General features: G+C 44.3%; 2 protein-coding genes across 3 annotated transcripts in view; both read left to right on the top strand.

Annotated features, from left to right (window-relative positions):
- The first annotated feature begins 322 nt into the window (after positions 1–322).
- On the top strand, positions 323–28813 carry PCF11 (PCF11 cleavage and polyadenylation factor subunit). 2 transcript variants are annotated; one of them, XM_034759068.1, is made up of 16 exons: positions 323–796; positions 5536–5661; positions 8157–8345; positions 8825–9019; positions 10007–11112; positions 11395–11584; positions 15615–16254; positions 16333–17918; positions 20068–20173; positions 21185–21307; positions 21960–22071; positions 22907–23090; positions 23641–23796; positions 24705–24797; positions 26736–26771; positions 27696–28813. In XM_034759068.1, exons 1-16 carry the CDS (start codon positions 608–610, stop codon positions 27909–27911), a joined length of 5247 nt encoding a protein of 1748 aa, XP_034614959.1. In that variant the 5' UTR covers positions 323–607; the 3' UTR covers positions 27912–28813. The 2 variants fall into 2 exon arrangements, with proteins under 2 accessions (XP_034614959.1, XP_034614958.1); XM_034759067.1 differs by having other exon boundaries at positions 21957–22071.
- Positions 28814–52792: 23979 nt separating this feature from the next.
- ANKRD42 (ankyrin repeat domain 42) overlaps positions 52793–60948 on the top strand; it is a 39929-nt gene continuing 31773 nt past the window's right edge. Inside the window, exons 1-2 of the mRNA XM_034759672.1 lie at positions 52793–52829; positions 60380–60543. Coding sequence (XP_034615563.1) covers positions 52793–52829; positions 60380–60543 — 201 coding nt within the window. The remainder of the gene's footprint in view (positions 52830–60379; positions 60544–60948) is intronic.

The following is a 60948-nucleotide window of genomic DNA, read 5'->3' as shown; positions in this document are numbered from 1 at the left end:
CAATCATAATTTAGAACTTCGGTGAAAGGCGGGTTTACAAAGGAGAACCAATCAAAATGAAAACCAGTAAAGAGAGGCGGGATTAAAAACCACAACGAATCAGGAGAGAGCGAAGAAAGAAACCAACCAATTATAACTCAGAGCGCCGGACCCTGGTTTTAGTGCGAGGACCAATCAGGAGAAGAAGCAACCAATCACAAGTAGTTACGGCGATAGGCAGCCAATCAGAAAAAGCGAGGACTAAGAGTGAGCCAACCAGAACACAGTAAGGGAACAAAAGGGGCTTCCCAAGCGCCCGCCCCCCCTCCCCTTAGAACAATTTCACATGACGCAACGGTTGGAGGAAGAAGAAGTTCGCGAGTCGCAGCCGCCGCCATTTTGTGTGTGCGAGACTGAGACGGCGGCGGCTGGGGAGGCGGCAGTAGTACCAGCGGCGGCGGCACCATCAGCAGCGGGAGCCACGGCCCGGAGGATGCGGTAGAAGATCTCGAAGGCATCGGCGAGGGGCGGCATCGCTCGGCGGCGGCGGCGGCAGCGGCGGGGGATCGCGGGGAGGGGGCTCTCGGTCGGTGGGTCGGGTCCTGGCGCGGGCCCCGGTCCGAGGAGGATGTCGGGCCCGGAGAGCAGCGCTGCCGGCGCCGAGGCCCGCGAGGACGCGTGCCGCGATTACCAGTCGTCGCTGGAGGACCTGACGTTCAACAGCAAGCCGCACATCAACATGCTGACCATCCTGGCCGAGGAGAACGTGCCCTTCGCCAAGGACATCGTCTCCCTGATCGAGGCGCAAATCGCCAAGGTTTTTATATTCCACCGACTACTACTCCTACCTATACTGCTGGGGGGACAGGCCGGGCAGGGGCGAGGCAGGCAGGCTGCGGGCGGGGGGGTAGCGTGTGTGTGTGGAGGGGAGACAGGCAAACCCGGGGCGGGGGCTGGGTGGTGGGGGAGGGGGACTAGGCGAAGGCAGGAGGCGGGGATAGCAGGAATGGAGATGGGGGGGGCGCTGGAGACAGGTGACCGCCCATGGGGGTCGGGGAGCAGGACGGGGGGTTTGAGAAAGGGACGGATCGGAGGAGACAGGACTCGAGGAGGGGCGGGGGACGGGCGGCTTCGGGGAGTCTGGGGCGGGGGTCCGGGGCCAGCATCAGGGGACGAAGGGCCCGGAGGAGGCAGGCGGGGAGCCCCCATGCCAGACGCTGACAGGGAGCAAGATCCCCGGGGGGCTCATTCTCTCCACACGAAGTCTAGGCCCCTTCCAGGCCGCGGAGGAGCAGCCCCACGACACTAGCGTGCGGCCGAGCCGAGCCGGGGGGTAATCGTGACAGGGAACCTGACGTCCGGGGAGGGGTCGGGAGTCGCCCCCCGCAGCCGCCCCGAGCGGAGTATGGAGAATGGGAATGAAGGCCCGTGTAAATCCGAGGCACAACATGGCGGCCTGGCAGTGACTGGGCGGTAGGACCACCTCGCCCTGCAGCCGGGGTCCCCTGGCCGTGGGGATGATACTCTGTGTCTCTGTTTTGACGCTTAAACCCATCAGTTCAGTCATTTGTAGTGTAATTAGAACGACGTTCTGGGGCGGGGGGCAATAAAATGTAGCTTTTTTTCTGGGTAGTTTAAATAAAAATAGACCGGAATTTTGAAAAAAACAAAGATTTCCTGTTTCTTGGATGCTAAATGCAGCTCCCTCATAGTTTGAAACCCAGGGCGATTCCCCCTTTTTCTTTTTAAGACATCGGGGGAGGGGGAGGAGGGAATCTGCCCTGATAAAGAAAAGTTTATTTAAGCAGGGACACATCTGTTCTGGTTAGAGAAGTTTGTGTGGCGGTAATGGGGTTGTTTCCTTAGAGAAGTTTATTTTGGTGTGGGGAGTCTGTTCAGGCTATAGACTATCTGCTCTGACTAGAAGCTTAGTGTGGTGGGTGGGTGTAATCTAACTTGGTTAGAGAAGCTTATTGGTCAGGGCAGAGGAGAAGAAATGCAGCTTGTAGGATCCTAACATGGCGCCTGAGAGCACATGATACAAAGGGGAAAAAGGATGCTCCCTCAAAGCCCAACCCAGGCAGTTGCTGACATCAGTCAGCCATGGGCACATGAAGTTTTTACATTTTTTTTAGCAGAGGATTTTAACTAGCCCCGAATTTAATTCCAGTAAAATAGCTCCTTTTCATCCCCACCCCATCAACACAACACCCTCTTTCTCCCCTGTTCCTTCCACTATTAGGTGGTCTAGGGCTTTTGTATTGTGGCTTTAAATTGAGATTTATCATAGGGAAAATTGTAAAATTTAGATGGGGAGGGAAAGGCCTCTAAAGTTATTTATATTTAATCTGTCTTTCAGTCAGAGCAGGATGGCTTCCTTCAGTGGGTTCTCCAGCCCCTTGTCCAGACTAGTTCTAAATGTCTTCAGGGGCTGGGCTTTGCCTTTTCTTTGGGGAGGTGATTTCACAATCTAATAGATTTCATCATTATATCTAATACGGGGGCAATGGATGTGCATATTAAATGATTTGTCATAAATACCAATGCTGTGAATTTTTTCATTTTTGGGTGGTTTTAGAGCCTCCCTGTTTTTTTAAACATGTTTTAAATCCTGTATCTTTGGTTAGTTTTGCCTAGTTACTGTTAGTGACTGGTTATATAAGGCAAGTTTTTAGTTCTTCCTGGGAAATTGACCTCCTTTACTAAGCCACTTTAAAAAAAAAAAAAAGTGTTGCCTGGAGACAGTTTCTGTTCAGTGTAAAACTGAGTGGTTTGCTTTACATTTTAATAAATGGTTTTGAACTGTGTGACTGGTATTATAAAATTTGTAAATAAAAGTATAAAATATGTATTTGTCTTTTTATTTACCATTGTTTAGTGCAGAATCTGTTTCCAAAATCATTATTATTTACATGGTTATTTGTTAAGTGTTCAAAAGTGACATGACTGGGGGTTCAGATATCAAAATGAGTTTAAGGTTCATATCCTTCAGAAAACTAATTAAAAAAAAAAAAAAAACCCCACAGAGACGGACATCTTCAGCAACAAATTTCATACATTTAATTGAAAGAGAACAGCAAGCATTCTCTGATGAAGGCCAAACCCCCCTATGCAAACAAGTTTATAGTTAGTATCCTTCAATGTTCTGGTTATTATGCTGAGCTCCCTGGGCTTTTGGGTAGTGTCTTGTGGTATCTTTCAGCTAGTAGAAAGAGTTCTGTGCTGTATTCTAACTGTATTGGCATCTGAAAACCAAAGTTCATGCCAAACTAGGATTCACTTTTGTGATTAATGGAGTACTTGATAACTATATTGACCTAATAAACACTTCCGGAAATGAAGACTTAAAAATTCCAGCCTTATCTAAGCCCTGGTTCTTAAAATGTAATACCTGAATGACTGAAGTATTCAGCGTTGGGTTTGCTATATAACTCTTCTAAATTACGAGTCAATGGTAAAACAGGCTGACTTCCTTACCAGATTGAAGTACTTCCACCTGCGATTACTTCACACCTGGTGTGTAATGCAAGTGACCGTTAAAACACTTTTTAAAATGACTTTGCTACTAGTTTAAATGGATCCAGAAGATCTCGAACTTTAAGCGTAGCTGAGTATATTGAGACTGTGTGCAAACACACTCAGTGATGAAATGGAAAAATGTATAGCTCCTACTGTATAAGTAGCTCTTGGGAATAAGGGCTGGTCAGACAGCTGTGTGTGTTTCACTGAAATCTGACTTTGATTATAATCTTCCTGTTTTCTTTTTAAACAATTAAAAAAGGTTTTTTAACAAGCCACCTTAAGAAGAAACCATCCCAGCCATTTTAATATCAAGCAGCATTGGACACATAGTCTTTGGCTTACTAAGGCCAGAGGTGTATCTGTTTCACACAATATTGTATTAGCTCATATGTAAAGTTCAGATAGTGTTAAAATATGCACATTTTCAATACCCAGATTAGGGAGTGTACTGATGATGTAAGCCATATTGTGCATTTACCACAGTTAGTTTTTATGTTTTAACTGCACCTTCCTAATACATATTAAGAAATGCCATCTACTAATTTAATTTTCCACTATGTATACAAATTAGCATAGGCTGCTACCACATTGAATATTTACCTAGGTTTAATAAGAAATTACCCCCTATTTGCCTCTTTGAGCAAGCTTCAGGTCATGGTAGTGGAATGGTTTGAAAATGTAAATAAAAATACATTTAAGAGTGAAAACACAACATAGTTTGGCTCTGATTTACCCATATACAAGACTTGTAGACCTATATTAATTTTGTCTGCAGTTTTCTTAAGCCACTCTAACGGGAAAGGTACTAAATATAAAACTGTAAAGCAAGAGCACTTCCACACGCTTGTCTGGACAATGGGTTTTGTGAAGTGAGGTGTCATTAATGATTTATGGACCCATTGGACAACTCAGTCTAAACTTAGCTATGAGTAAATATATACTGACTTTTATACCTGGACTTGTGGGATGGCAGATGGGAAAAGTTTTGTCAATGGAAGTTCCTGTGGAAGAGGAGCACAGTTAACACAACATGTGTCTTTTATGTTGTCCTTTCAACAAGTCTGTGTACCTGCTGATGCTTTCTGGAAGTTTGCTGTGCCTTCTGCTTGTGAAAGCCAATGGTAGACATTAAAATTAATTTTGGGGGGTTAGGCCAACAAGGCTTCATTTGCTTTGGAAGTTGCTGTACCAGTCTCAACACCACCACACTAGTCCTACTGCACAAAGTCGGTACCAATCTTGTGTATGAACTTAAAAATAAAATTCCTGCTCCTTTGACAATGGAGAGTCCAGAGTTTGAAGACTACCTTCAGTGAAAATCTTGGTTTCCAGACAAGCTCATCCGTACTCCCATGACCAGCCTCATAGCTGAATTTTGTTTGGGTTTAGAACTTCTTGTTTTAGCTGCGTGTTTTGCATACAGCTCGAAAAGCCGACTGAATAACTACAACTGCTATAGAAGGCTGAGACTCCTCATGTTCGTTTGGATTGCAGTGAAGTAACTTTAGTCTATTCCAAATGTAGGTTACAAAAAGACTGTCGTATTCAACATATAATCTACATCTACAGAGTTAAATTTTTGGGGCCTTTCTGCTAGAAGTTTGAATTCCGTTAACATGAAATCTAGATAAACAGCGTTAAGTTGATACAAGTCATAATTATTAGAAGTTCCAGCACTAGCTAATAGTGGTTTCATGTTAATTTAAAATCTATCAAATGTACCTGAAACAGTTACATTCAAAACACTTAATAGCACTGTCTGGTGTGCTAATTTTTTTTTTTTTTTTCCCAAGTCATTTCATACACAAACTTAAAACAAATAACTAAACTGTTTGGGTTTTTGTTTGGTAGACACACAGCCTGGTACTTGTTGATAATAAACTTTACAAGTTCAGTGTGTACAAAATAATCCTTTTATTTGTAGTGTCAGCCAGAAATAGAGACCTATATTTTTGGGATTGGTTATCCTTTAATCTTAAAAACGTCAAATGTGTTTGTTATACTAAACTTCTCAGTTTCTTCTTATTACTTCAGGCTCCTTCTACAGAGAAGCTTCCTGTTATGTACCTTATGGATTCCATTGTCAAGAACGTTGGAAGAGAGTATCTTACTGCATTTACTAAAAACCTAGTTGCAACATTTATTTGTGTATTTGAAAAGGTACATATGCTTTCAGAAAAGTTCTGTAGTCTAATCAAAGTTGTCTCCTGTATAAATAAATATTTGCCTTTCAGTGTTGGGTTTTCTTGCATGGTGAAGTATAACAATGAATGTTTTTAAATTTGTCTTTTACTATACTGTTATGTATCATAAAAGAAAAGCTGTTAGAAGTACTTAAGATAGAGGTTATCAGCTCATGGTGATTATCAAGTGAAGTTTTGCTAAATGAACATACTTCTGTGGTATATCTCACTAGAGAAGTTCATATTAGCATTTTTTCTGTCATGTAATATAACATCTGGTAAGATCTATTGCTGTGGTACAAGTTGATTTTTTTTGTTTTGTTTTTTTAAAGATAGTGAATGCCCTTTATGCAAAGAAAGTACTTGGACAACATTATTCTCACTTTTTTTTTCTTTTTAAAGAGGGCGATTATTTTTGCCTTTTGTAGCTGAAGTTGACTTTATTGTTCATTTTAATTTTTTTGCACCTGGAGTGGCAAAAATGAGTGCTTAACTATAAAGAATGCAAGTCAGTGACACATTGACATTTTTTAGTGGCCTATGGTGAAAGGCTTTCTAAGAAAGTAAAACTACTGTTACAAATGAGTGTTTTGTTTCAGTCAATGTTGTGACCAAGTTATGGGTCCAATGCTGCAAACTCTTTATTCATGTTTGTCATCCTTAATCACGAGAAATAATTGGGACTATTCTCCCAAGGAAGAAAGGCAAACCTGAGTAAAGTTTTTGAAGAACTGGGTCTTAATGGATTTAAACTGAACTGGAAATTAGGTGGTTACCTTATGTAATTTTTGGCATATCAAGATAAAATAGCATCCCATAAATTTAGCAGATAAAATTAAACAAACATTTTGGTGGATATTTAGCATTTTCTGTTCAGGTTTTACATCACATTGAGGATCTCAATGTTTCTTTTAAGTGTTAATTTTTACTTTGTGTGTGAATAGTTGAATAGATTGCACTGATGAATGTAGACTATTTAAAGGAACATTTCCAAGTTCTGTAAAGTCTTGTGTGTTAAACCATGATGATAGGTCACCAGTAAAAGCGCTGTCTATGCTTTTCCAGTGCAACAGAATCTAGAACTGTGGATTATAATTGACATTTCTGAGCTTCATAGGTTTACCATCCTTTACTTTGAACCACTCCCAACTATATTCTGTTTTAATGGTTATTTAATACCTAAATACTAAATGGATATCACGTTTAATAGTTAAATTTGCATTAAAATGGATAGAAGCCAGTTGATACTGTCTTGGATTCCAGTGTTGACATTGTTATAAACCTTGCTTATTAGTAAGATGGTCACTAGCAAGAGAAGTCAGATTTTCGGTTCAGTCCTTGCAGCTATTTTTGCTGTGAATTTCAAACTACTGTTTTGAAGAAAAAAATAGGTAGATCTTTCCTTTAAGGATTACAGAGTACACTATTGATGGGAATTCTTTGGAATGCTTCAATTTAGTTTGAAACTTAAAACAACCTTCCAGATTATGTCTTGTATCAATTTTTCTTGAAAAATTTAGCACCGCAGTAAAAATTGTCTAAAAAGCAAAAATGTATTGGCTTAAATAACATATGGACTATGGGACAGCTGTTGTGGTACATTGAGTTAAGGGTCTTCATATTATAAACATTTATTAATTAAACAAATAACTTACCAGTTGAATATTTTTAATACAAATTTCTAATTCAGCTCATGGTAGGATATTTGAAACTATTGAAAGAGCTTATAAAAAGATAGATACACTAGAGATTTAGCACTCTATAGTTTATGGATCCATGTCCTTATACAATTAAACAAAAACTTTAATTGACTTCTAGGTAATTTTATTTTTGTTACATTTATTCAAATAGTTTTCCAATGATCTGTTATTGAGCAAAAACAGTGTCAAAACATTGTAATGTAGAAGCCCAATGTCTAAATGACTTGAAAGCTCAGTAAATCAGAATATTTATAAGGCTGTTCTCTGATTTGCTAAAAGTTTCCACTTTGTAAATATCTTTAGATTTATATATTGTATAGTTTTTTTTGTCTGTCAGTATTTAATTTTTTTTTACACAAATTGGGCAAAATTAAGAAATTTGAACATTTTGATATACAAAATGAAAAACCTGTTAAGGAGGATGGTAATATGCTATGAAACCCTCAAATGTCTTTCAAGCAGCAAATAAATCCACATACACATTTGTGCTATTTTAAGGTTTTCATAGAATAACTGACATATGCTCTTCAGTTAAAACCTACATTGGACAGGTGCTGTACTTGGTCCTGTTGGTATATCTGTATGTTTCTTAGAACAATTTGCCTCGTTCTAAATATTCAGCTGTGTTCATTAAAGATTTAACGAAAGTATAAAGTTTCCAAGTTAGTGCAGGTATAGAATAAAATATCTGAAATTATAAATTTTTTTATACATGTGCTAAAGTTGTTTTATATTAACTTAACAAGCCATAGAATTGTTCTGTTGTTTTTAGGTGGATGAAAATACTAGGAAAAGTTTATTTAAATTACGCTCCACATGGGATGAAATTTTCCCTTTGAAGAAACTGTATGCCCTTGATGTCAGAGTCAACTCATTAGATCCTGCTTGGCCAATTAAACCTCTACCCCCAAATGTGAATACTTCTAGCATCCATGTGAATCCTAAGTTTTTAAATAAATCGGTAAGTTTTAATATGATTTCTGCATGAGCAGATGGTGATGCAGTTTTTATTGTTTACGTGTCCCATTTTGCTGACACTTTAAGCCATTATTAAAGAATTTTGAAGAAGTAGATGATCTGTATAGGCAGACAGGTAAGACAAAGTTCTCAATTATTTAAAGATTAATTGGGTTTATCTTTCACATGTCAAAATTGGAGTTTAACTAAAATGCTGAATATTCATTGCCTATTTATAAATTGTATTAAATGATATTTTTTAAGCAATCACTGTTTGAAAATTTGAATTGTGCAACATTTTTAAATGTTCTAATGAATTTTTTCATGAAACTTAAAAACTAATTTATAGTCGGTAAATTGTAATACAGATGAAATAAAGTATCCATTCAGCAGTTAAATGAGATTCAATTACAATTTTGAACCTCTTCCACTTGTTTCTCCCGCCAAGAGTTGTAATGTCCTTAAAATTATTTTTCTTCGTAGCCTGAGGAATCTCCTGCACCTGCTTCTACAGTCAGTTCATCTGGTACCTCAACTCCTCCAGTTGTTCCTGAAATACAAAAGAATTTGACCCAAGAGCAACTAATAAGACAACAACTGCTGGCAAAGCAAAAACAGTTGTTAGAACTTCAACAGAAAAAATTAGAGCTGGAGCTAGAACAGACTAAAGCACAGTTGGTGAGTAGGGAGTTATAGAGTTTTGTCATACATGGAGGATTTTATTTTGAACAAGACAAATGGAAATTTTTTTTTTTTTTTAATTATTTTTAAAACAGTATCTTGGCTCCACTGTTCGCTATATATGTAGTGGAATATGGCAGTTTTCTCCCTTTTGGGAAATCCAAGTTGTCTTAGAATAAGGCCCTGCTCCTGCAGTGGTATTTTCCAACGTGGAGCTAATTGTAAAATTAGGGGCTTTAGGATTAAATATGTATTACTTCAAAATATCTTAGTGTTTTTTTTTTTTATTCAAAACTGGAGTGATGGAAGACTTTTTATTGCAACTTTACTTTTTATTACAATTTACAGCTTTTGTTGTTTTGCTTTCCCAAAGTGATGTATGTCTAGCAACACAGCGCTAACCCTCCCATCTTTTGTAGTAGTCACTATACTGTATACATGTTAAAAGCACATAAATCATGCATTTTCAGCCGTCTTTATTCCAGTCATTCTTTGAAAACAAAACATTTGTTTCTAACATAGACAGACTGGAGCAGGAAGCCTATATAAATATTTTCAAGTCATGTCAGGTTTGTTTCCCAAAACCCAAATGTGTCAGTATCACCATGCCTATCATGTGTTCATATCCTGAATTTCTACTTTTTCGTGATTTCTTGGGATCATATGGAAAAACCCTGAAATACAATCATGAGAATCTTCATGTTTTGAAAGATTATATATATATTTTAAGTAGTCTTTTATGTAGCATTGATATTGCATTGTTTTTCCACTTGATCTTCATTTCTGTTTTCTGTAATGCTACTGCATTTCAGAACAAGTGCTTAGAGGACTGGTCCTAGGCTTGATTATTTTGAATTAAACTAGTTTAATCATTAACTTTCAAAGCTTTTTCTTCTGTAGTTGATTTTCAAGATTCAGTGCAGCTGAGTAACACTGATGTAGAGCTTATATTTTACATGCTAACTCTTTTCCCTCCCATTTTAGGCAGTTTCTCTTAGTGTTCAACAAGGGGCAACCACCATGGGTTCAGTTCAAGCACCTTCCAAACAACATGTTTCACAGACTCCTCATATGACAGTCAAAGCTCCTCACCAGGCTTCTGTGCAATCTGAAAAAAACAGACCATCTCCATCTTCTCAGTTTCATGATGTCAAAGTAGTAAACAGAGATCCTCGTCTTAATAGGATGGCTCAACATTCTTCTCATGCTAAAGATCAAAGTCATAGGAAAGAATTTCTATCTTCCACAAGTCAATCTGATATCAAGGCAAACAAAACAGTGCAGGCTGAAAAACAAAATTTGTCAAAGCAAGAAAAGTTAAAATCAAGTGAGAAAACACAGAAGAAAGAACTTGATCAGTTAGATGCAAAATCTAAATCACCGTCCCCTTTGAAAAGCAAGTTATCCCATACTAAAGATGCTAAAAGCCAAGAATGTGAGAGTATGAAAGTATCTGAAATTAGTAAAAGAGATCCAAGATTAAAAAAGCATCTTCAGGAGAAGCCAGATGGTAAAGATGATGACACAAAAGAAAAGAGAAAAAGTATGGAGAGAAAAGAAAAAGAGGAACATAAGACATCTGAACACAGACCTGTTGGCAGCAGAAATAAAGTAATTAATGGCATTGTTCAAAAACAGGACTCTATTACAGAAGAGTCAGAAAAACAGAGTGGAAAACTTGGGAGGTCAAGTAATAGAAAAAGGTCCCGATCACGCTCTCCTAAGTCTCGATCACCATCTACCCACTCACCAAAGAGAAGAGAGAGGAGATCACCCAAAAGAAGACTGAGGAGTTTGTCTCCTACTTCCTCGACTCCTAAAATTGGAAAGCTCCGCCAGTCAGGGCCTAAGCAATCTCATGTTGAAGAATTTACACTAACTACAAGGGAAGAAAGAAATTCTAATAAGAGGAACCTTAAACAGGATGCACGAGATCCAAGGAGACTGAAAAAAACTCAGGAAGACAGACCACAGGAAACCGCAAATCAGCATTCTACAAAGTCCACTCCAGAACCAAAGGAGAATGTGGAAAATTGGCAAGGTTCCAAGTCAAGCAAAAGATGGAAATCTGGTTGGGAGGAAAGTAAAAAGTAAGTTACTGATTTTGAGCTTGATCCTGCTGATGAAATCAGTGGGAGTTTTGCTATTGACTCTAGTAGGAGCAGGATTGGTGTGCAGTATTCAGCTATCAAAGGATATGTCCTTTAAACATTTTGACTGGCAAACTAGTGTAATCATTGATGCTCAGTTTCCATTGTTGCAGCAGCACATCAGATCTAGATGGAATCAATTCTAATGTGAATGTAGTAAATAATGTTTCTTGTATAAAGAAACAATGTATATTTTAACTAACCTGATTTTATTATTTTCAGTTCACAACAGAATGACGAACATCAAGGACCTAGTAAATCTCCTCATCAGAGGCACAGGGAGATCTGGGCGGCCAGTAAAGGAATTTTGTCACCTCGAGCCCCAAAGCAACAGCATCGATTAAGTGTGGATGCCAATTTGCAGATTCCCAAAGAACTGACTTCTGCAAGCAAGCGAGAGCTACTTAAAAAGGTAATGTTATAATTAGTATCATATGTAGGGCTGGAAGGACCGTAACAGATTAAGTCCAGCCCTCCATACTGAGCCAGGACCAAGTAAACTCATTTGTCCAATCAATTCTTGAAAATCTCCAATGATGGGGATTCCACAACCTCCCCTGGAGGCCTATTCTAGAGCTTAACTAACCTTAGTTAGAATTTTTTTCTAATACACCTCTACCCCAATATAATGCTGTCCTTGGGAGCCAAAAAATCTGCTTTGATCCGCCGGAGCGCGCAGCCCCCCCCCCCCCCCCCCCCCCCCAGCGCTGCTTTACCGCATTATATCCAAATTCGTGTTCTATCGGGTCGTGTTATATTGGGGTAGAGGTGTTTCTAATTTTCATTGCCACAGATTAAGTTTATTACTTCTTGTCCTACCTTCATGAACATGGAGAACAATTGATCCTTGTACTCTTTGTAACAGTTATTTGAAGACTGTTTTCGGGTTCCTCCTTGGTCATCTTTTCTCAGGACTAAATTTTCTCTGTTTTTTAACATTTTCCTAATAGGTCAGGTTTTCTAAACCTTTTATAATTTTTGTTACTCTCCTCTGGACTCTCTCCAGTTTGTTCATATCTTTCTTAAAATGCAGTGCCCAAAACTGGATTTGGTAATCCAGCTGAGGCCTCGCCAGTGCCAAATAAAGGTGGAACAGTTACTTCCCTTGTCTTTCATATAACACTATTAATACGTTCCAGATACTAGCCTTTTTTTGGAACTGCATCACATTGTTACTCCTTTTCAATTAGTGATCCAATATAATCCCCAAATCCTTTCCTGCAATACTATAAGCTACTCAATTATTCCCCCTTTTGTAGTTTTGCATTTGATTTTTTCCTTGCTAAGTGTTGTACTTTGCATTTGTCTTTATTGAATTTCATCTTGTTGATTTCAGACCAATTCTCCAATTTGTCAAGGTTGTTTTGAATTCTAATTCTGTCCTACAAAGTGCTTTCAGCCCCCTCCCAGTTTATCATCTGCATGTTTTAGAAGTATCCTCTCCACTCCGTAATCCAAGTTATTAATGAAAATATTAAATAGTACCGGATCCAGGACTTATCCCTGTGCAACCCCACTTGATATACCCTCCGAGGTTGCCAGCGAGCCATTGATAACTACTCTTGGGAGTATTGTCATTCAAGTAGTTGTACACCCACTTAAATGAAATTACTATAAAGTCACGTGTCCCTAGTTGGTTTATGAGACTGTCATGTGGGACTGTTAAAAAAAGCCTTACTAAAATCAAGATATAGCACATCTGCTGCTTCCCCCTCCCTCCCCCCCATCCACTAGCTAGGCCATTAGACCTGTTAGAGAAGGAAATTAGGCTGGTTTGGAATGATTTATTCTTGACAAAGCAATGCTGGCTTTTCTTTATAACCCTATTATCCTCTAGGTGCTTACAAATTGATTGTTTAATACTTTGTTCCAGTATTTTTCTAGGTATCTAAGTTAGGCTGACTTGTCTATAATTCCCAGGATCCTGTCTGTTCCCCTTTTTAAAGATGGATGCTAAGTTTGCCTTTCTCTGGTGATTTGGGACCTCAGTCATCTTCCATGAATTCTTGAAGATAATAGCTAACATTTCTGAGATTGTTTCAGCTAGTTCCTTAAGTACCCCATGATGAATTCCATCAGGCTGTGCTGACTTGAATACATCTAACTTCTCTAAAATTCTTGAACTCATTCGTTCCCTATTTTGGCTTGTGTTCCTTCTCTCTTGTTAATATTAATTGTGTTGAGTATCTGGTCACCATTAACCTTTTCAGTGAACACTGAAGCAAAATAGGCATTAAACATCTCAGCCTTCTTGATGTCACCAGTTATTAGCTTTCCTTCCCCGCTAAGTAGAGGACCTGCACTTTCCTTCATCTTTCTCTTTCTTCTAATATATTTTAGGAACCTCTTAAAAATGGCCATACTGGGTCAGACCAAAGCTCCATCTAGCCCAGACAAAGGCTCGGGACACCATCCCTGCCCATCCGGGTTAATAGCCATTGCTGGACCTATTCTCCAGGAACTTATCTAGTTTTTTTTTTTTTTAACCCTGTTATAGTCTTGGCCTTCACAACATCCCCTGGCAAGGAGTTCCATGGGTTGACTGTGTGTTGTGTGAAGAAATACTTCCTTTGGTTTGTTTTAAACCTGCTGCTTATTAATTTCATTGGGTAACCCCTGGTTCTTGTATTATGAACAGGAGTAAATAACACTTTCTTATTTACTTTCTCCACACCAGTCATGATTTTATATAGACCTCTGTCATATCCCTCCTTAGTCATTATCTTTTCCAAACTGAAAACTCCCAGTCTTACTTATCTCTCCTCATATGGAAGCTGTTCCATACCCCAATAATTTTTGTAGCCCTTTTCTGTACCTTTTCAATTCCAGTATATCTTTTTTGAGATGGGGCAACCACATCTGCGTGCAGTATTCAAGATGTAGGCGTACCATGAATGTATATAGAAGCAATATGATATTTTCTGTCTTATTATCTAATCATTCCCAACTTCCGTAATGATTCCCAACTTTCTATTAGCTTTTTTGACTGCTGCTGCGCATTGAGTGGATGTTTTCAGAGAACTATCCATAATGACTCCAAGATCTTTCTTGAGTGATAACAGCTAATTTAGACCCCATAATTTTTATATGTATATTTGGGATTATGTTTTCCACTGTGTATTACTTTGTATTTATCAAAATTGAATTTCATCTGCCCTTTTGTTGCAGTCACCCAGTTTTGGAGGTCCCTTTGTAACTCTTCACAGTCTGCTTTGGACTTAACTATATTGAGTACTTTTGTATCATCTGCAAATTTTGCCACCTCCCTGTTAATCCCTTTTTCCAGATCATTTATGAATATGTTGATTAGTACTGGTTCCAATACAGACCTCTGGGGGACACCAATATTTACGTCTGTCCATTCTGAAAACACCATTTATTCCTATCATTTGTTTCCTATCTTTTAACTAGTTACTGATCCATGAGGGACCTTCCCTCTTATCCCAGGACTGCTTACTTTGCTTTAGAGCCTTTGGTGAGAGAGCTTGTCAGAGGTCCTCTTCTTATTATTTTTTATGTCCCTTGCTAGATGTGACTCATTTTGTGACTTAGGACTGGTCTACACTACCGTGGTAAATTGATCTAAGTTACGCTATTTCAGTTACGTGAATAACATAACTGAAGTCGACGTAGCTAGAGCCACTTACCGTGGTGTCTACACTGTGCTGTGTTGATGGGAGACGATCTCCTGCCGACTTCTCTTATGCTTCTCAGGGAGGTGAAGTGCACAAATTGATAGGAGAGCACTCTCCCACTGATTGAGCATGTCTTCATCATACCCGCTAAATTGACACCCTTGCATTGATTGAAGCAGTGCTGATTTTAGCCAGTAGTGTATACATGGCCTTAGCCTTTTTGTTTTTGTCCTTACATGCCTGTTCTATTCTTTTGTGTTCCTCCGTAGCAATTTGTCTGTGTGTCCACATTTTGTAGGATTCCTTTTGATTTTTAGATAATTAAAGAGCTCCAGATGGAGTCTTATTGACTCCTTAATATTCTTCCTATCTTTTCTTCTCATTGGGATAGTTTGCTGTTGCACCTGTATTGTTTCTAAGAAACTGCCAGCTCTCCTGAACAACTTTTCCCCTTAGATTTTCTTCCCTTGGGACCTTATCTACCAGTTCTCTGAGTTTGTTAAAGCTTAATTTTTTTTTTTTAAGTCCATTGTCCTTTTTCTGCTGCTCTCATGCCTTCTTTTCTCTGGATCTGTTATTTTATGATCACCTTTCACACGCATTGCCTACCACCTTCATATTCATATTCTGTTGGTCAGTATTAAGTCTAAAATGGCTGTCCCCTTGGTTACTTGCCTTACTTTCTGAAATTAATTCCAAGAACTTATTGGAAATTTTGTGTTTGTCATATTTCTTTTCCCGCAGATGTCTGGGTATTACCAGGTGTTGAGTATCAATCTAAAATTTGTTTACATTTTTTGTACATAGGCAAATGAACGTCTGACATCTGGGGAAATAACACAAGATGAGTTTCTTGTTGTGGCTCATCAGATTCGTCAGCTGTTCCAATATCAGGAAGGAAAGCACAGATGCAATGTGTGGGATAGTCCTACAGAAGAAAAATGTGGTATGAAGAAAAAACCCCTTCTGTCTGATGCTGAATTAACGTATTATGAACATAAAGCTAAACTGAAAAGAACACAAGTTCAGCATTCATTTCCAAGACTTGATCTGTTAGATCCTGATGATATTTTAGGGTATGATTTGACTGATGCATTGCTTTCTGGAATAGAATGTGAGCAAACAAAAGGTAAACGTGGAGGACAATTTGACAGAAAAGAGCAATTTGGAGAAAGGTCAAGACGGCATTCTCCTGTAAGTGGCAGTAGACCTTATGCTGATGATCTTTCACCACTCGAGAGCCGGCGAAGACATGATGAGCAAAATTCTTCCAAAGGAACAAGAAGTTCTAAAAACTTCGATCCTTATGATAGCTGGGGAGAATCAGATGAATTTAGAGATGCACTCAGGCAACAAGGGAAAAGTGCACCAGAGTTTCAAAAAATTGATGGAGATGGATTCTGCAAATTTGATAATCGTGAAGACAGACAGATGGTTGGACAGAGTGGTACATATTTTATTTTTATATTCTTGAGATTAGGTATCTTGCAGAATTTCAGTAAGTAACTATTTTTTTAAATTTTAGGTGTTCGAGAGGAACCGAGATCCCCATTCAGTGAACGTTTCAAGAGACCTAGATATGAAGATCCAGAGAAAACAACATTTATAGAGAGTCCAGGATCAAGATTTGGGGGCATTGACGTAAAGCAGAGATTAAGTGCACTCATGGAAGACAGACCGCTATTTGATGGCTCACCTAGACAGCCTGCTGCAAGGGGAGGGGGAGATGGACAAGCTGGTCATTTTGTTGATGGGCCTTCTAATAATTCAAGCCCTAGAATTGAAGGGCCATCTGTACAAGCTTCTATGAGGTTTGAGGGGCCACTAGGTCAGGTGGGAGGAGGAGCTACCTCTCAGTTTGATGGGCCACTAGGACAGGCAGGGGGAGGGGGTGCCCTGAGGTTTGATGGGCCACCAGGGCAGATAGGCACCCTCAGGTTTGAGGGGCCCCTTGGGCAAGTAGGTGCAGGGGGTGCACTAAGGTTTGAAAGCCCGCTGGGGCAAGTAGGGGGTGCTTTAAGGTTTGAGGGGCCTGTGGGTGGTCGCAGGTTAGAAGGGCCTGCAGGCCAGACTATGGGCGGTCTCAGATTTGAGGGGCCTCATGGTCAGCCATCGGGTGGTCTCAGGTTTGAGGGACCCCATGGTCAACCTATGGGGCCTCATGGCCAACCAGGGGGTGGACTCAGATTTGAGGGACCCCATGGTCAGCCTATGGGACCTCGTGGTCAACCAGGGAGTGGTCTCAGGTTTGAGGGGCCACATATCCAGCCAATGGGGCCCCATGGTCAACCAGGGAGTGGTCTCCGTTTTGAGGGGCCACATGGTCAGCCTGTGGGGCCACATGGTCAACCGGGAGGAGGTCTGCGTTTTGAGGGGCCCCATGGTCAGTCTGTAGGGCCACACGTCCAGGGAGGGGGTGGTCTTAGGTTTGAAGGTCCACATGTCCAGCCAGGGCTTGGTCCTAGGTTTGAGGGTCCATCGGTCCAGACGGGGGGTGGACTTAGATTTGAAGGGCCTTTGGGTCAGACTGGTCCAAGATTCGATGGCTGTCATTCGTCCAGATTTGATAGTCAACCTGGTCAGCTATCCCTTTTGCAAAGATTTGATGGATTACATGGACAACCTGGCCCAAGATTTGAAAGGGCACCTGGTCAACAGACTCCTCCTCGGTTTGATGGACCACCTGGTCAGCAGCCACGATTTGATACACCAGTACCTCAAAGGTTTGATGGTCCTCAACACCAGCCAGGTTCAAGGTTTGCAATGCCCCTTGGTCTTCAAGGTCCAAGGTTTGAAAATGTAGCTAACCCTCCTGCCTCAAGGCTGGAAACAGTATCTTACGGGCAAACTGGTCCATACAGTGAACATCCCAATCAGACTTACAATGGACCATCCCATGGTATGCAGTTCCAGAGACCTGAAATGTTTGATGCCTCTCAAGGACCAAATTTTAATGGGCCACCTGGCCCTGGAGCACAGAACTTTCCCAATCCACTTAACAGAGCATCTGGACATTATTTTGATGACAAGAATCTTCAGGGTCCTCAATATGGAAATTTCAATACCATGCCTAATTCTATGTCAGTAGGAAATACTCAGCAATCACAGCAGGTAAGATTGTTTAGTATTAAACTTGACTACATCTGTATAGCAAAATTTTATGACTTTATGAGGGCTTAGGACACAGCACCCCTACAGATGGTTTCAAATTTAAAAAGTCTTAATTTGAATATATCAGTAATTGTCTACAATCGTAATTTTAAAGGGACATAGTCTGAGAATTTTGGTTCCAAATTGAAGTTTTTTTAGAGAAACATCCTAATCTATTAAGAAAAATTAAGTTTTTTTTTTTTTTTTTAATAGGTTCAGGTATTTCCAAGCATGTTTTAAAAGTTCCCCTGCAGTGTGTACACCTGAAAGTGTAACCTGATCAAAACAATAATGAAACTCGTCTATTTCCACTACCCACTTGAATGCAAAAATAGCTGTGATTGGAGTTATAAATCATATGCAGTATTTTAACTACCCTTTGCACAAAATGAATTCCATGGAAAACGTTAAACTTAGGTACATATAAACACTCCTGATCTTTCTGCAAGGGAAGTAAAGGCCAAATGCTACCTAACAAGTAGGACAAAGCTGGTGTGGATATGTGTAGGGCATGTAGTGCACACAGGGTTATTTCAGCTAGTCCTGTTAGAGCTGTAAAATTTAGTGCCCTCATGAGGGAGGAAGGTTGTTAGAAAATGGGGGATTTTAGCACACTCAAACTATTTGTTGGACAAAAAGTGCCCGTTTAGCAGACATCTTTCATCCATGGGTGAGGTCAGTTGGCTTCAGTATTGATGATTGTCTTGCAAAAATTCTTTTCAGTAGGTGGAGTTGGTGTCAAACTTCTATAACAAAGCCAGTTGATTAAAAAATTTGAATTCTACAAGCATTCTTCATTCTCTGGGTATAAGTTGAATGTGACATGAAGAATTACTAATTAAATGAATACAAGTAGTTAGGTGTCCTCTTACCACTTACAGTGGTAAAATTTTAAAGAAGAACATCAAAGCCAACAGGCATAAATCCAGAAATATATGCTGAAAGAACTTACTAATCAGTTCGCAGAAAGCAGTTATAGCAGAAGTAATTATAAAAATTACTTTCCCCTCTGAAATTCACTAGCATTTATTGCTTTTTTTGGAGACCTCCTGGATTCCATTATTTTTTGGTATAACTGGTACAGTTTACATTTTCAGCTAAAAATCTGAGTATATTTACTTCATATTGAAGTTTACTTGAAAATGAGATGGGTAGGCAAACACCTGTATTTTAAAGTCCAATTTGGGTGAAAAGGAACAATTTAAAAGAAGCAATGGTGTGTCAGTATTGGAAAATGAATTTAAAATGTGCAGGCCTGATGGCTAAAAGAAACAAATATCCCTTATTAAATAAGTAAGCATGGAAGGACTTGTGCATTTCATTAGGAGGTCCTCCCCCACCCCCACCTCCAATGCTTGGCAATAAAAATATAGTTTGAAATACTGTGCTGTCAATTTATAAGGAGCCTTCAAAAATGTTCGCGACATTCCCCCTTCATGGATATAAATAGGTAAATGCAGAGGATCCCAAACTGTGGAGCAGAATGTTCGGGGGGACGCAGCTGGGGTCTGGGCCAGCCCCTATGGGGTGCGGGGAGGGAGTGCCACTGAACTCCGCTCCTGGCCCCGGCTACCAGCCCCACGCCCTGGCTGCCAGCCCTGGCCCCGCCCCCAGCTGTGGCCCCAACCTCAGTCCCCTTACTCCTGTCCGTGTCCCCCCCTCCTGGAGCCATGGTCTCGCTCCTGCCCCCGGCTCGGGGGGAGGAGGGACGCAAACGGGTAAGAGTGGGGCGTGAGGTAGAAAGTTTGGGGACCACTGGCATAATGGGCTTAAATTGCAGCAAAGGAGATTTAAGTTGAAACATTATGAAAAACTTCCAAATTATCTGGGTCGTTGAACACTGGAACAAGTTATGTGGGGAGGTTGTGGAATCTCTGTCATTGGATGTTTTTAAGAACAGGTTAGACAAACACCTGTCAGGGATGGTCTAGATAATACTTAGTCCTTCCTCAGGGCAGGGAACTGGACTAGATGACCTCTCGAGGTCCTTTCCAGTCCTACATTTCTAAGGCTCTATACTGGGGACACTTTAGGAGTTAAGAGTAAAATGTAAGAAGATTTTGTAATTCAAATAGCTATGAGATAAGTACATAACTTTTTACTTTTACAGGTTCCTGGTCTATCTGTATCTTCTCAACCTGGACCTTACAATCAAGGACAAACGTATTTACCAGTACTTGCACAAAATCCTGGAAGCTTTGTTCAGAATCCAGCAGGTATATACACAGAGTTTGTGCTGGCTATTTTAAACTAGTGTTCAAACTTTGTTAATCAGAAACCACAGAATGTAGCTACTCAGGTAATCCACAGTACTTTCAACAGCATGTTGCCACTTAGCACTATTCTGTGGCCCTGATTCAGTACTAACTCAAGAAAGATTGCCATTTAATTGTTAATAAATACAATTTCTTTAATACTTGAATTTCTTTTGGAGGTCTCCCATTCAAGTATCAATCAGGCCTGGTCCTGATTAGTTTATGTAACCACATGTTTTTTGGTATGCTATGATGCTGAAAATGGTCTGCTTTTGTGTGGGTATGAGAAGACAAATGGAGACACAGTAGGGCTGATTTGCATATGCCAAGTTATGCAATTCATCCCTGCACATCCGAGCCCAAAATTAAAGGTTTCCAGAATGTAATAAGTGAACAAAGTCAAATAATTAAGCGTAAATATTTACTAGAGTCAGACTAAGAAAACAACACATTCCAAAAACCTGTAGAGCAAGTATGGCTGGTTGTACCTTGGGTGGCAGACAGATCAGCATTTTGAAATCTTAATACTATGAGGGGAGGGAGGGGACTGCAAAGGGAAGCTGACTAACAAAAAAGACCAAGAAGGCACAAAACAAAAGGAGAAGAGACAGGGAAACAATTCTGTAAATGAAAAGCTGAAAAATGGGGGGAGCAGTGAGGGGAGGGAAAAAGATGAGATAAATAGAATGGCAAAATAGAGGTGCTTCTGTCTGAGGGCTACTCTTTTCTCCCAGCATGTGGCGTGGGTGATAAATATTCTTGGTGGTGATGTATAGAATGGAATATAGTTGAGTAAGAAATGAACAACCGAGAACTGTATTTAGCAACTTCTATTTTCTTTAAAGCATTGACTTCTTTCAAAAAAATTATTTTAAAGGAGTATCATTAAAATAAACAGGATGACGTATATTAAGGCTTGATTTTCTTGAATGCATCAGAAATATTGGATCGTTGCTGTTTTTCTTCCCTCAGGGTCCCTTCCACTTTCATATCCTGATAATCACCTTGGCCAGCTTGATGTAAATGAGTTGTTCTCTAAACTGCTTTCAACAGGAATCCTCAAAGTGTCAAAAACTACTGATTCCACTTCAGCACGTATGTACAGCATTTATGCTCTTACTGTCCATTTTAACACAAGAGTGCAGTGAAAAACTCCCAGTAAAAATCTTGCTATACAAGTACTCTAATTTTCTATGTAATATGTGTTTTAATGATTTTCTTATGGCATATAAAACCAAGAACTTGCTTTTGTTTTTATGATGTCCCATAAGTTGGGAGTGACCATCTTGGTGCACATGATGAAGTGAGTTATGTTTGGTAACTTCCTTTTAAAACTTCCACTATTGAATAGTTTAGTTTGTAGATTTTAGCTGACTAATATAGTCAGACTTGCAAATAAATCAGTCAGTCTATCTTTGGTGCCATCCCCAAGTTGTTTGTTTTAATCAAAACAATTTTTTAAAAATGTGTCAGTGTTTGAAATTGCTTTAGCTTGTGTCTTTCATAGATTACTTTCCAAACCAAGGGTTTGGATGAGTTAGAGAAGTCAGTTAAAAACCACTTGCCCAAATTCAAATTGTTGACCTAGTTATTAAAATGTGTACCTTTGTTTTAAGCTGTTAAAGCACCAAATTGAATTGGTTAATGCTGTATTTGGCGTTATGTTCATTTTATTGTTTGAATAAGTGGAACTGTTTCAGAATGCATCTTGGGAAACTGACAGTTTTCCATTTATGCTTCCTAGAAGTGAATGAAACTTCTACCCAGCCAGCTCCTGAAGAGGAGGAGGATGACCAAGAGCAGAGTGAGGATCAAGATATCCCAGACCTCACTAACTTTACAGTTGAAGAACTAAAACAGTACGTGTACTAATGTGGGCTCAGTGTGCACTATGGGTAATCAAGACACTAATATATTGGTAGTTTAATTGTTTTTGTTTCAAGACAACTTGAGAACTTAATTGTAGAAGATTGTGAGACACCACGATAGAGCAAGGGTCGGCAACTTTTCAGAAGTGGTGTATCGAACCTTCATTTATTCACTCTAATTTAAGGTTTCCCATGCCAGTAATACATTTTAATGTTTTTAGAAGGTCTCTTTCTATAAATCTATAATATATAACTAAACTATTATTGAAGGTGAAGTAAATCAGGCTTTTAAAATGTTTAAGAAGCTTCATTTAAAATTAAATTGAAATGGAGAGCCCCTGGACTGGTGGCCAGGATCCAGGCAGTGTGAGTGCCACTGAAAATCAGCTCGCGTGCTGCTTTTGGCACGCGTGCCCTAGGTTGCCGACCCCTGCAATAGAGTAAGGAGGGAGAAGGGATACAACTGTCAGTTTCATCGTTGTATTCATTAATGTCATATCATTTGCATAAAAACCTTTCCGTGTGAAATACATTTATAAACATTTAATTCTTAGACAAGATGCATATTTTTTTAATTGCACATCGAAGTCAATGGAACTGTAAGTGTGCACAAAGGTTTGCAGATTTGGGCCCAATATGTTTAGCATTCACATCAATTTGCTTTAGCTCACTGGAGTCAGTAGATCTAAAACGGCTAACATTATGTGCTAGTATGCTTTTCATGTATTGTTATCTAGAGATCATTGTTTTGCAATTTGAATTCATTTTAGGTCTGTCACAAACTTTCTGGTAAATGTTAAGACTTTACAATTTTTTTCTCTTGTAGGCGTTATGATAGTGTTATAAATCGACTGTACACTGGTATTCAGTGTTACTCCTGTGGAATGAGGTTTACAACTTCACAGACTGATGTATATGCAGATCATTTGGACTGGCATTACCGACAAAATCGCACTGAAAAGGACATTAGCAGAAAAGTTACTCACAGAAGGTGGTACTACAGTTTAACAGTAAGTAATGCAATACCATCTTTCTCTGTATGTGCCTGAATGAATAGAAGGCAAAATTATTCCCTGTGCAATTGCACTGAATTCAGTTCTGTTGCATGGAATGTAAATCAGCACAGAATTCGGCCTTTGGTAATTAATCCTCTCAGATTTCTCCCTCTTTTTTTCTGACAGTGGCTATAAAAACATAAAAGAAAGGTATAGGGGGAACTAATATAGTCTAAGACCGTTGACACCTTTTTTGATAGTCTCAGTAAAGAGCAATGATTAAAATGGGGATGGATGTTACACTACATTGTCGCTCCGAAGAGTGGTCCCTTTAGAACAGGCTTGAAGCACAATGGAGCAGTGTTGGGAAACTTGCATTGCTACTTGTCATGCTGTATCTGTAATGAGAGAGCTTCAGTTTTCAGTCCAGTCAAACTGACATCTTTTATTAAAAATGCTCTCACACCTTCTCAAATATCAAATTTGGGGAACTGTATTTTTAAATGCATAAAAGTTATGATTAATGAAAAGATGGTTTGAATGTTATTTTTGTTAACTTCCTTAGGACTGGATAGAATTTGAAGAAATAGCTGATCTAGAGGAACGTGCAAAGAGCCAGTTCTTTGAAAAAGTACATGAAGAAGTTGTATTGAAGACACAAGAAGCTGCTAAAGAAAAAGAGTTTCAAAGTGTTCCTGCTGGACCAGCTGGAGTGGATGAGGTAAATTTACGCATTTAATTAGTTTACGTAGGGGGCATGGTTTAATTTCTGAGCAATCTTACAGTTTTTTTTAATCCCTAAGTATTTTATGTCAACTGTAAAGTTTCATCCTTGTATCTAACAAATACAGGTTAGAAATGTACCTGTGTGGAAGTTGAAGCTTGTATTTAGCAGACTTGCTGTAGGAAAGATGATAGAGGCAAACAAACTGAAAAAATTCTCAGTCGGCCAAATCACAAGCTCTCTAACTTGTGTTTTCGTTAAGGCCTTACTCAGAGAAATTCCCATTGAAGCCAATAGAAATAGGCTTTATTAAGGGCTGAGTAAGAATCAAGTACCTAAGTGGTTAACCGAATAGCAACAAAATCATGACAGACCTCTCTGAATTCTGTTTAGGGAGGGAAGTTATGTAATCAAATATGAGCTGTTTTTATTGGCAAAATAGCAAGATGGACAATAGTTTACCTGGATTAGCTAATACTTTTGAATTTCATAACAGTTGGCTACCGGCTACATACAGGATTTAGAGAAAACTGTTGTGATGGCTATCCCTTCCCTGAATGAAAGCCTCTCTAAACTTGGAGATTTTGTTTTTTAATTTAGAAAACATAGTAACTTCATGCGATGCTAACAGTTAATCGAGAATGTGGAATCTAGTTGTCCGTTACAATTAGTCCATAGTTCGCAAATTGCAATTAAATAAGTAATTAGTGTCCATTTATGTTACCCTTTTAACTCTACAGTGCATACATAGGAATGCAGGGTATTCCAATATATTTACCTTGATTGTCAAAAAGTCCCCCTTTCTTAGTAAACTGTAGTTAGCTGCTTCTCTAGAAACTGGTAAGCACAAAAGTGTTATATAAATGTTTGTAAATTTACATAGCTGTGTCTTTTCCATCTTTCAGAGCTGTGAAATTTGCCAAGAGCAATTTGAACAATACTGGGACGAGGAAGAGGAAGAGTGGCATCTAAAGAATGCTATTAGAGTAGAGGAAAAGGTATGCGGAGCATATTACTTCTGTATGTGTGACATTTGGGGTTACTAAATGCCAGGGTAGATGAGGAAATAGCATGACTGTGCAAAGGGGCATGTGGTGGAGGGCAGCCAGTCTGTCTTCACTCTTGAAGAGTTTACTCTGCTGCTTTTTAGGTTCCATGGTGCACCAAAACGTCAGCACTATAGGGGGTACCCTTAAAGAGCTGAAATGTTAGCACAGATATACTTGACTTCAGCACACCATGCAGCAGCACCATAAATAAAATACATGTAGATATAAGTTCAGTAACTTATACATACAATTATTTAACCAGTTTACAGTAACCACTAACATAGTTCAGCTCTTTATATAATTTTTCCTTAATGTTATGAAAAAAATCCATAGTCAACATTTATATTTTGACACTATACCTCACTTACACCAGGATATAAATCCATGTCCAGAACTGTTCAGCGTATTCATAAATGATCTGGAAAAAAGGGGGTAAACAGTGAGGTGGCAAAATTTTCAGATGATACAAAACTATTCAAGATAGTTAAGTCCAAAGCAGACTGCGAAGAGATACAAGGGATCTCACAAAACTGGGTGACTGGGCAACAAAATGGCAGATGAAATCCAATGTTGATAAATACAAAGTAATGCACATTGGAAAACATAATCCCAACTATACATATAAAATGATAGCACTCAAGAAAGAGATCTTGGGGTCATTGTGGATAGTTCTCTGAAAACATCCACTCAGTGTGGAGCGGCAGTCAAAAAAGCTAACAAAATGTTGAGAATCATTAGGAAAGAGAGAGATAATAAGACAGAAAATCATATTGCCTCTATATAAATCCAATGTATGCTCACATCTTTAATACAAGGTGCAGATCTGCTCGCCCCATCTCAAAAAAGATATATTAGAATTGGAAAAGGAACAGAAAAGGGCAATAAAAATGATTGGGGGTATGGAACAGCTTCCATATGAGGAGAGATTATTAAGACTGGGAGTTTTCAGCTTGGAATAGAGACGACTAAGAGAGTATAAAATCCTGACTGGTGTGGAGAAAGTAAATAATGAAGTGTTATTTACTCATAACACAAGAAATATAGGGGTCTCCAAATGAAATTAATAGGCAGCAGGTTTAAAACAAACAAAAGGATGTATTTCTTCACACATTGCACAGTCAGCCTGTGGAACTCTTTGTCAAAGGATGTTGTGAAGGCCAAGACTATAACGGATCAAAAAAGAACTAGATAAGTTCCTAGAGGATAGGTCCATCAATGGCTATTAGCCCAGATGGGCAGGGATGGTGTCCTGAGCCTGTTTGCCAGAGGCTGGGAATGGATGACAGGGAATCACTTGATGATTACCTGTTCGGTTCATTTCCTCTGAAGCACCTGTCATTGGCCACTGTTGGAAGACAGGATTCTGGGCTAGATGGACCTTTAGCGTGACCCAGTATGGCCGTTCTTAAGTTATATTTATATGTAGTTAGAACCTATGAAAGTCACACCAACCCTATATTAATCATTATAACTATCTGAGTCTCCGGATAGGGGAAGGGAGATAATTGAGGTGGAGAAGGGGTGCTAATAAATGAAGTTGGGGTCTTGAGAATTAACTGCTTAAACTGCATTCCTTGCCCTTTATACCTTACGTTGGTGGAACATGCAGTCTAATAACTTTACCATTAAGTTTTGGTTGAAAAATTAGATTTATGGTCAGCATTAAGGACAAAATATATTTTGCTCAGATTACCTTTGGGCATTAGAAGCTAAGCATGGAAGACTTTAGTTCAGAAGTGAATGTTTAGGGAAGCGAGGGGATGAGACAATGAAGTGCATAATCAAAACTGTTCTGCAAACCTAATTTCATAACCTGTGCAACCGCTATAAAATATGCATTTGTGTATTCAAATATGTAGAGAAGTCACATGGTTTTTCTTTTTTTAGATTTACCATCCATCATGTTATGAAGATTACCAAAAGGCAAGTGCATCTCTATTTTTATTTCTGCTCAAATATTTTATTGTGAGGTTGATTTTTGTGTTGAGAGATTTATAGTTTTGTACTAGAGAATGTATTCAGAGCATGCTACCCATTTCTGTCACATGTGACTAGACAAGGAATGGCAAGAATTATGGTAATAGCAAATTTATAATTCGGAACTAACCGGGAAGCTTATTGCTTATCTCTGATGTTGTGACATAACATATCATCTTACATGTCAAACAGCAGTAAATAGAAGCCATAAGTAGAATATATAGGTCAAGTATATGGGGTTAAAGCTTTTAAATCTGAAGAATTTGCTGGAGTAAATTAATACTGATGTGTTTTTAGTTTCTAACTTCCATTAGCTGTTTACTGTGAATATAGGAAATCAAATTGTTGTGTTGGGGTTAGTGAGTAGTATACTGTGCTTTATGGCAATATACTACATCAGTGGCTTTCAACCTTTTCTCGTTTGGAGTCCTGAAAAAAATTTCAAATGAATGTGCGAACCCCTTTGGAAATCTTAGACATAGTCTATGAACCCCAGAGGTCTGCTTATTACAGGTTGAAAACCACTGTTATATGGTAATGACAATCTTTTTTAGACCCCTTAGACATAGTCTGCGGATCCCTGGCTGAAAACCATACTACATATTTGTCCCGTATTTGTTTGACGTAATAATTTTAATTTAGGAAGCATTAGGTTTGTTTTTAAACTATATTTGCTAAGGTAAGAATGTTACAGAACAAACCAGCTCTCTAAGAATCTTGGTGAGGGGGGAAACTTGCATTTTCAATACCCAAATTAACACATCCTGTGAAGCAACATTTATAACTTCTCCCTCCCCTTTAGTCACAAAGGAAATAACTGTCTTAGTGATATGTAAAACTGTATATTTATTGTTAATTTTCATTTGGCAGACATCATCATTTGATTGTACACCATCTCCCAGCAAGACCCCTGTGGAAAACCCACTAAATATTATGTTGAACATTGTCAAACAAGAAATACAGGAGCCCTGTAACAGTCCTAAAGTCAAAGAAGAACCTGTCGACACCCCTGCTACTTGTATGGAAGAGAGCACACCTGCGTCTACAGATATTAAAACAGAAACTGATAAGGGTGAACCAGTTTAACTAAACTGAGAGGTATGATTTTTTTACAGAACAGAAGAGCTGCTGTGTTGACTCTAGAAGGCAAATACTTTTTATATAAATAAAATGTTCTCATGGGGCAGGGCCCCAGCTATTATTTGGTTAATAAATACATTTTTGTATTTGAATTTCTTATTGCCTGCACAGTTTCAGGTGTCGATTGTGTGAAAGTTCTGTAGATGCGTGCAAATTTAACGGAATGGAATTGTATATGTAAAAAAAATGTACAATTTTCACTTGTGGAAATGTAAATTATAAATAAAAGATATTTTTGCTATATATGGAGTGTAATGTTTATGCACACCATCGAATGAAGAGTTTCTGTACCTTTTTCAGCTTAAGTGGACTTAAACAGAGACCTCAATTTAGACCTCTAGCTACGTAGGATTCTGAATTATAACTGAAGGAAGTTATTTGGATTCATAGGAGGGTTATAAGGAAAACAATGCAGGAACTTTCTCAAACAGCAAACCCTAAATTTCTTTTCTTATTAAACTTAGATGAACAAACTTGCATACATATCCAGATATAAAAATAAAAGTAACCAAAAAGACAGTTTTGGATAGAAGGGAAAATTAGTAAAACAACCTGTGGGCTTGATCGTGGTTACAACTGCCAACATACATTTGATTAACAAACCAGTATATAATTGCTTGTTAAAGCAGATTTTTAATGCCTTTTTTCAAATAGTCAAACGTAAGAATTTAGTACAGCTGAACAATTTTTTCTTTAAGTTACAGGGGAGAAAATGAATGTAAGAGTGCTCATTTTGAAACATGGTTAACATTTTTCTTTTGTTGGTTATGACTGGATTTAGATGATAAACCGGATACCTTGAGATGTTAATATTTCTAACATGTAATAAATAGAAAGAATGAAGCATATTTGAGTTTGAATCTCTTTATTTCATGAGGGGCTTTGGGGTAATCATAGAATCATAGGACTGGAAGGGACCTTGAGAGGTCATCTAGTCCAGTCCCCTGCACTTGTGGCAGGACTTAAATATTATCTAGACCATCCCTGACTGTGTTTGTCTAACCTGCTCTTAAAAATCTCCAATGACGAAGATTCCACAACCAACGTGGGCAATTTATTCCAGTGCTTAACCACCCCGACCGGAAGTTTTTCCTAATGCCCAACCTTGCTGCAATTTAAGCCCATTGCTTCTTGTCCTATCCTCAGAGGTTAAGAGAATTTTTTTTCTTCATCTTCCTTGTAACAACCTTTCACATATTTGAGAACTGTTATCATGTCCCCTCTGTCTTCTCTTTTCCAGACTAAATAAATCCAATTTCTTCTTTGAGTGCTTGCTCATGTCCATTCAACTTGCTCATCACATGCACCAGTGCTGGAAGTTTTTCCCACAGCAGTATTCATAGGGGACCGGCTCCAGCGCCCCCTGGAGTGGTGCACACATGCCACGGTATATAGGGCGCCGCCAGCTCCCCCCACCTTCAGTTTCTTCTTGCGGCCAGTGACAGTGAAATCCTTGCTGATCTTAAATGCAAAAAAGAGGCTTATAAGAAGTGGAAGATTGGACAAATGACCAGGGAGGAGTATAAAAATATTGCTCAGGCGTGCAGGAGTGAAATCAGGAAGGCCAAATCACACTTGGAGTTGCAGTTAGCAAGAGATGTTAAGAGTAACAAGAAGGGTTTCTTCAGGTATGTTAGCAACAAGAAGAAAATCAAGGAAAGTGTGGGCCCCTTACTGAATGAGGGAGGCAACCTAGTGACAGAGGATGTGGAAAAAGCTAATGTACTCAATGATTTTTTTGCCTCTGTCTTCACGCACAAGGTCAGCTCCCAGATTGCTGCACTGGGCAGTACAGCATGGGGAGAAGGTGATCAACCCTCTGTGGAGAAAGAAGTGGTTCAGGACTATTTAGAAAAACTGGACGTGCACAAGTCCATGGGGCCGGATGCGCTGCATCCGAGGGTGCTAAAAGAGTTGGCGGGTGAGATTGCAGAGCCATTAGCCATTATTTTTGAAAACTCATGGCGATCGGGGGAGGTCCCAGATGACTGGAAAAAGGCTAATGTAGTGCCCATCTTTAAAAAAGGGAAGAAGAAGGATCCGGGGAACTACAGGCCAGTCAGCCTCACCTCAGTCCCTGGAAAAATCATGGAGCAGGTCCTCAAGGAATCAATTATGAAACATTTAGAGGAGAGGAAAGTGATCAGGAACAGTCAGCATGGATTCACGAAGGGGAAGTCGTGCCTGACTAACCTAATTGCCTTCTATGATGAGATAACTGGCTCTGTGGATGAGGGGAAAGCAGTGGATGTGTTATTTCTTGACTTTAGCAAAGCTTTTGATACGGTCTCCCACAGTATTCTTGCCACCAAGTTAAAGAAGTATGGGCTGGATGAATGGACTGTAAGGTGGATAGAAAGCTGGCTAGATCGTCGGGCTCAACGGGTAGTGATCAATGGCTCCATGTCTAGTTGGCAGCCGGTTTCAAGTGGAGTGCCCCAAGGGTCGGTCCTGGGGCCGGTTTTGTTTAATATCTTTATTAATGATCTGGAGGATGGTGTGGACTGCACTCTCAGCAAGTTTGCAGATGACACTAAACTAGGAGGCGTGGTAGATACACTAGAGGGTAGGGATCGGATACAGAGGGACCTAGACAAATTAGAGGGTTGGGCAGAAAAAAACCTGATGAGGTTCAACAAGGACAAGTGCAGAGTCCTGCACTTAGGACGGAAGAATCCCATGCACTGCTACAGACTAGGGACCGAATGGCTAGGTAGCAGTTCTGCTGAAAAGGACCTAGGGGTCACAGTGGACGATAAGCTGGATATGAGTCAACAGTGTGCTCTTGTTGCCAAGAAGGCTAACGGCATTTTGGGCTGTATAAGTAGGGGCATTGCCAGCAGATCGAGGAACGTGATCGTTCCCCTTTATTCGACATTGGTGAGGCCTCATCTGGAATACTGTGTCCAGTTTTGGGCCCCACACTACAAGAAGGATGTGGAAAAATTGGAAAGAGTCCAGCGGAGGGCAACAAAAATGATTAGGGGGCTGGAGCACATGACTTATGAGGAGAGGCTGAGAGAACTGGGATTGTTTAGTCTCCAGAAGAGAAGAATGAGGGGGGATTTGATAGCAGCCTTCAACTACCTGAAGGGGGGTTCTAAAGAGGATGGAGCTCGGCTGTTCTCAGTGGTGGCAGATGACAGAACAAGGAGCAATGGTCTCAAGTTGCAGTGGGGGAGGTCCAGGTTGGATATCAGGAAAAACTATTTCACTAGGAGGGTGGTGAAACACTGGAATGCGTTACCTAGGGAGGTGGTGGAGTCTCCTTCCTTGGAGGTTTTTAAGGCCCGGCTTGACAAAGCCCTGGCTGGGATGATATAGCTGGGAATTGGTCCTGCTTTGAGCAGGGGGTTGGACTAGATGACCTCTTGAGGTCCCTTCCAACTCTGATATTCTATGATTCTATGATTCTAGTGCTGGAACCATTGCTGCTTCAGCTAGTGCTGCTGTTGCTCGTTCGTACGAACTAGTTAATTCTTGTATTATAGTGTATATAGTTTTCTGTTAGTATTTGTAAATCCCTTAGCTATAGTTAGAGGCTTTATAGGTCCCGAACGGGACATGCCCCTATCCTCAGGCTTTAAGCCCTGTGATTGCTGCAAGAGGCCCATGCCCATTAGTGATCCACACAGCAGTTGTCTGTGTTGCTTGGGCGAAGGGCACATTAGTGAAAAGTGCAAAATTTGCAAATCCTTCAAACCAAGGACTAAGGAGCGCGATACTCGTTGGAGCGCTACTTACGGAGTCAGCTCTCACCCTGGCACTGGAGCAGTGCTCCAACTTGGTGCCAAGCACTGTGACCTCGGTACGCAGTACCCCACCAGGACCATCCACTGGCCGGCACCGGTCCCCATCTGTGACTCTGACCAAGAAGCCCCAAAAGATGGTGCTAGGTCGGTCTCCAACCTCCCACAAAGGAAAGGACAGGACTGGGCGCGAGGGAGGTCTGGGCAACTCTTCACCCCCGTCGGGATTGTGGAAGTAGAGCAAGGCCTGACAGGGATTGAAAGGAGATTTCAGTGCAAACAGTCTCTTCTGTTAGCAAGAGTCAGGCTAACTTTAACCCTAATAACGTGAGATTTGTAGAAGCGAGGATTGTGTGAGAGGAATGGGAAAGAACTGTGTGAGAAGTTGTTGCAACCTTGTGTAGATAATATGGAATGTAGACTAGTCTAAATAAGTGAGGAAAAATAAGATATCAGGATGACCTATGTATAAACAAAATGCAGCTGTTGCTCATTATTGTCTGTAACAAAGGTATAAATGCATGCTGTAATTGTTTACCTGTTGAGAGACCTGTTCAGCTCTCTCCTGCCACGCAATAGCTAGAGATAATAAAGTATCTGATTTGCTGCACCCAACCAAAAGAGTGAGAACTCTGTTTTTCTCCGACAGGATCTTGCACCCATCTTATAGTAACCCCATCTGGGTTGCATTTCCCTAGTTTGTTTATGAAAAAGTCACACAAGACCGTATCAAAAGCTTTACTAAAGTCAAGATATACCACGTCTACCTAATTTGACTGTGAGTGGAAATTGAAATATTTTACATCTTAAGGAATTATTTATTAAGGAACTTATACTGCATGCTTTTAAAACTGTTAAGCTAGGCTTAAACACTAATGGCCAAATTCAGGTTCACTTTGCAAAATCCTAGTGAATTTGCCTTGCAAAAAGGATATTTCTGAGACTTGGGGGAGTACTAGTGCATTCCACTGTGGAGAAATGAAGCTTCTACTGTTCCAGAACCCAGTGTTGAAGCTGTTAGTCACAATTTCAGCTTCATTTGAAACATTTTTTTCGGGGGGAGAGGGGAATGTTTTGTTTTTAAGAGGGGGTAACCTCTTTCACAACTTGAGGTCATGATCCTAGCCACAGTTGATTGGCACCACTTCCCCCTTAATCCCTTTGAGTTTGAGGAGATGTTTTTCATTATTTAAAGGAACCCTGGACATGGGGCTTTCTTAGCTACATAAAGATGTAAGTGACATCAAAATTGTAGAAGTCCTTGGAATTTTTAAGTCTACAAATCCCTGTTTGACTTGTGAACATTTAAAACATTCCCATGGTGACCAGTCTATTCATGGTCACTTGTATTAATCACTAGGGACAAAAGACACTACCAGCACATTACTATATCATAATATGAATTGATACAATTTCCCAAGGAAGTTGCAAATTACTAATGAAAGGAATCAATTCCAGATCTAGACAACCTTTCTGGACAAAAAACCTCTCTCAAAAACCTCTTGAACATCTGACACGCCTCTATTACATAGTGGGTAATTGACCATGAATGTATTTAGGGTGCTTGGGTAATTTGTTTTTGGGTAATTGTCCACCCAAATTCCAACCCAAAATCCACACAATTGGATTATTTTGGCCAGAAGTGCCAGTTGGGGCCGTGCCCTTGCCCATCCCAACACCCCACCTGAAGGTATAAATGGAATGGGCCCCACCATTGCTCAGTTCTTTTACCAATGCAAAATCCAGGTATTACAAGATTGCAGGAGCGGGGAAGGAGGTTGGATTGTGAAATACACGTGGCCAACACGTCTCGAAGAATGTTGGGTAACTAACTAGTTCCTGTCCACATATATTCCACTTCTGGTGACTAGCAAACAGTGACCTCATAATCAGGAGGTTGGGCCTGTTCAGTGATTGCTCTGCCAAGGCAGCTGTTAGATATGGAGGCTTTGTAAAGGGAATAGTGTTGGGTGAAAGTGTGGACTGATCCCTATATAGCTGTTCTGCAGATTTCTGCAATGGGTATGCCTCTTGCTACAGAGCCTGCCTGAGCCCTGGTGGAGTCAGCTCTAATCAGCTTGCGTGAATGCAATCTAGCATGATTTAATGCAACTAGAAACCCATTTAGATAGTCTTTGGGTAAATACTGCCTGGCCTTTTACTGTATCTGCAAATGCTACTAACAACATAGGGCAGTTTCCGAAGGACAATATGCTGTTCAGAGAACAGGAGTACTTGTGGCACCTTAGAGACTAACAAATTTATTAGAGCATAAGCTGTTAAAGTAACACAAAAGAGCTGTAACTACCTCAAGGATGTGCAGTTTCTCTCCTCTTCTCTGCCCCCCTCCCCTGCCCCCAGGTTGGAATGGGGCTAGGGAAAGAAAACATGCAGGTGAATCATCTATTTAAATGAAAATTCAAAACAATCTTAGGTAAAAACTTAGGGTGAGACCTATGAGATCAACTTGTCCTTATAGAACACGATGTAAGGTGGATCAGCCAGAAGTGCCTGTATTTCTTGTACCTTTTAGGTTGAAGTTCTAGCTACTAAAAAGGCTGTCTTCATTGGCAGATGTAGCAATGAGCACATTGGAAGGGGCTCAAGAAGAGGGCCCATTAACCTGGCTAAAAACTATATTAATATTCCAAGGAAGAGGGGACTCGAACTGGGGGAAACACATGAATGAGGCTCTTGAGAAAACTAGAAACTGTAGGGAGGGATCAGATGGTGTAATCCTGATGATGTACTGGTACTGCCGATAAAGTTACCCTTATGGAGCTGACTGATCACCCTGAATTCTTGAGGGATAGTAGCTAGTCCAAAATAACAGGAATTTGGAATCTCTAAGGGAGACAAGTGATGATGTTTTGTCCAAATAGAGGACTTCTTCCATTTAGTTATATAGGACAGCCTAGTGGAGTCCTACCTATTGTGCACTAATATATAGTGGACTTCAGCTGAACAGCTCCTATCAATAGTAGATAACTAGCCACTATCCATGTTGTTTGCAGTGTTGTGGTAGCCATGTTGCTATCCATGTTGTCAAATGCAACAATGCTGAGTCCAGATGAAGCATCTGATCTTCATCTGGGAGATCACATTGGCTAAGGCAGGCAATGTGATATTGGGGGCTAAGTTGACAGGTAAATCAGGTCTGAGTACAAGAACTGCAGGACAAGCTGGTGCTAGCATGATCATTATTGATGAGTCCTGAGTCTCCTCAAGACATTCAGTATAAACAGGGTTGGTATACAAGCATGAATTATCCCTGGAATCTACAAGATGAGGAAAACATCTGACAGAGAATTTTGGCTCAGACACCACCCCTCTTCCCCCATTGAATGGAACATTTGGTGCTTCTTGTTCCAGTCTATAGTGAATTGGTTTACTGTGGGAAACCCATGTGCAGAATTGTAGCCTTGATGGTCCATTCATGGTTACTTGTGAATTGCCTGCTGAGCTGGTCCATGTGGATTTGTGTGATTTGGTGGATGACTGCACCAGTTCCAGAGACTAACAGCTTCTTGGCAAAAGGGGGGTGAACATGTGCCTGTCTGTTGATATAAAACCTTGCTGTTGTGTTGTCTGACATGACCTGGACTGTTAGTCTGTGTAATATGGAAAGAATTGCTGTGCAGGAGAGGGTTCTTCCACCAATTTAATGATGAGAGGACTTCTCTGGGATTTGCACCCTCATGTTTATGTGATGACTGTTAGGTACATGTACAGATTTCAACCTCCCATGGCTGGTGCATAAGTGATGTCTGTCAATCAGTGTGATGTAAGTGCATATGACGAGAGCATTTTAGTGCCCAGATCAAGAAAGCATATTTGTGCCCCCCAGAGGCAATGCATGGGGGGGTATGTGGGGGCATGCACCCCACCAGATTTCTGCTTTCCATTTAGCACAGTTTTCAAACTGGGGGGTGTGCCTCCATGGGGGGGAGTGACACCCCACAGTTTGAAAACCATCACCTCCTGCCAGGTGCCAGGGTGTAATATCAAAAACCACTACTGACAGAGTTTGCTACCAGGAGCAGCTATTGCCACCTATGGATGATCTTGCTGCCCTGTCACAATTTGCTACCTCTCACCTTTCCCAGTCTCTGGTCGAGCTAGCAAAATGTGACACAATTTGCTACCGCTCACAATTTATGCACTGTGACAGGTTCAGGCCAGATGGCTACAGGCAGGGCCGGCTTTAGGCTGATTTCCCCCGATTCTCCCTAATCGGGCCCTGCGTCTAAGAGGGCCCCACGCCCTAAAGAAGAGAGCCTAACTTTCTAATTTTTACTCACTCGGTGGCGGTCCGGGTCTTCAGCGGCACTTCGGCGGCGGGTCCTTCACTCGCTCCGGGTCTTCGGCAGCATGTCCTTCAGTACCACGGAAGATCCGGAGCGAGTGAAGGACCCGCCGCCGTCGGGTATGTCAATCGGGTCCCAAACTTCTTAAAGCCAGCCCTGGCTACAGGAGAGTGATAGAAAGTAGATATATTAGCTCCAGATTAAGCAGGTCCCTTTTCCCTGAGTAAGATATTGGGCTGAACAATCAGGAAGTTGCTGGAACCAATTTAGCAGGCTAATTAGGACACCTGGAGCCAATTAAGAAGCTACTAGAATCAATTAGGAGAGGCAGACTAATCAGGGCACCTGGTTTTAAAAAGGACCTCACTTCAGTTTGTGAGATGCGTGCAAGGAGCAAGAGGCATGCAAGAAGGTGAGAAAGCATACTGCCGGAGGACTGAGGAGTACAAGCATTATTAGATATCAGAAGGAAGGTCTGGTGGTGAGGACAAAGAAGGTGTTGGGAGGAGGCCATGGAGAAGTAGCCCAGGGAGTTGTAGCTGTCATGCAGCTGTTACAGGAGACACTGTAGACAGCTGCAATCCACAGGGCCCTGGGCTGGAACCTGGAGTAGAGGGCGGACCCAGGTTCCCCCAACCCCCTATTTGATATAAGAGGTGTTGACCTGGAGTCCCACCAGAAGGGAAGGTCTCTGGCCTGTCCCCTGACCCATTAGGTGGGCCAGCAGAGACTGCGGGGATTATTCTCCTTCTTTTCCCCATGCTGGCTGTGATGAAGTTAGCTGAGTGAATGGCAGGTTTGTGCCACTAACAAAAGGAGCCAAACTGAGGACTGCCATGAACCTCTGAGGTGAGCAAATCTGCCAGAAAGTGCTGAACCCACCAAGGCAGAGGAGGAACTTTGTCACAGCACTATATGGTTCTATAACCACAGCTAAACTCAAGGAAGATTTAAAAATTGTGGCTTTGTTTGAAAAAAGAGAACTAGTTCCCTGCTTGCAATTAGTAGGTGAAAAGCCAGCAGAAGAATTTCAGTGATACATGCCTCTTTGAAAAGGGATCTTACATGTGTACTTGGTAGGCTGAAAGAGAACCAAGAAGTCTCCAGAGCAAATGAATGAATAGTGGTTATAGCTGAAAAATGATCATCATATCTCTAGGGAATGAATCATTCCACAATACAATTTCAGAGTAGGATGACCAATAGGCTAAAGCAACCAGGACTACAGCTTTTTAAAACTTGGGCTGACTGACCTTTTAATTTAAACCACAAAAAAGGAGAAGAGGAAGAGTGCCCTTCAACTCCGGAAAGCAACATAAACTAACTATAGTGAATACAATTCAGTAGGTTATTCTAAGTCCTTTGAAGTTAATACATCATTTATAAGCAAAATAATGTATCTAAATGCTAGTATTACAGCCAAAGCTAATCCATCCATGATATGTTCGTTTAATTATCAGATTTTCTGATGACTTTATTTACTGGTGAAAACCTTCAGCTTCCAGCCCCTTGGAGTCTCAATGCTGATTGGCTGAGCTTGGGGCTAAAGCTGGCCCCTTTCTACTCCATTTTATCTGACAGCTTAGGCCTGGTCTATACTACCCGCCTGAATCGGCGGGTAGAAATCGACCTCTCGGGGATCGATTTATCGCGTCCCGTCGGGACGCGACAATCGATCCCCGAATCGGCGCTCTAACTCCACCAGCGGAGGTGGTAGTAAGCGCCGCCGACAAAAAGCGGCAGAAGTCGATTTTGCCGCCGTCCTCACAACGGGGTAAGTCGGCTGTAATACGTCGAATTCAGCTACGCTATTCACGTAGCTGAATTTGCGTATCTTAAATCGACTCCCCGCTGTAGTGTAGATGTACCCTTAGAGAGGTTAATGGACTGTAGCTCTCCTTCTCCTGCAGTAACAGAGAGCCCCTGTCCCCAAGAGCATTTCCTTGCAACTGAGCCCTGATGGCCTTTGATCAGAGTCAGGTGCTTAATAGACAATCAACTGTCTACATGGGCTCTTTCCTTTTAAATTAGCTTCCCACATGTAGCCTAGGCCCTGGCTCCTTTTAAAGGAACCAGCAACCCTCTGCACTTCTATTCATTCGTCTACATGGAACACCGGAGCTATTTATCTAGGTTTTCAGTTGGTCCCCATCACCATAGTATCTAAGTGTCATTTTTCCTGTGGGGAGCCAATCTCTCTTCTTAACAAGAGCCTGACTTTTTTGTTTTAATTCAACATAAAGGTGCATGAGCGTTGCTGAGGCGGGACTTGTTTCCAATAGAAAGCTGTACTGCTTGAATTCTACTAGTATAGTTAAAGTAGAATCAATATCAGTGTAAAAGTGCTTTATACCAGTATAGCTATTTCAGTGCAGCTAGAATAAGCTATATCGGTGTAAGGAACTTTTATGAAGGCATTACTGTGTCCACACTAGAAGTTGTACTGGGACAACTATTTAGGTAAAAATAAATGAACGCATCCCTACCCAAAAAGTTTTTTGTACTTGTATAAACTAGTGCGTAGACCAAGCCTCTAAACATTAGGAAACACCAGAATTAAGGCGGCTTGTACAACCTTAGTGCAGTTCCATTGTGCATATTATTATGATACAGACTCACAAGTGTGGCCATGGGGTCAATTCCCTTCCCCTCACTGTATCAATTTCCTCCAACCTACGAAAGGAAGTAATGGCTTCGCCATCTCCTGATGTCTTCTAATGAAGACTAGATGCCTTTCTGGAGTGTGCTTTGGTCAAAAACTAGCTCCTGTGCTATACAGGAGGCCTGAGATATGCAGAGAGTCGGATTAGATGAGCTAACGGTCTCCTTTGGCCTTAAAGTCTACAAATCTCTGAAAAACTGTGTCACGTTGAGCAGCCTCTGATGTTTTCATGTGTAGCCTGCTTGATCCCCAGAAGTAACAATGAATGAGTGGAGTGATACAGGGGGAGCAGCTCAAACATACAAAGGGGCTGGACAGGGGCAGGACATTAGCTCTCCAGGGCGGGGTGGTGTGGCAGTGACATCACAAGGGCCTTTTGTAGGATCTCAGCTTATTGGTCAAAGGAGATTGGGAGGTGGTGACCTCACAGAGAGAGCCTGACAACGGCTAGGCAGGACAGGCTACAGTGTAGGGGCAATCTCAGAGACCCTCATGGCTTTGCTGCAGTACATCTCCTTCTTGAGGTCTCTCTTTGAGGACTGAGAGAATTCAGGTTCACGTACATGGGCGCAAGGAAGAGCATCTTCGGAGTTTTCTCCTTTCACAGTGCATATTTTGCTAGAAAACAGATGTCCCTGTTGAGAAGGTAAGAACCTCAGGAAAGTTTGGTATCTATTCAGCCTGATCCATCTGGTGCTCCCCAAATTCTAGACACAGAAAACACTTAAGTTAAAGTGGGAGAATTTTTTTCCCACCTAGACCTTTGTCCCTTAGAATCAGTTGGGACACAGGAGTTTGTCTTTTTTGGTTTCCCTTTTCTCTGCTTCCCTCCCTCCACTGGCGAGGAGGGGGTTGTTCTCCAGTCCTCATTGTGGGAGGCACTCACAAAGAGCTGGGACTGGAAGAGTGCTCTGACTGTGATCCCCACTGGTGACCTTGGTCATCCTTTGGGCCAGCTGGTGAGAACCCTCTGCTTCCTGCTCCTCAGAATCTCAATGCTGATTGGCTGAGCTGGGGGCTAAAGCTGTGCCCTTTCTATGCATCATTTTACCTGACAGCTTAGAGAGTTTAACAGGCTGTAGGTCTCCTTCTCCTGCAGCTACAGAGAACTCAAGAGCACCTCCTTGCAACTGAGTCCTGATGGCCTCTGGTCAGGGCCTGGTGCTTGATAGACAATCAACTGCCTACATAGGCTCTTTTTCCTTTTAAATTAGCTTCCCACACGTAGCCTGGGCCTTGACTCCCCTTAAAGAGACCAGCAACCCCATGACATCTCTGCACTGACATTCATTATTCTACATGGAGCAATTTATCTAGGTTTTTCAGTTGGTCCCCATCACCATAGTGTCTGAAGGCCAAGTATCTGAGTGTCATTTTTTTCCTGGGGGAGGCAATGTCTCCTCTCTCAAGAGCTTGACCTTTATTTGTTTTAATTCAACATAAAAGTGCATGAGTGTTGGTGAGCAGGGCTTGTTCCCATTAAAAGTTGTGCTGCTTGAGCTCTACTAGTATAGTTAAAGCGGTACAATCCCCCTAGTATGGACACAGTCATGTCAGCGTAAAGGTACTTTATACCAGTATAGCTATTTTAGTACAGGGAGGGGAATAAGCTATATATTGATGTATGGCATTTTTTATAAAGATATATCTCTGTCCACACTAGAGGTTGTGCTGGGACAACTATTTAGGTTAAAAATAAATAAATTAATGCATCCCTACCCAAAATAGCTATATATGTACAAAGAACAATGTGTAGACCAGGCCTTTAAATGTTAGGAAACACCAGTATTAAGATTGCTTGTACAACCTTAGTGCAGTTCTATTGTGCATATATGTATTAAGACTCATAAGTGTGGCCTTGAGGTCAATTCTCTTCCCCTCAATGCATCAGTTTCTTAAAAATGACCAAGGGAAGTGGTGGTTTTACATCTCTTGATGTCTTCCAGAGAAGACTAAATGCCTTTCTAGAGTGTGCTTTGGTCAAAAACTAGCTCCTGTGCTATAACGGAGGCCTGTGATATGCAGGGGGTCAGATTAGATGATCTGATAGTCTCTTCTGGTCTTAAAGTGAACAAATATCTGAAAAACTGAGTGGTATATTGAGCAGCTTCTGATGTTTTCTTGTATAGCCTGCTTGATCCCCAGAACTAACAGCGAGTGAGTGGGTTGATGCAGGGGGAGCAGTCAAACATCCAAAGGGGCTGGCTAGGGGCAAGATGTGAGCCCTCCAGGGTGGGTGTGGCCAGTGACATCACAAGTGCTTTTTGTAGGACTTCAGCTTATTGGTCAAAATAGTACAGGAGGTTGTTACCTCACAGAGAGACCCTGACAATGGACAGGCAGGACAGGCTGCAGGGAAGGGGCAATCTCAGAGAGTCCCGTGGCTTTGCTGCAGCATGTCTCCTTCTCAAGGTCTCTCCTTGAGGACTGAGAGAGAATTCAGGTGCACGTACATGAGCACAAGGAGGAGCCCCTTCGGAGTTTTCCCTTTCCCACTACTAATTTTGCTAGAAAACAGACGTCCCTGTTGAGAAGGTAAGAGCCTCCGAGAAGTCTGGTAGCTATTCAGCCTGATCCATCTGGTGCTGGCTAGCATGGAAAACACGAGGTGAAGGTGGGAGAATTCCCCCCCCCCCATATGCCATTGTCCTTTAGAAGCACTGGGAACACTGGGGTTTGTCTTTTTTGGTTTCCCTTTTCCTTTCTTCCTTCCCGCCACTGGCAAGAAGGGGGTTGCTCTCCCTCCCTCATTATGGGAGGCCCTCAGAAAGAGCCAGGGCTGGAAGAGTGCTCTGACAGAGATCCCCACTGGTGGCTGTGGCCATCCTTTGGGCCAGCTGGTGAGAACCCTCAGCCTCCTGCCCCTCAGAATCTCAAAAGTGATTGGCTGAACTAGGGGTCTAGTGACAGGAGGAGACGCAGGACTTTGTTGTTGTTCTTTTAAGATCAAGCAAATAAGTCATAATCAATCAGATGCTTGATGAATTTTGCTGCTTCTCTCCATTAATTTTGCTGCTTCTCTCCATTAATTGTCTTCATGATTCTCTTTAATATTCTAGTTCCTCTAAATTACTTGCTGAATATTAACTGTGAACAGTTGTTGATCTGAATCTCATTTGAGATCACTTTATTCTGGTCATTCAGTATATGAAATTCAAGATTGATGGTTAGTTTCAAAGTCAGGACTATTCCCAACTCTGCCACTGGCAATGTGACATAAGATAAGTCCCTTCACTTTTCTCCACCTTAGTTTCTCCCTCTGTCAATTAGGGATAACAATCCTCTTATACCTACCTCATGGTGAGTGGAGGTTGGGAAGCTGTGAAGATCCATTTGAGAGTGTCACTAGTAGCAGTAATATGATGATGATGATGATAATAATATGAGATGTCTTATCATATTGAGTCATGGCAGATTATGATGTAATGCAGTAGAACCCTGTTTATCCAACCCGCCATTATCTGGCTTTCCATATTAACTGAATAACCAGAGCACTCAGGTCCAGGCGATTTCTCCTGTGGCCACAAGATGGTGCTGAAGTCTCACACCTTCCTATTCTCCAGATTAGCTGAATTTTTGATTATCTGATCTGGCTCCAGTTCCAATTAGATTCAATAAACGGGGTTCTGCTGTATAATAGCTGAAATATTTCTATTTTATTTGTATTTTATTATTTTTAAATCATTAAGAGGAGCAACTACTTAGCCCAGACTGAATCATCTCATCTAGTTTTTTAGATCCAAGTGTCTGTTCTTTTTGTGCGATGAGACAATGTAACAGTATGTGACAAATAGGAGATGCTTTTGTTTTGCAAAAAAATATTTTTGCAAAGAATTTTCATCCAAACCGATTTGATTTCAAAAAACATATTTATTTTAATCTTGATGGGATTTTCCAACAGAAAACTGTTTCAATGAAAAATTTCCCACCATCTCAATTCCTCAGCTCTATCCCTGGCTCTGCAGGGTTTGTTGTCTGCTGGTTAGAACAAGAGTGAGAACTGTTGGCTTTTCTCTCTGGCTCTGCTATCACCTTGCTGTGTGATGTGGGGTAGGTCATCTCCCTTCTCTGTACCTCGGGGTCCCGATCTGCCCGATGGGAAGCGGGACACTTCTCTAACTCCTGGCTGTAGTGAGTCTGGGTGAGATAATGGGCATAAAGCACTTTGTGGAGGAGAAAGGATTGTTCTTCTTCGAGTGCTTGCTCATATCCATTCCATTAGGTGTGTGCACGCCGCGTGCACGATCGTCAGAAGATTTTCTACCCTAGCAACACCGGCGGGTCGGCTGTGGAGCCCCCTAGAGTGGCGCCTTCATGGCGCTGAATATATACCCCAGCCGACCCGGCGCCCCCTCAGTTCCTTCTTACCGCCCCTGACGGTCGTTGGAACTGTGGAGCGCGGCATAGCTGTTCTCCACTCTCCCTAGCTTCGTTCGTTAGCAGTTATAGTTACAGTTCTAGTGTTAAATAGTTAAATAGTTAAAATAGTTTGTAAAAGTTGTTTAGTTGTTATACTAGTTCAGGGGATTAAGGGGGTCGTCTCCCCCTTTCTCCCCCGGCCGCGGGTCCGGGCTCATGCCCAAAGCTCCCGGCTTCAAGCAGTGCGCCTCCTGCGCTAAACATATGTCCACGAGCGACCCGCACAACTCCTGTCTGAAGTGCCTGGGAGAGTCCCATCAAACAGATAAGTGCAAGATCTGTAAGGCCTTCAGACCAAGGACCAAGAAGGAGCGGGACTTTCGGCTCCGGCAACTTCTGATGGAGGCGGCACTTAGTCCGGACACTCCATCTACAAGTCAGGCCCCGGCACCTAGCGCCTCAGTGCGCAGTGCCCCGGCAGCACCGGCCACGACGACCACGCGAGTGGCGTCGGACAAGCCTCCCCGGCACCGGACCTTGTCGGCACCGCAAGCACAGCAAGTGCCTAGGCGCCGTTCATTATCCCCAGGGCATAAAAAAGCCCATAAGACGGGGGCCTCCGTGCCGAAGACGCCGGCTCCCCCAGTGCCGGGGGTAGAGCCGCGTCCGCCGGTGGAGCACCGGAAACAGGTGCCTCCAGCACCGTCGACTCCGGCGCCGAAGCCGTTGAGTCCGGTGCAGATAGCGTCTCCACCGAGACCGGCGGTTATACAGTGCCTCCCGTCGACTCCAGAGACCTTCGAGGCGGCAAGAGACTTAATAGCTCTCACAGAGCCGGCACCGCCCCAACCACCGGCACCGAAGGCACCGTTGACTCGCCCGGTACAGTCGAGGGGGAAACCTGCCTTGATGCGCCCTCCATCGCAAGGGCTGGAACCTCGGCACCGATCCAGGTCCCGAAGCAGGTCCCCACGCCGCTCGCAGTCCCGGCACCGAATATCGCCTCGGCACCGGTCGTACTCGCGGCCAAGATCTTCTTCGCGGCACCGCTCTACGTCTCGACACCGCTATGATCGTCGGCACCGATCAACGTCGAGACGTAGTTCTCGGCACCGCTACGGTCGACGCTCGACGTCGAGAGGCCGCTCCCGGCACCGGGCATACTCCAGGTCCTCGTCGAGGTCCAGATCTGACTCCCGGCACCGACGAGGTCATCGGCACCGGTCACGGTCCCGGCACCGATCGCCGGCACCGCGTAGAGATAGATCATCTCCGGACCGGCACCGTGCGGCACCGCAGCCCACGGGAATCGTCTCGACGCTCTCGGCACCGCCGTGGCCATCGAGATCGGTGTCCCACTCCTCGGAGGACCTCTCGAGATCGGCATATCCCCCTCAAGGGCAAGCCGAGGAACAGGACTTGGGCCATTGGCGGGAGATGACAGAGGACCATTCTCATGGCCCATCTCACTGGTCGTTCTGGACCCCGTGGGCGTACCATCAGGAGCAAGGGGCTCCAATACCCTCGACCTCTCGCTCGAGTCACTCTGTCAGAAGGGCCCCGGAGTCCACCATCTCTCGGCCTCCACCAGGGGACATGGAGGCTTCCGTGTCCGCACCGCCTGACGCCCTGGACCCAGGCGCAGGTGATGCTCCGGCCCAGGAACAGGGAGACCAGGACCAGCCCTTGGATCCTGTTCCACCGGAGGCATCTTCCTCTTCTTCGCCGGACGAGGCAGTGGCGGGCACATCGTGCACGGGCCCACCTCCAATAGATCTTCGGGCTCACCAGGATCTTCTGCGCAGGATGGCCCGTAATATGGACCTGCAGGCGGAGGAGGTAGTGGAGGTGCACGACCCGATAGTGAATATCCTCGGAGCGGATGCCCCATCGAGGGTAGCGTTACCCCTGATCCGCACGATACAAACTAATGCGGATACGATATGGCAAACTCCTGCCTCTATCCCACCCACAGCGAGAGGGGTGGAAAGGAAATACTTTGTCCCGTCTAAGGACTACGGGTACTTGTATACCCACCCCCAACCGTGTTCACTGGTGGTGGCATCAGTGAACGCACGAGAGCGGCACGGCCAGCAGGCTGCAGCGCCTAAATCAAAAGAGGCTAAGCGGCTCGATTTGTTTGGCCGTAAGGTTTACTCAGCCGGAGGGCTGCAACTTAGAGCGGCGAACCAACAGGCGCTACTGAGCCGCTACAATTTTAACTCCTGGAACTCTATGGGGAAGTTTAAGGAGTTGATTCCCCAAGAGTCCAGGGAAGAGTTTGGAGCCATGGTAGAGGAAGGTAAGAAGGTGGCTCGAACCTCCTTGCAGGCCTCCTTGGACATAGCAGACTCGGCTGCGCGGACCCTGGCTTCGGGTATCGCTATGCGGAGGATCTCCTGGCTTCAGGTTTCGGGTTTGCCTCCGGAGCTGCAGCAAACCCTACAGGATCTGCCCTTTGAGGGACATGGATTGTTCTCGGACAAGACGGACTCTCGCCTGCAGAGCCTCAAGGACTCGAGAACAATCATGCGCTCCCTCGGGATGCATGTTGTGGGCCCTCAGCGCAGGCCATTTAGGCCGCAGCCTCAGCGCTTCTACCCCCCCCCCGCCTCGCCAGAGACAAGACTCGGCCCGGAGGCGAGGGCGAGGTGGTAGGAGAAGGTGGACCGGCCCTCAACCCGGCCAGAACCAAGGGCCACCTAGACCACCTTCAGGCCCCAGGCAGAACTTTTGAAGGTGCGGTCGAGGACGGCGCCCCAGTCATCCACCAGGATCCAGCCCCCTACTTTCGGGATCGCCTCTCCCACTTCCACCGTGCCTGGTCCCTTATAACTTCGGACCGTTGGGTCCTCTGCACGGTGGAGAGGGGATACGCTATCCAGTTTTCTTCTATCCCCCCCTCCCACCCCCCTTCCCCGTCCCTCTTCAGGGACCCTTCTCACGAGCAACTTCTTATACAGGAGGTTTCTACGCTCCTGGCCTTGGGGGCCATAGAGGAGGTTCCGATAGAGTTAAGGGGCAGGGGATTTTATTCCCGTTACTTCCTGATCCCCAAGTCCAAAGGAGGTCTGCGGCCCATCTTGGACTTGCGCGGACTCAACAAATTCGTAGTAAAGTTGAAGTTCCGCATGGTCTCTTTGGGGGCCATTATCCCTTCCCTCGATCCTGGAGACTGGTTCGCCGCCCTCGACATGAAAGACGCATACTTTCACATCACAATTTACCCACCTCACAGACGCTTCCTGCGATTCGTGGTAAACACGGTGCACTACCAGTTTGCAGTCCTTCCCTTCGGCCTATCCTCGGCCCCAAGAGTGTTCACGAAATGTATGGCTGTCGTGGCAGCGTACCTTCGTCGACAAGGGATACAGGTGTTCCCGTACCTAGACGACTGGCTGGTACGCGGTCGCACCAAGGAGCAAGTTCAAGCTCACGTCCACACAATAGTGCACACATTCAACGAGTTGGGCATCCTACTCAACAAGGACAAATCCACTCTAGAACCTACCCAGAGAATAGAATTAATTGGAGCAGTTCTCGACTCCAAACGTGCACAAGCCATCCTGCCAGACAACCGCTTTGGCACCATCACGAACCTCATTCAAGGGCTACAGGCCTTCTCAACTACCACGGTGAGGTCGTGCCTTACCCTGCTGGGTCACATGGCTTCCTGCACGTACGTAACCAGGCATGCCAGACTTCGGCTTCGCCCACTCCAGACCTGGGTGTCATCAATATACCGTTCACATCGGGACAGCCTGAACATGGTGGTCACGGTCCCGAACTCGGTCCTGGCCTCCCTCACCTGGTGGCTAGATCACAATGTGGTCTGCGAGGGGATGCCATTTCACGCCCCACAACCTTCTCTGCACCTGGTCACGGACGCGTCATCTCTGGGTTGGGGCGCCCATCTCAACGAACACCATACCCAGGGCCTGTGGACTGCACCCCAGCTAGCCCTGCATATCAATGTTCGGGAATTGATGGCGGTGCGCCTGGCGTGCCAGGCATTCCTCAATCTCCTACGTGGCCGTTGTGTGTTAGTTCTCATCGACAACACCACGGCCATGTTTTACATCAACAAGCAAGGAGGAGCACGTTCGTCAATTCTATGCCAAGAGGCCATTCGCCTGTGGGACTTCTGCATCGCCCACTCAATCCATCTCACGGCATCGTTCCTCCCTGGAGTCCAGAACACTCTAGCGGACCGACTCAGCAGGTCCTTCCAGACGCACGAGTGGTCTATCCGTCCGGACATCATACATTCCGTCTTCCAGAAGTGGGGGTTTCCCCAGATAGACCTGTTTGCATCCCGAGACAACAGGAAGTGCCACATGTTCTGCTCCCTACAAGGTCGAGCTCCGGGCTCCCTCTCGGATGCGTTTCTCCTTCCCTGGAAAGACCACCTGTTTTATGCCTTCCCTCCGTTTCCCCTGGTCCACAAGGTACTGCTCAAATTGCGCAGAGACCAGGCACAGGTAATTCTGGTCGCTCCAGCGTGGCCGAGACAACATTGGTACACCACACTGTTGGAGCTCTCGGTTCAGACACCGATCCCGCTTCCATTATGTCCGGATCTCATATCTCAGGACCACGGTCGGCTGCGTCACCCCGACCTGCAATCACTCCACCTCACGGCGTGGCTGCTCCATGGTTCACCCAGGCAGAGCGGCAATGCTCACACTCTGTCCAACAGATCCTGCTGAGCAGTAGGAAGCCCTCAACACGGACCACGTACCTGGCCAAGTGGAAACGGTTCTCCTGTTGGTGCGAACAACGAGCCACGTCCCCGTTGCAGGCACCCATTCCTCTCATATTGGAATATCTCCTCTCCCTAAAACAACAAGGGTTGGCGATATCTTCAATTAGAGTTCACCTGGCCGCTATATCGGCCTTTCACCCAGGGGAACTCGCGTCCTCGGTATTCTCTAACCCGATGGTTGTTAGATTCCTCAAGGGCTTAGACCGGACGTACCCACAACAGCGTCATCCCGTCCCGACGTGGGATCTCAATCTGGTTCTCTCCAAACTCACAGGTCCTCCGTTCGAGCCACTGGCCACCTGTTCACTTCTGTACCTATCCTGGAAGACAGCCTTCCTCGTAGCCATCACCTCAGCAAGGCGCGTTTCTGAACTCAGGGCGCTTACATCTGAGCCCCCTTACACAGTTTTTCATAAGGATAAAGTGCAGCTTCGTCCACATCCTGCCTTTCTCCCTAAGGTGGTTTCTACATTTCATATCAACCAGGACATATTTCTCCCGGTCTTTTATCCCAAACCACATGCCACTCGCCAGGATCAACGTTTGCATTCCCTGGACGTACGAAGGGCCCTGGCCTTCTATGTTGACCGCACAAAGCACTTTAGAAAGACGACGCAACTCTTCGTTGCAGTGGCTGACCGAATGAAAGGCTCACCGGTCTCCTCGCAACGCTTATCCTCCTGGATTACGTCTTGCATCCGGACTTGCTATGACCTGGCAGGTGTCTCAGCACCGCACCTCACCGCCCACTCCACGAGGGCCCAAGCCTCCTCGACTGCTTTCCTGGCGCAAGTTCCGATCCAGGACATTTGTAGAGCGGCAGTTTGGTCATCAGTCCACACGTTTACAGCCCACTATGCACTAGTGCAACAGTCCAGGGACGATGCTGCTTTCGGATCAGCGGTTTTGCACACAGCAATGTCTCACTCCGACCCCACCACCTAAGTTGGGCTTGGGAGTCACCTAATGGAATGGATATGAGCAAGCACTCGAAGAAGAAAAGACGGTTACTCACCGTTGTAACTGTTGTTCTTCGAGATGTGTTGCTCATATCCATTCCAAACCCGCCCCCCGTCCCCACTGTCGGAGTAGCCGGCAAGAAGGAACTGAGGGGGCGCCGGGTCGGCTGGGGTATATATTCAGCGCCATGAAGGCGCCACTCTAGGGGGCTCCACAGCCGACCCGCCGGTGTTGCTAGGGTAGAAAATCTTCCGACGATCGTGCACGCGGCGCGCACACACCTAATGGAATGGATATGAGCAACACATCTCGAAGAACAACAGTTACAACGGTGAGTAACCGTCTTTTTCACGGTGTTGAGCACCAAGGCATTCTAAAATTTGCTAAAATGTCTTGTCTAGAGAAACAAGAAATGGTTGGGGACAAATTTTAACCATTGGTTCCTGGCTTAGCATTTGTTGCCTTAACAAACCAGGTGCTATACAGCAGTTCTCTTCTGAGATCCTAGAAGAAGAATATCTTCACATCCATTAACAAGATTGATTCTCTTTAAAAAGGGGAACAAAGAGGACCCGGGGACATACAGACTAGTCAGCCTCACTTTGTTTAATAATTTGTTCCAGTATCTTTCCAGATATCAATCAGTTTGTAAGCACCTAGGGTTATAAGGACTAGTAAGCATGGATTTGTCAAGACAAAATCATTCCAAACCAACCCCATTTCCTTCTTTGTCAGGGTAACTGGCCTAGTGGATTCGGGGAAGCAATAGACATGATAAATCTTGGTGTTAAGGCTTTTGACACTGTCCTATGTGACAGTCTCATAAGCAAACTGGGGAAATGTGGCCTAGATGAAATGACTATAATATGGGTGCTTTTGAAAGACCATACTCCAAGAGTAATTACTGATGTTTGGCCGTCAAAATGAAAGAGCGTATCTAGTGGGATTCTGCAGGGGTCAATCTGGGTCCAGCATTATTTGATATTTTCATAAATGAAGTGGAGAGTATGCTTATAAAATTTGTAGATGACACCAAATACTTTGGAGCACAGGATCTAGAAATATGCTAATTTCTGAAAGCTGATTCGCTGATCCTGAGAGAGCAACCAGTATATAAGGCCAACAGCCAGCAGGCTGAACTTGTAGGGTTTTGGGGTTTTGTAGAGAACAGAAGCCGCAAGATACCTGCAAGAAGCAGCAGCTACTTGGAAAAGCAGCAGCAGCGGCAGAATTATAAGGTTGCCGTAGCAATGAGCAACTGCCTGCCAGCAAGTTACCTTAGCAGCAGCAATGAACAAGCAGCTAACCACCTCAGATCTGGCAGATAACAGCTGCAGAAGCCACAACCCCCTGAGACAACATTGACACCAGCTTTCCTATGACAGAGCAGAAGTATCCCTTTCTATAGAGCAATCAGAGGGATTGTGAAGAGAATGTAAGTCTAATTTTCCATCTCTTATTACGAAATACTTGGGTGTGTCTGTCAATAAAGCTGGATGCCTGTGTCTTGAGTGAAATCTCTCCTACCCATCCTGCGACTGGCCGATCATTCATAGGATATTAAATATTAGTGTTAAGTAAATGTTTTATTTGGTGAACATGGTGATGATTTCTTATGTGTCGATGGAGGCCACATATTGTACATTGGCCAAACCGGACAGTCTCTACATAAAAGAATAAATGGACACAAATGAGACATCAGGAATGATAACATACAAAAGCCCTTAGGAGAACACTTCAATCTCCCCGGATATTCCATAACATTTAAAAGTAGCCATCTTTCAACAAAAAAACTTCAAAAATAGACTTCAAAGAGAAATTACAGAACTAAAATTCATTTGCAAATTTAACACCATTAATTTGGCCTTGAATAGGGACTGGATGTGGCTAGCTTGATATTCCATAACAGATTTAAAAGTTTTATAGTTGTCAGAGTGAAATAAACTCTGATCTCATTTACACACCCGTCTCTGAGGAACTCTCCACAGGAACCAATCTGACACTGTCGTGCTCCTGTACCAGACGGGGGAAGGTCACAGAGCTTCTTTCTAAGCAAAATACTAACCAGGGCTGCGTTCAGCTGAAATAAGGTTTGTTGCACACACCACCACCTAGTGGTTCAACAGTATAATATAGTTTAGCATTCTATTACACAACCCACTCTACTCACAATGGGACACACACACACTAGCTCTCCATCTAGGAACTTCCCCACTGAGATCCCATGCACTTTACAGAGATCCATCAGACAGCCACGTCACCTTTAAAGAAACCTCCAACCATCTTCTTCCTCACAGCCACCTCTCATAGGTCTCTTTAGAGCAGGGGTGGGTAAACTTTTTGGCCTGAGGGCTGCATTGTGTTTCGTAAACTGTATGGAGGGCTGGTTAGGGGAAGGGGTCATGGGCTGGCCCCCACCTCCTATCTGCCCATCTGGGACTCCTGCCCCATCCAACCCCCCTGTTCCCCCTGACTGCCATCCACCCCCTCACCACCACCCCGAACTCCCCTGCCCTCTATCCAATCCCCCCTGCTCCATGCCCCCTTACTGCACTGCCTGGAGCACCGGTGACTGGCAGTGCTACAGCCGCGCTGCTTGGCTGGAGCCGGGCCACGCTGCTGTCTCCACCACGCAGCACAGAGACCAGATCAGGCCAGGCTCTGCAGTTGTGCTGCCCCAGGAGCTCACAGCCCCTCTGCCCAGAGCATTGCGCTGGCGATGAAGAGAGTGCACTGAGGCTGCAAGGGATGGGGGACAGCGGGGGAGGGGCCGGGGGTGAGCCTCCTGGGCCAGGCAGGGCCGGCTCCAGGCACCAGCCCACCAAGATTGTGCTTGGGGCGGCACCTGGAGGGGCGGCGCGGTGCTCCGGCTCCGGCTGCCGGGGAGAGCGGGGCCATGGCCAGGGCTCGCTGCCCTTCCCCCTGCGCTCTGGCCGCCGGGGAGAGCGGAGCCCCGGGCGGGCTCACCACCCTCCCCCCAGCGCTCTGGCCGCCGGGGAGAGCGGAGCCCCGGGCAGGCTCGCCACCCTCCCCCGGGCCCTCTGGCTGCCAGGGACAGCGGAGCCGCGGCGGGCTCGCCGCCTTCCCCCTGACGCTCTGGCCGCCGGGGACAGCGTAGCCCCGGCTGGGGCTGGCCGCCGGGGACAGCGGAGCCCCGGCTGGGGCTCGCCGCCCTCCCCCCGGCGCTCTGGCCGCCGGGGAGAGCGGAGCCCCGGCTGGGGCTCGCTGCCCCCCCCCGGGGTTCTGGCTGCCCTCCCCGCTGCGCTGGCGGGGGGCGGCCGTAGGCTTTTTTGCCTGGGGCGGCAAAAAAGCCAGAGCTGGCCCTAGGGCCAGGAGCCGGGCAGGATGGTCCCGCGGGCAGGATGTGGCCCACGGGCCGTAGTTTGCCCACCCCTGCTTTAGAGAGACCCACATCCATCCCCAGCTACCTCCCTACCCCACTCAAAGACACCGTGTTACACACCCAACACACTGCCCTCCTCCCCCACTGCCGGCCAGTTGCAAAACGGGAGGGTTTCTATACGTGTCGTCACCCCCCCCCCCGACACCCTGAAACTGTGTGTGCCTCCCCCACTAGACTGAGATCTAGACTCCCCAGACACCCTGACACTGCCCTCCTCCCCTCACTCAGAAATTCCCCCCTGAGATCTAGACACCCCCCCGGACACCCTGACACTGCTTTCCTCCCCCACTCACAGACCCCCCCCAGATCTCGACTCCCCAGACACCCTGACACTGCCCTCTTCCCCCACTCACAAACCCCTTGTACCTACACCCCTCACAGACACCCTGACACTGCCCTACTCTCTCCCTCACAGACTCCAAATACCCCCCCAGAAGACAGTCTTCCTCCCCCACTGACAGACACCCAGCCCCCGTGGTCCCGAGGGGAGGAAGTGATCAGCACAGGAAGTGTACACTGTTTCTATAGCAACCCTTCTGCAGCAGGCACCAAGGCAGGCACAGAGAGGAGGAGGAGGAGGGGGTTGAGTGAGGAAAGGCTCCCTCCTGGCTGAGTAACCAACATGCCTACCAACGCTGCTGCTTCTGCCACTCCAGCTGGTGAGCCTGGCTCAGCTCCTGCCCCTTCCCAGCACATAGGATGCAGCTTCATCAAGGGCTGGAGCCAAAGGGTTAATGACTTTGGGGGAGGCATGGGGGGTGGAGGGGGAGGTTATTTTGAATGATTCTTCCTCCCCACCCTGATCTGTGTAGACTGGAAGCCGTACTCCAGCATCGGGTAATGTCATGTCATAGCACAGGGATGTCACTGCATCAGGTTTATCCTGCCAGGCAAACTGTTAAAAATATGGTTCTGGGCTGGCCCAGGGGTGTCCTGACATCCCTGGGTTCTAGTCCTGGCTGTGCCATTTTTGACTCACTGATAAATGGGGCTCACTGAGGTTCCTGATTAAAGTCTGCAAGGGGCTCAGACAAAGAGGTTATGATTGCTGTTATCATAAGCTCTTTCCTTCTGTGCACTCTGAAACACCCCCCCTTAGAGGTTCAGTGTGGCTGATTTTTTTGTTTAACTAATTAACAAAAAAATTGAAGTATCAGCATTGTTTCTCCTTCACAGGGTTCAGAATGAAACTATTGTTCAGTTTTTGATTTTTTTTTCTGATTTTTTTTTTTTTACCTCAAGAATGGTATTGAAATTTTCACCAAATTAGTTATTGATTTTTTTTTTGTTTCCTGAAAACTTGATTATCTGTTAATGAATAATTTCTATAACCACTTTGATAATGGTTTCAGTAAAAAATTCAATGAAATGTGACAAATTGGGAGGGTAGCTGGGAAGTAGTACAGAGTTATTGGGCATCTGGAATACCTTTACCCTTTCAGGTTGCAGATCTCAGTATATCTGCAGTTTTAGAGGGTCACTGTCCATTCCATAGAAAATGGGGAGTGCAAACCTCTCCCTCTTCACCAATTAGGTATTTCCAAGAAACGCCACAAGTAAAAATTCACTATGTTTGCCAGCCCTTCTGTGTGTTTGTGTTATGGAAAAGATTATTTAACCCAAACTCATTGCATTGACATTGTCAAAGTGCCTACATGTTCTTCTCATTGAATACAGTAGGTCAGAGTCTCAGCTGATGTAAATCAGTATAGTTCCATTGAGGTCTGTTGGGTTACTGTCCTAATGATACTGCTGACACTGTTTCTGAAAATAAACAAACAAAAATAAATAAAACAAAACAAAACAAAAAATCCCCTAAACCCACCAGCCAAAAATAACCCCCCAAGATCTTTGAGACCTGGACCATCTTTTTGTTCTGTGCTCGTACAGTACCTAACACAGTGGAGCTCTGGATCCACAATTGAGACTTCTCAGTGCCACTGCAATACAAATAACTAAATAGCAATAATATGGGGAGCTCGTGAGAGGAGAACACTTGTTAGGGACATTCATGCACTTTTTACATAAATTGCTTGGTGCTTTTCCTAATAATACTTAGCTTGTATACTCTTTAGCATCTCAAATTGCTTTTCAGTGTTGAGTAAGAATTATTATTCCTACTTTGCACAGGGAGAAATTGAGGTACAAATAGGTTAAGGCCCATATTCTGAAACTTGTGTGATCTGTAGTATTGGACCCTGTATCTGTGAAGATCCTCATCACCTTGGCAAACCTAATGAAATAACACAATACTGCACTCCGATACCAGTGCTGTGGAAGATGGTTCTTTGTTGACAACTTATTAGCCATTTTGGGTTAATTTTAAACTTAGCTGTCTGAAGTTAACTATCTAAAACCATACATGGTCTCAGACCAGGCCATTATTTAGGTTTGCAAATTTTGCCCCTAAGTGACTTGCCCAAGATCACACAACTAGTTTGTGGAAAAGCCCAGAAGAGAACTGATGTCACCTGATTCCCACTCCAGTGCCAGATTCTCTGGATGATGCTGTCTGTAAATTTACAGCCTGATCCTACATCACCAAAGTCATTGAGACTGTTTGCCAGAAGCTGGGAATGGGTGACAGAGGATGGATCACTTGATGATTACCTGTTCGGTTAATTTCCTCTGAAACACCTGGCATTGGCCACTGTCAGGAGACAGGATACTGAGCTAGTGGGACCTTTGATCTGATCCAGTATGGCCGTTCTTATGTTCTTAGAGTGTTGTCACAGACGTCAATGGGAGCAGGATGTCAGGTCATAATAACAAGCTGATGGCTACCTAAGGCCTTGTCTACACTACAAGAGTAGTTCGATTTTACTTGCATCGAATTTTTGGAATCGATATTGCAAAGTCGAACGTGTGTGTCCACACTAAGGACAGTAATTCGACTTTGTGAGTCCACACTAACGGTGAAAGCGTCGACATTCGAAGCGGTGCACTGTGGTCAGCTATCCCACAGTTCCCGCAGTCCCCTCTGCCCATTGGAATTCTGGGTGTAGCCAGCAATGCCTTCTGGGTAACAAAATGTGTCGAGGGTGCTTTTGGGTAACTGTCGTCATCCGTCCATCACTCCCGCCCTCCCTCCCTGAAAGCGCCGGCGGGAAATCAGTTTGCGCACTTTTCCAGTCATTGACAGCGCGGACGCCACAGCACTGCGAGCATGGAGCACGCTGCGACCATCGCTGCAGTTGTGGCCGCTCTCAACGCCTCGCAGCTTATCATACAGGTTTCCCTGAGGCAGATGCAGAAAAGTCAGGCGAGGAGGCTACGGCACCGCGGTGATGGCCTGAAGTCTGAGAGTAGCACAGACCTCTCAGAAAGAACGGGACCCAGCGCCGAGGACATCACGGTGGCAATGGGTCATGTTGATGCCGTGGAACGGCGATTCTGGGCACGGGAAACAAGCACTGAGTGGTGGGACCGCATAGTGCTGCAGGTCTGGGATGAATCCCAGTGGCTGCGAAACTTTCGCATGCGGAAGGGAACTTTCCTGGAACTTTGTGAGTTGCTGTCCCCTGCCCTGAAGCGCAATGACACCCGGTTGCGAGCTGCACTGAGTGTCCAGAAGCAAGTGGCCATAGCCCTCTGGAAGCTTGCAACGCCAGACAGCTACCGGTCAGTCGCGAACCAGTTTGGGGTGGGCAAATCTACCGTGGGGGTTGTTGTGATGCAAGTAGCGAAGGCAATCGTTGATGTACTGCTGTCAAAGGTAGTGACCCTGGGAAACGTGGAGGCGATCATAGATGGCTTCGCAGTGATGGGATTCCCAAACTGTGGTGGGGCTATAGATGGAACTCACATCCCTATCCTGGCACCGGACCACCAGGCCAGCCAGTACATTAACCGAAAGGGCTACTTTTCAATGGTGCTGCAAGCACTGGTGGACCACAGGGGACGTTTTACCAACATCTACGTGGGATGGCCAGGCAAGGTTCATGACGCTCGTGTTTTCAGGAACTCTGGTCTGTTTAGACGGCTGCAACAAGGTATTTACTTCCCGGACCACAAAATAACTGTTGGGGATGTGGAGATGCCTATAGTGATCCTCGGGGACCCAGCCTACCCGCTAATGCCCTGGCTCATGAAGCCCTATACTGGCGCCCTGGACACTGAAAAAGAACTCTTCAACTACCGGCTGAGCAAGTGCAGAATGGTGGTGGAGTGTGCTTTTGGACGTCTCAAGGGGAGATGGAGAAGCTTACTGACTCGCTGTGATCTCAGCGAAACCAATATCCCCATTGTTATATCAGCTTGCTGTGTGCTCCACAATCTCTGTGAGAGCAAGGGGGAGACCTTTATGGTGGGGTGGGAGGTTGAGGAAAATAGCCTGGCTGCTGATTACGCACAGCCAGACAGCCGGGCGATTAGAAGAGACCAGCGGGAAGCGCTGTGCATCCGGGAGGCTTTGAAAGCAAAGTTCCTGAGTGAGCAGGGTAACCTGTGACTATTAAGTTTGTGTACAGAGAAGCTGAACCTGCCCCCGTTTCTTTACCCAGTTAATGTTGACTATCCTATCCAGTTACATACCCCCTTCACCCCCCCTCCAACACACGTGTCGAAATAAAAATAGTTCTACTTTGTTAATGCACACTGTTTTCTTTACTACTGTTTTCGCGGGAATTTTTTAAAACTGGGACGCAGACTGTGGTGCGGAGCGGGTGTAGTGTAGTGACGCGAATGAAGCTTCTAAACTCAAGGATTGACAGGCTCCGCTGCGGTGGGATGGTTGTTTCAACGGAGCCTGTCACCCCTCCTGATCGGGACTGTGTGTATGGGGGGGCTATGTGACTTTGTGGCAGGGGGAGGACGGTTACAGATCCCCTGCTGCGTGGCTCTGTGATCCTGCATAAGGACCGCCACTTAAGATCTGTAACTGCCCTCCCCCGCCACAAAGTCACAGAGCAACCCACCCCCCACCACATAACATGAAAACCACCTCCCAGACTAACCAGGGTAACTAGTCACTGCATCACTGTACTGTCTATGTGCCCTGCTGCTGTGCCTGCCCTCGCCGATGTACCCTGCCAAAGGTGACTGTCCTGTCCAATTACCAACCCCCTTTCCCCTCCTCCTCCAAAAGAACATGATTGAAACAGTAGTTAACAGAAACGTATTTTTTATTATCAACTACACATGGAACTGGGAGGTGAAACTTGGACGGGGGCTTGTGTCAGGTGGGAAGGAAAGAACTTTTCAAATTTTGGGGAATGAGAGCCTTCTGCTACTCGAGCTCTCTGCAGGGGTGGAGTGAGAGTTAGCACGGACTCTGCCGCCTCTCCTTCTTTGCACTTTGGGTGAGGTGGGTATGGGACTTGGTGGTGGGGGAGGGCGGTTAGAGATGGACTGCAGCGGGGCTCTGTCCTCCTGCCTCCGTTCCTGCAGAACATCCACAAGGCGCCGGAGCGTGTCTGTTTGCTCCCTCAGTAGTCCAAGCAGCGTTTGAGTCGCCTGCTGATCTTCCTGCCGCCACCTCTCCTCCCGATCCATGTTGGCTTGGTGCATTTGGGTCAAGTTCTCCCGCCACTGGGTCTGCTGTGCTGCCTGGGCTTGGGAACAGGCCATAAGCTCCGAGAACATGTCCTCCCGTGTCCTCTTCTTCCTATGCCTAATCCGCGCTATCCTCTGGGAGTGTGATGCCAGGCTAGGTTGTGAGACAGTCGCAGATGGGGCTGTGGAAATGGGAAAAAGGGAGTGAATTCCTCAGAAAGATAAATGTAGTTGTGAACAAAGAACATAGTCTTTCTCTGTGAACAAGACCATGCACAGCACCTATCACATGCACACTCAGCACAAGGTCGAATTCTCGGCCTTCGCATTCAGTGCCTGGGGTCTTGCACAGCACATTTGAGAAGCGGGGCAGCACAACGGAATTTCTGTTGCAGGCAGACATGGTAAGCCATAGACCTGTGGCAGTTTAAAACTTTTATATTACCACTGGCCTCATTTCACATTTAAAGCAATGTCAGTCCCTGCTTCCAGCAATCCGGCAAGCGGGAACTCTGCCCCTGTCCCACCCCCTCGCGGCTGTCCCTGGGAACGATCCCTTTCGGCTGCCCCTCTCCCGCCTCCACCATGTGGCTGCAAACCAGCGGTTACAGTTCTGTAAAGGAATGGTCAAGCAGTCCCAACACTAACATTCCCCTACCTAATTCAAAGCAGGTCACCATGGGCGACATCACCCTGATGAGGATCTCTGAGAGCGACAGAGAGAGAATGCTCCGGGAAAGCCTCCAAAGACCAGGGCCGTATGCCGCCCTGCTGTGCAGAGCAATGATTCCCAAGTACTTGATAGTCTCGTGGCGCGGCAACGTGTCCTACTTCGGAGGACCCAATAAGGCCGCTCTCCCCAGGAACCTCATGCAACGGCTTTCCAATTACCTCCAGGAGAGCTTCATCGAGATGTCCCAGGAGGATTACTGCTCTATCCCCGGACATATAGACCGCATTTTACTGTAGCTGCAGTAGTAGGGAATAAACAGTAGAGCGGCTTGGGCAGGACAATCACGGAAAACCGGACATTGCTAGATTTTTTTTCAAAACTTGCACTGCCCATGACTGAACCGTTAAGCGCCTAGGGCAAAGTAATCATGAACAACCCATTCTTTTAATTGTTAATATTCCTGTTCTGTTAAAAATAAATGTTTAGATGTTTTCAACACTGACTGGATGATCCTTCCCCAGATTCTGTGTCCGGGGTAACGGCTGGGGACGCTTGGTAGGGGATCTCTGTAAGGGTGATGAAGAGATCCTGGCTGTCGGGGAAATCAGTGTTGTGAGCGCTGCCGACTGCCTCGCCCTCCTCATCTCTCCTCATCTTCCCCGTCCCCTAACATGTCCGAGGAACTGGCCGTGGACACTATCCCATCCTCAGAGTCCACGGTCAGTGGTGGGGTAGTGGTGGCGGCCACACCGAGGATGGAATGCAGTGCCTCGTAGAAACGGGATGTCTGGGGATGGGATCCGGAGCGTCCGTTTGCCTCTTTGGTCTTCTGGTAGCCTTGTCTCAGCTCCTTGATTTTCACGCGGCACTGCGTTGCATCCCGGCTGTATCCTCTCTCTGACATGTCTTTAGAGATCTTCTCGTAGATCTTTGCATTCCGTCTTTTGGATCGCAGCTCGGAAAGCACAGACTCCTCGCCCCACACAGCGATGAGATCCAAGACTTCCCGATCAGTCCATGCTGGGGCCCTCTTTCTATTCACAGACTGCACGGCCATCACTGCTGGAGAGCTCTGCATCGTTGCCAGTGCTGCTGTGATCGCCACGATGTCCAGACAGGAAATGAGATTCAAACTGGCCAGACAGGAAAAGGAATTCAAATTCAAATTTTCCCGGGGCTTTTCCTGTGTGGCTGGTCAGAGCATCCGAGCTCGTACTGCTGTCCAGAGCGTCAACAGAGTGGTGCACTGTGGGATAGCTCCTGGAGCTATTAGCGTCGATTTCCATCCACACCTAGCCTAATTCGACATGACCATGTCGAATTTAGCGCTACTCCCCTCGTCGGGGAGGAGTACAGAAGTCGAATTAAAGAGACCTCTATGTCGAACTAAATAGCATCGCAGTGTGGACGGGTGCAGGGTTAATTCGATGTAACGGCGATAACTTCGACATAAACGCCTAGTGTAGACCAGGCCTAAGAAATGCCATAGCTATTAGTAATAGCAAGCCACACAGGATGATTAATAGAGTAAGTGTAGCCTAATGGATTCTGCACTGGACTGGGTTCTATTCCTGGCTCCCCTGCTGGGTGACCTTGGGCTTGTCTCTGTGTCTCAGCTTCTCCATCTGTAAAATGGGGATAATGATGCTTACCTCCTTTGCAAAATGCTTGGAGAGCTGCTAATGACAAACACTATGTAAGAGCTAAGCATTATTACTGGACAAAGAATCACTCTCTATAGTAGTTGTCATTCTGGTATCAAAATGTAGTAAAGGATAACTTGATGTTTCAGTAGGTTTGACGGTGTGATAAAGATTCTCACAGACATAATGTCCAGTCCTACAGCCCTTATTCTGAAAAAGTTCATATTGGCTACTAGGAATGGGGAGTTTCGTCAGAGTAAAGATCAGGTTCATTATATTGCTGTTAAGCATCTTCAAAACTAATATACCTTTCCATATCAGCATCTTCTGATTCATTCTGTGTTTCATGTCCCCACAATGTAATCCGAGTGGTTAATGACCCTTTGTTATTCTTCAACAGCTGTCAAGAAGAAGCCAAATTATGCTAACATACATGAGGCAGTGAAAGCCGGTGATGTAGAACAACTTGCATCAATGGTAAAAAGCGGAGCCAGTATTAATGAGGTGGATTTAGTCCATAAATTTACACCTTTGCACTGTGCAGCACACTCTGGAAGCCTGGAGGTAAAACTTTTTTTAGATCTAGGACACAACAAGGTTCCTATGAATCAATGCTTTCCTTCTCAGGGGACTGAACACAAGCTTGCAAACTCATGCTGATCTGACTGAATCAATAATCTCTTTGTCTATTTATTGCTTAGTAAATCCATTCAGCACTAGTAAAGCAGGAACTTATCATGATGAATATACAATTTAAATATGATGCAGAAATTAATATCTTATTTTTCAGTTTTCTAGACTTATTGTGCCTTTTCCATGCCTTAGGCATGTTACGTGTATTCAGCGTCGCAGGATTTCATAGTACATTACAGAACAACCTAGAGGAGACTTTCCCTGTCCTAACATAGGCTCCATTTATAGTCTTCCTTACAGACTCATGCCTTCCTCCATCCCTCAAGCAACCCTGTT

The sequence above is a fragment of the Trachemys scripta genome, chromosome 1 (genome assembly GCF_013100865.1).
Source record: "Trachemys scripta elegans isolate TJP31775 chromosome 1, CAS_Tse_1.0, whole genome shotgun sequence".
NCBI lineage: Eukaryota > Metazoa > Chordata > Testudines > Emydidae > Trachemys > Trachemys scripta.
Note: the sequence above shows the minus strand (reverse complement) of the source record. Positions and strands in the feature narration are given on the sequence as shown.

Excerpts from the sequence above, each read along its gene's own strand:
- PCF11 (XM_034759067.1), top strand. The coding sequence starts at position 608 with ATGTCGGGCCCGGAGAGCAGCGCTGCCGGCGCCGAGGCCCGCGAGGAC. Across the intron at positions 22,072-22,906 it reads ACAGTTGAAGAACTAAAACA|GCGTTATGATAGTGTTATAA; the intron begins GTACGTGTACTA and ends TTTCTCTTGTAG. Across the intron at positions 23,797-24,704 it reads GACCAGCTGGAGTGGATGAG|AGCTGTGAAATTTGCCAAGA; the intron begins GTAAATTTACGC and ends TCCATCTTTCAG.